Source organism: Rhamphochromis longiceps, linkage group LG17, assembly GCF_057381845.1.
Source record: "Rhamphochromis longiceps isolate RC_006_pf linkage group LG17, R_longiceps_female_GT1.1, whole genome shotgun sequence".
In the NCBI taxonomy this organism is placed as follows: Eukaryota; Metazoa; Chordata; class Actinopteri; order Cichliformes; family Cichlidae; genus Rhamphochromis; species Rhamphochromis longiceps.
In genome coordinates, this window is record NC_140573.1 from 42654283 (window position 1) to 42724619 (window position 70337).

Consider the following 70337-nt stretch of genomic DNA (forward strand, 5'->3'; position numbering starts at 1 on the left):
AGGCACCCAAAGCGCTTTACAATACCACTATTCATTCACTCTCACGTTCACACACTGGTGGAGGCAGCTACAGTCGTAGCCACAGCTGACTGTGGCAGACTGACAGAAGCGAGGCTGCCATATCGCGCCATCGCCCCTCTGGCCAACACCAGTAGGTGGTAGGTGAAGTGTCTTGCCCAAGGACACAACGACCGAGACTGTCCGAGCCGGGGCTCCAACCAGCATCCTTCCGGTTACAAGACGAACACCCAACTCTTGAGCCACGATCGCCCCCATTTATAAGAATAAACAGGAAACAAACTGTTTTTCCACTCCGTGTTTATTTTATGAAGTGCGATTGTTAAATTATAACAAGTAAAAAACTTTGATCTTCATCACATTCTTCGCTTCAAGCTTTAAATTACCAGCTGGGTTATTCATCAGGACACTGAAAGCACCTTGAAGGAGCAGCAGATTTACGAATGAGGCTCGTGTGGATCTTCTGAGCTTCTCTTTAAAACGTGAAGCAGGTGAATTCAAGCCATGGGAAGCTCATGATACGCTGCATACTGTCCAGTCACCTGATGATAAATCTGTCCAAGCAAAAACATCTGTAAAAACCTTGTGTAAAACAAGACATGTCACATCTACTGCGTGTTTACTGCGTACCCACCTGCCTCTCAATGTCAGCCAATAGGCTGCTGGCTCCCAGGCGAAACAGGCCGGGACAGAGCCAATCATCACCCAGCTCTTCTTTGATAAGAGTCAGCCAAACCAAAGACTCTTCAGCTGTTCGGATGCCCCCTGCTGGCTTAAAGCCCACCTAAAAGAAGGCATGCACACGTGTGTCAATAAAACACACAACACACTTGGAGCACGATGACACATCTACAAAGGTGGTACTTGGAAATACACACGCCTAAAAAATGTTACGTGCACATGCGTCAACCAGCAGTTGGACCCATGTGACCTCTGTGGCTGTTTACGTTCCTCCCTCTGCTGCGACATTATCCACTCTGCCAGAGCCCGGCTACAGACTCAGCACCCGAGGTTCCATCTTTGGTGACTTCAACCCTGCCAGCTTTCACACAGTAGAGCCCCTGGTCCATCAGTACAACCCTGTCCCCCTGCCGGCTTTCACATGGCAGGGGGACAGGGTTACTGATGGACCAGGGGCTCTACTGGTCCACCAGTACCTACTCAGCTCAGATCGCCACGGTTTGCGGGGTTTTCCATTAGGTCACAGTACCTGGTACTTTTTCAGTAGTAGTTGTTTGTCGCAACACTGACAATAAAGTTCTGAAGGCAAAAGCAGGTCAGAACTAACACGGTGTAACTAATAAAGAGTGTTTTAATCTGAGGAACTTTGCTTGAACCTGGTTCCACAGCACTAAAATCAAAACCGTCCGTTTTGACACTAAATACAGAGAGCACACTGTGGCGAGCCTCGACTGGCCTACGATTGGTTATTGATGTAGACGCACGTCATGGTGACTCAACCTGTCTTGCAGCGCTGCCATGTAAATGTTTACATTAAGATTTTTGCTGCATCTTAATGAAACTGAGCAGAATTAAGTTCCTGCTGTTTGATAAAATGCTTCTCATCTACTCGAGTACTCGAGCTGCTCATACAACACATGACTCCACATTCATGCAAGTACTTCTTTCCATGTCAAAGACTTTCCGTCCATCAGTCACAGTGAACGTGATGCTGGTTTCATGAACATAATAAATGTAGTAACTGTTCTACAGTCAGTGAGTGTTCACGCCCACTGTACCTTGTGGCCCGTACTCATGAAGTAGTCACGGATGGCTCTCACCATCACTATGGCAACAGGGTAAGTAGCATTGACAGCCTCCTTCCCTGTAGACGTCTTGATGAAGTCTGAACCTGCCGTGTTGGAACAGATGAGATGTCTTCAACAAAAGCACGTACTGAGGTTATGTTGCATCGCTCAGCTGTCGGGTTTCGACTTCAAATTTGTCCGACGGGACGACAAACGGCTCGAGGCCGGCGTTCCCATGCAGGTCGACTGCACCGACAGCGCGGCCGGAGAAAAGCGTAAGCTGCTGCAACAAACGACAGCTTAATGCTCATCAATAAAAATCATTATTTCTTTCCTCGCCTTCCTTCACAGCCAATTATATTTTATCAGCTAGACTGATAAAAATAGAAGATGAAATGACGCAGTTTAACAGATTACCCACAAACTGCAGGGGCAGAAAAAAGAGGCGCCGCCCTCCTGCCTCCCTGAGTTATAATGACCGTTCATTACCGAACAGAACAAGATGGAAATTTTACAGTTCATTAAAGACATGTTATATGTATTTTTTCAGTTTCTCTCCCCTCTTTCTCAAACTGGCGTAATCCTTAAGATTCGTTATACGGAGTCTTAATTACCAGATAATGGATAACGGTTATTAAATGTGGGTGGCGGTAATGAAGCTCTATTCATTTGCGTGGGCAGGGAGATACTGGCGGGGAACGGCGGGGTAAAAAAGGCTATATCAGAGATTAATAGGTAAAATTATCATTCAATTTCAGGAATCTCATATGCAATTCATAGGAACAAGAGGAGATTAAGGAGCAAGTGTGGTGACAAAAGCAATGTATTTTAATGACGATCTCTATCAGAGCGCCTGACAATTTAGGTCCGTAATCGGCTTACTGTGTGTGTGCACGTGTGTGCCTGTGTGCGTGCACGTGTGCCTGTGTGACAGCTAGTTAAGCACGCTCGCGTGTGTGCATGTGTGCCTGTGTGCATGCGTGCGTGCGTGCGTGCACATGCGCCCGTGTCAGCAATTTTTGTTACATGGCGTAAATGTTTCTACATACGCTGCAGGTATGCAGGCAGTGAGTGCAGATCAGCTGTTATTAAAGCAGAGTTAGGAGCAGATCAACATGCTACTGTCATACAGCCTGTGTGACCACGTGCTTCATTTGACACGACAGAACAGATGACCAATGAAAACACGGGTCTGAGATCCTGTGTATCAACTTATTCTGTAAGCTAGTCTCAGTCATTTAACAGCTGTCAGAGTGAAGAGCCTGGAGAGCGAGTTTACACTGGAGGCCTTTCCTGCTGCGAGCCCAAAGGGCATCTGTGACTCTGCCGAAAAATCTTTATGATTTCACACCTTTGATCAAAACCATGAACCCAGCGTTACGTGGACATGAAGCCTGCATGTATAAAGGCTCATTTACATCATGGAGCCCTGTTCTCAACAACGGTCATAGACGTAACTGTGTGATACGTGTTTAAAGTTTAGTCTTGTGCAGGACACGACATCACCGGGTCGGCTCGTAGCTGCTAATAGTTCCCTCCATCTCTCTGTTGGCAGAGCAGAGAGCAGACGTCTGCAACATGCAATCATTTAATGGAATAAAACTGTCTTTCCCCCCAAACATCATAAGCAGCTGCTACATGTGCATCACACTACAAACACAACATTTCTTACCAAAGCACGACTGGGAATCCCAACATCAGCAAACTCTCAGAAATCTCTGTTAGACTCCCCCCCCCACTCATTTATACAAACCTGAACATCACAGCTACAGACAGACTTTCACATTTTAGTGCAGCGAGACAAAGAACGACGAACAGCTCGAGCAACAGGAAGTGAAAGTGGATGGGATGCTGTTGCAGCCAGAGGCAGTAAATGACCCCACACACAGTGGGTTACTGGTTCTCTCAGCAGTTAGCAAATATAAACTACAGCCCAGTGACCTCACACTCTGTAGACGCCGCTAAACATGTCGTAAAACCTTAAATCGAGCTTGACAGACTGAGTTGCATCTGTAAAAGGCCTCCATGGAGTAAAGAAGCTTCATACATGCAGCGTTTCATTAACACGGTGCTTTGTTATTACATCCACAGCCCAACCTGCTCGTCTTTAAACTGAAATTACTAACAGAAAACAAATATAAAGCTGGAACCATGCAGTTTTTATTTTATGATCAGCTTCACTAGAAAGTGTAATTAAACTATCAGATGAACACACACACACACACACACACACACACACACTGCTGTGAGACTGACCAGCCATCATGGCGACCATGCTGGCTCTGTAGACGTTGGTGAACGAGCCGAGCTCTCCGACAGCCAGGATGGTCTTCATGTGGGCGGGGCCACAAGCCTCCCGAAACTGACGGATCTCGTCGTACATGGCTGCAGAGGGAGACACGAAACTGAAATCACTTGACGTGTTCAGTGCATGCCCATGTGTGTGTGTGTGTGTGTGTGTGTGTGTGTGTGTGTGGGGGGGGGGGGGGGGGGGGGGGGGGGGACGACGACACTGAGGGAGGGAGGCCTCACCTTCTCTGCTGCCCTCATGACGCAGACAGAAGTGACAGGAAACGGGCGGATTACTGGATTAGCCGATGGTTTGTTTTGTAACTGGCATTTCATCACGTATGAAACTCTTACTACAGGCTCAGACATCAGTATTCAACACACAGATCCTTCCATACAACCACAGTAACGACAGTGAGGCTGCAGCATACCTTCCCACTGTCCTGTAATGGCCAGCATCCTGTTGATGACGATGTCGATCTCCGTCGCGCCGTCACTCACTGCTATGCGCACTTCCTGCAGGCGGGTCTCCAGTGGAGTCTGGCCAGCTGGGAAGCCAGTGGCCACTGGGAGAAACAGATAACACAGTGGAGCCCAGGCAGCACAAGCCTTTCATTTTCTATATTACACACACAGGGTTGCCATAGCTACGACTTACCTGAGGCGACAGGAAGGCTGGAGTCGGCTGCTTTAAGTGCTCCGACAGCATCAGTCACACGAGATGGATACACACACACCGCTGCTGTTGTCACGCCTGACATCAGGGATCAGAGCAAAGAAGAAGAAACGTGGTGATAAACTGGCCTGTGGCTCCCTCTGCAGGCGGACTAGTGTCTGAGCAGTCTGGCATGCTTACTCATCAGGTAACGATGACAAATAGGATGATAAAACTGATCAATGAGATCATGGTAGCAGAAAAAGGTAAATAAAACATTTGAATTCATGCGGTTGTGAGATGTTAATGGTTCAAAGCCTCCTGTGTTTGACTTTGTCTGTGAATAAATGAGCGACAGCCGTCCTCACCACCAACGCTCTGTTCACACTGGCTTTAAAGGGAAAAAGCAGCTGTGCGTCTTTGTCAGAGCAAACTGGAACATGAGCGCGTAACCACAGTGATGTGTAACCCTGTTCTGCACAGAGACGTGGACACTAATAAAGACCAACACTGTGTGTGCAGAGTAACGCACGTTTCAAACATTATGGGATTAACGATGAACGTGATTAAACTTAAAATGCACGTGTAATATCTTTTTATTTCATCCAGTGAGCCCGGTGTTAGAGGCTCTCAGAGGTTCTTTTAGAATTAATGACCCGTCACGTCCCTGATCTGGACTTTGACTGGGACGCAGCAACAACGGTTAATGGTTATTTTGTTTCTCAGCAAACAGGAAAATCTGCTTTTAAAGTAAGGTTAGTTTTGCCACACACGACTTTTTGTTTGTGTTAAATAAATAAATTTCACGGCTTTTTGTTGATGCAGGATTATATTTGTCCGATGTTGCGACCTGTGATTTACACATTATGTCCTGACAGGTGAAATCGTAACATGGAAACAGCCGTTACTTGTTTCTCACGTGATGCCGACGGGATTTTGCTGGCATGATTTGGGAAAACTGCAAATGAATACAAATTTGTTGTGATTCCTTTTACACTAATGATGCTCAACACAACAATATTCAAAACAGCAGAGAGACGTTGAGAATTAATACTAAGCACCACTGAAGCTATCGTGACAGGATACGCTAGCTCATTATTTACTAATAATTATTTTATGACACTAACGCTTGTTTTCATTTGATCAGTTTTCCTGACAGACGTGAGGGCGGACCTTTGTCGTGCATATCAAGCTTCTTGAGCAGGTCGTATCGAACTGGCTGGATAGCTTTCAAACAGAGCCTGTGCACGTTGGAGGCCGTATCGTCTCCGGCCAGAGTGGTCAGGTCGATCAGGGTCGCGGCCTTCAGCAGCCACGCAGCCTGCAAGGACACACAAGGAAACAGTGCTCAGAGAAGGATACACCGTGAGACATGTTAAAAATGTAGCCCTGAAACCCGCCTTATAGTTAATACTGTCTATGACCACAGAGGTGTGCTTACATGTACGTACACATAAATGCATTTTGGTGTTACAAGTTAAGACAGCGTGGGCTTGTTGTCATCGTGCACCACAGCTTACAGCACAGCTCACCTGCCACTGTTTCTTGGGGATCTTCTGTCTTTGGATAAACTGAGCCCTCTTCAACACAGCCTGTGTGTTCACTCTCACTTTGGATATCCTTTCCAGGTCTGTTATGAACACAGAAGAACAGAAACAAACTCACTTTATTAAAGTGGCTGAAACACACAGAGAGTATTGTGATATTATTCTGTTATCATATGTTACCTTATATATGTAATCAAAGTAGTTGAATTAGAATACTGCTGTAGATCATATTATACCCTTTAATATAGAGTGTGTGAGCTGTATGTAGTTTAGTTCTCATTATACTTTTGAGTTAACAGAACATATTCACATATTAGTTCATTAGATAAATGTGCATCACTCTGTATCCTTGATCGGCTGGGAATGTGTTACACTGTTTTCTTGACATGCTTAATTGTTGAATCATGAAGAGAAGGAGACTCTGTGTCTAAGACAGGGGAGATAGACAGACCACATTCCATACCCCCACCTTACAGAAAGCAGAGAAACAACTGCCGAGGTCATAACTTAGGCGCTGTAACAGAGAAAGAATGTGATGTTTTGGCTTTTACGACTAGATGGGGGCCACTAGAGACTATAAAAAGCTGAGCAACCCGTCACCATTTTGAGACTTGCTGTGACCCTCTTCAGGCAGGTCTCCCCATCATGATGGTCCTTATGCTCTTAAGTATTGAATTGTATGGAAATAAATGATTGTTGATTGAGCATAAATACACCGAGTATTGTCCTTCCTTCAGCCCAAAGATTCAAAGAATTGGGAGATTTCAACAGTATTTCAATCAGATGTCCTCTCGATACCAGAGGCAGAGATCAAAGCAGCACAGAGGGACGTGAGCATGAGGTGTCTAAGCACAACAAACTGTTGTATGTGAGGCCTCTTATCTTTATTTATATAATGCCACCCACTTGCTGCACATAATGTCCTCTTTGTAAATACTCATTCACTGTATATAAAGTTCTGTCTCTCTTTTTTGCACAGTTGAGGAGCGTTTCACTGCGTGTTATATCTGTATAACTATGCACGTGACAAAGAAGCTTGAATCTTACAAAGACTCACAGCTATCTGCCCCAAAGAGGAACACCAGAGAGAAACCAGGAGAGTAAGTCAGCTTTGAGCCATACAAGGTAGAAACTCAGCATCAGGGGAACAACATGAGAACAGCCGCCAAAGGCTGGAGACTCAGTAATACTGGAACAATCTGGTGTTTAAGTCTGACGCCATTAGTCAAACGAACACTGCAGCATCACTGAGAGTTAAAACTGTCTAAAGTCTTTCATCTTTAATAAAACGATCAGCTTTGCTGCTTTACCAGGTGTAACAATTAAGTTTAACATCCAGGCATCCATGAAAACAGAATTTATGACATTTAACAGAGTTAGAAGTTAGCAGGAAGTTAGCTCGCTAGCTTCCACCTAAACATGATATAGCATGTTCTGACTGAGAGATTTCTGAAGCATTCAAACGTACAGCTCTGCTATCACTTCCAACATAAATGAAGAGAGAAAACTAAACAGCAGTGACGTTTGTAGGGTTACTGAAGTTGGCTAGCTGCTATATAATGATGTGCTACGTGTGGCTAGCAACACAGCTATGTTAGCATAGCATAAACACAGTGAAGCTGGAGGTTGAATGCTAACTTTTTTTTCCACTCGATAAAAGTTAACGTGAGGGTTCCCGATAGTTAGAGATAGGGCTGCTCAATTAATCGAATTTTAATCTCGATTACAATCTGGGCTTTCAACGATCATTAAAAGTGACTGAGCCGATTATTAGCCCCTCCCTCGTGCTTTACTCTCACACTGCTCCGTGTGGCAAATCGAACGCACCTCTCTGCATTTCGAACAGGCGTCACAACAATTAAGAGCAGCGGTCTCCAACCTTTTTTGTGCCACGGACCGGTTTATGCCCGACAATATTTTCATGGACCGGCCTTTAAGGTGTCGCGGATAAATACAACAAAATAAAACTAGTACCGGTACCGAAAAAAATGAAATTTATTCATAACACACGTGAAAAGACCCAGGAAAACCGAGTAAACGATAAAGACGATAACAAAATAACGCTGAAAACCGATAAAAACCCTGAAAACCATACATTTCACACCTGAGCCTCAACTCTCGCGGCCCGGTACCAAACGACTCACGGACCGGTACCGGTCCGAGGGTTGGGGACCGCTGATTAAGAGGACCAGAGGGAAGCTCGGAAAGCTAAGCAGAAGTTATTTGGAGAGGAGAGTGACTGCAGTTGGTTGAAAAGAGGTAAAAAAAAAGCTCCAGTGGTGTGGAAACATTATGGGTTCAGTCAGACGTGGATCAAGTAGACACAGTGTGTAAACTTTGCTACAGTGTCGTAGCTGCACCACAGAGCAACACTGCAAAGTTCACTAAACATTAATGTTTACATTTTTCAATTATTTTTTATATTGCAAACATTTGCACTGTTATCAGTATTTGCACACTATTTTATATTATTTTTTGACAATCTTTAAAGTCATTATTCAACACATTGTTATTGTTAAATAAATATCATCAAATAATCGAGATCTCAATGTCAGTGAAAATAATCGTGATTATCATTTTTGCCATAATTGAGCAGCCCTAGTTAGAGACAAATGCAATCGCATGGCAGGATGCTGTAAACGGACCAAACTTCAGTCAGGAGAACAACTGAGATAATCCATCCACAATATGAGGTTAGTCATTAATGTACTGCAACAACATGGAATAGAGCAGCTGCAGAGAATTCAACATTAATGAATCAATGGTACAGAAGTGGAGGAAGCAAGAAGAATGAGCTGAGTAAAATTTGACTTATCTGACTGTTTTGTTTTGCTTAAAGTGCCTTATGGTCCAAAAAAATACGGTAAGTCTTAGAGTAAGTTGAGGTAAACCATACAATGAATAGTTTATTCTGAAAGACCTCCGTTTTTCATCGTTTGAATATTTATTATTGCTCATTAATAAGACCAAAGTATTTGTTATCAAAATAATCGATGGAATAATCAAACTTATTTACTCAAATAATCAATAGCTGCAGCCCTAACATGGATGGCTTCAAGCTGTATGCTGGGAGTGAATGAGGCTCTACAGAAACGACATGAGAATTTCTTTCATATTGGAGACGTGCAGTTGGAGCAACAAAGAGACAAAAAAATGGTCAGAAATGAGGGGATTGTACTACCAGTAGGTGACACTGCAGACTGAGGACGGCTACAAGTACCTTAGAATCTTGCAGGTGAATGGGAACCATGAAGAGGAGCCGAAACCACCAAATACCCAAGATCTTGGGAATGCTCGCTCTTGGAAAGAACAAGATCCGGGCAATCAACACCAACACCCTGCCTGTACCCTTCCATTAGAACTAGGGCTGCCACGATTAGTCGACTATCAAATTCGTCGACGACTAATTTAATAGTCGACGCGTCGTTTGAAGCTTTGTAAGAAATAAGTAGTAGGATTTAAGAGTGTAATAACGCACTGAAACAGAAGATGGCAGGACTTAAGATATTTTCAGGCGAGAATGTAGCTGTGTAAACCTCAAATATCTGCTCAGTTTATCAAGACACCGCATATTTTCAAGAGCGCTCCGACGTTTTCGGAGACGTCTGTTACCCACCAGCTTGATAGCTAGCCGGGGGCTAGGCTCACTAGAGCCGGGGATAACACCGGACCCCACACGTGTTAGAAAGCCTGTCTTTGTCTACTCAGGTTAAACATGATATATGAGTCACTTAGATAACTTAAAAATGTTATTGTTTGGCTTTCTTTAGTATTTTATTTGTTCCTGAGTAAATCGGTTTGGCTGAGATTAAAGTTATAGTTTTTACACAGCTGAATAAACATCAAGCAGACAGCTGATTATCAGAAGTGTGAGATGCTGGAGAATTTACTCCGGTGTCCTGTTATATTTTAGATAGCAAGGAGTTTATTAAACTTCACCGAAACAATCTGCAAATTTCATTAAAATTTAATAAACTATCATCTTGTCTTTATTTTTAGTTAGCACAGACCTTACACACTTAAAGCTGTAAGCTAATGATAGTTATATAAGAGCAGATGCTGCTGGTGCAATAAGCTGTAGTTTTACGTCCAATGGATGATGAGCTGATTAGTCGACTAATCGCAAAAATAATCGGTGACTAGTCGACTATCAAAATAATCGTTTGTGGCAGCCCTAATTAGTACCTACTAAGATCGACTCGCCATGATTCGCTGCGATTTTCAGGGTTTTGCAGTTGGTCGTAGTACCTGGTATGAGGTACTAATATATTACCTGCTCACCTGGGGTTACAAAGTGATGCAAGCAGGTACTAAAATGTGATGTCATCAGACTGCATGCCACTGATTGGCTAGTCAGTGGCATCACTCGGTGAGTCATGAGAGCGTCTTGTTCATGAAAATCAAAAGCACCATTGTTGAACCCAGGCAACGAAGGAAAGGCTACAAAAACAACGCCACGGTCCCCGAGTGTGACAAAAAGACACACCGAGCAGCAGGTGTATCCTCACGTCGACGACCTCCTTTCTTGTAGTGTTTGTGTACCAATTACGTCATGGGACAATGGTCACGTTGCTATAACAACAACCACACACATTAGGTAATGGAAACCAGTCAATCTGAGTAGGTACTAATGGGAAAAGGGCTTAAGTGTTTTCCTTTATGGTAGTGTCGGATTGTTTTCTGTGGCACACCAACAGTCTGAAAGAATGAAAATGCTGAGTTTTTCATCAGTCGTTGTTTTAAACATATTTGTAGAGGTGGGAAGTACTTAGTTACTATACTTAAGTAGAATTTTCAGGTATCTGTACTTTACTTGAGTAAATGGTCTGTCAGTCACAAGGGCCTATCAAATACAAAGAGATGAAAGACACAAGACAATGAAATGTATGCATAATGTATAGCACCATAGTCAGGTGTCTATAAGCTGTGCTCATGTTACTTTAGCATGTAGCACTGCAGAAGAGCAGCGAGCATAAAGAGTAACGTGTTTTTTATGTCACATAATTTCAGATGCAACTTTTCCATCAGCTCAACAAATGTCAGAAAACACAAACTGTTAATGTGACCGCCAGGTTAACCTGTGACACGTCTGGATTCATTCTGACCTGATCTCATGTTCATACATCAGATACGACCTCTGTGCTCATCCCTTACAAATACACTAGAGTACAGGTGCAGGTGCCTCACAGGTGACTCTGGTTGGATTGACAAACATCCACTCTGAGCGCAGGTTACTTAAAGTGTACTGTGTAGATGTTGAGGTGGCCATCGTCAAATCACAGAAGGAGTGAGTGGGAAGAATAATAACAGCAGGACATTTGTGGAAATATAGAATATAAATCAACTTTGTCATTCTTTAAACTTTTGTAGTGTCACGAGGTAAACCCACGTGCTCTTCTTTCTAGTCCGAAACAAACTGTCAGCAGACCGCAGTGCTGTGTTAGGTCTTAATCAGACCTCATGAGTATTCAATCACACAGTAGAGCCAGCTGTCACATGATTGCTCAGTAAAAACTAGCTACACGTCGGAAAGCAGGATTAAAACGCTTCCTTTGCTTGTTCCGGTTCTATTTGTTAGTGTGCAGTAACATCCGTGCTCTCAGGGTCAGTCACCTCTAACTGCTTCACTGACTTCACCTGTCCTAACTTAGCATCGTACACTCAAAGTTTCAGCGTGAAATCCTGCGCAAAGCAAAATGACGACGTGAATATTCCTTGGTAACAAAATCATCGTGCTATTGGGTCACGGTAACGTGGGAGCACGATTACTGCGGACGTTCTGCCCGTACATGCGTTTACTTACCGAGCGTCGTACCCGGATTTCTGGGTGACATGTTTCGCCACAGAGAACGCTGTCGTTTGTGAACTTCGTCATCAGTCGCAGCCAAAATACGTATGAAGTGCGCTCAAAATGCCCGGATGTGTTCTTCGTAGGAAAGTCAAACGCCAACGAGGGTAGAAGTTTGTGTGTGACAAAAGAAACGGAAGATATTTCAGAGCGCAGCGGCATGTGGTATTAATCTTTCTCTTTGCATCCGACATGAGGATTCACCTGCACGTCTACACAAATAAAAGTCACACTTTCAAAATAAAAGCAGCACTGGCATGAACTAGTTTTCATTTACCTTTCCTGTTTGCCTGACCCTCCACCAGATGTCAGTGTAGCGCAGGCTTTTAATGACGTTTCAATTGCAGAATGGATACACAAAATAAATCCTAATTTTGTCACATATATTCAAATCAACTTGAATTTATTTTATTTAAAAGGGACAGTGCAGTTTAACATAGTTCAAGTGCAAGACATGAAACTGATGTACTGCAATCAAACCACTAAATTAATTCAAAACCCCCAAAGCAAATTCTGAATTCAGCTGGAAATATGATTCCTAGGGTCTGAATATTTATATAGTACGGTGCATTCAGGTATTCACAATGCTTCACTTGTTCAGTTTTTTTTCTATGTATCAAATTAATTTTATAAGAGAGTGGCGCCCACTGCCACCGCTGTGGGTGTGCCACCAGTGAGAACGCAGCCTCCTGGTCGAGTTCTATGCCAGTCGGCTTAGAGCAAAGGCCCACCTTCAGGCCCCTGGCAGGATCCAACGCCCAGGACGAAGAAGCCTCAGTCCTCCTAGCTGTGAGAATGGGTGGAATTGGGCTGTGTTAAATGTTCAGGTGACCATGTCAAGTGTTCCCATTATATTTCATTGTTGTTCCCCAATAAGTTTTGAATGCATCACCAGTTTTATAAGTAAATACATTTCTAAAGGTGCTATTAATATTAAATTCTCACCAGAGTTGGTTGGTAACAACCCATCCAATCCACGGATGCAAAGAAATCAAACTACAGATGTCCATAAATTAAGGGTAATAATGAGAAATATACTGAAATTGATTTAATACTTCGTAGAAAAGCTTTTGCTGGTGATGACAGTTTCAAGTTGCCTCTTGTATGGAAACTCTAGAGGCATGCAGGTGTGATTTTGGCCCACAAACAGTCAATCCTGAAGGTTATATGGGCCCTGCAAGTCTTGAACAAATATCTACAAACGTTCCAGTTCTAACAGTCAGACAGCTTTTGAATCCCGTTTGGTCCACAGGACAATCTAACATGGCTAGACACCTGAGCCACAGGCAGTTTCTCAGGTTTGCATTCCTGCATTCGCTGGTTCTGTTCCACATTCAGGCACTGGGTTTCTTAGTGAACTTTAAAAAGAGCTCACGAACTCCAAGTCAGCAGATCTCTTTCTTCGATTTGCGACTGGATACATTAGTCGGACCACAGAGGGGCCGTGTTTTATCACTGCCTCGCTCAGTTTCAGCTGGGACACAGATGGCATTTCCAAACAATGTTATGGTTACTGGGCACAATGGCATCAACGATTGCTTAGTGCCACTCAGACTGTTAAAGATGGTGGTGGACACTCTCTCACAGCCTGTGTGCATCGTGTCACCTCAGGGGGAGGCTGAGGGTAACTAGATCGTCCCTGGAGGGAGTCCAGGCTCCTGCACCAGGGTCTTAGACTGAGAGGGTGTTGTTTTGCATGGTGTTGTCTTCAACAGCAGTCTTTTACATAAACAGGTAGGGAGGGACGCGGTCCTTTCCTCTGTTAAAGCTGTCTCACTCTCTGTTGTTATGGTGCAGTGTTTGTTTTCTGCCTGTAAGAGCTGCTCATGTTCCAGGCCATCTGACCCTGAGGCCAGACCTTCTCTTAGCAGCTACATCTCCTCCTCATATTGGCTTTGATGAGGTGACACCAGCTGCACATGTCCTTGCCATAGATTTTTTGAAAGGGGCTAGCGTCCCTTCATGGGCCTTGACTTCTGTGCTGGATGCCCTTTGTGGCCCTCGCTCTTTGAACTCATGGATTCTGTGGATATGACATTTCTTTCATATAAGTAGGGATGGGTATCGAAACCCGGTTCTTGTTGAGAACCGGTTCCCACTGTCTCAATTCCTTGGAATCGTTTGCCATTTTTACAAACGATTCCCTTATCGATTCCAGTTTCCCCGAATGACGTCACCACATTGCGGAGCGTCATTTACCTGGCAGGAAACACGGCGGCTCAAACGCTCAAAAGTTTGGTTATACTTTACGAGAACGGATGACAACAGGGCAACTTGCAATACTTGAAAAGTAGAGATTTCATTTAAGGGAGGAAACACTACGAACATGCAAAAGCATTTGCTCACAAACACGCGATGACCTTAAATGAATGTCGTGTTTTTAATTCCACTCCGGACTCGTGAATCTCAACCAGCAGCAGCGGTAACGTTTGCACGTCCTCTCCCGTTAATGCGGCAGGTAAATAATCAACTAACAGTGCATATTATGTTAGCGCGATCTGCCTTATTACAAACCTGCCATTACTGTGCATTTAGTGACCATGATGAGACAGACAGAGTCTGGCTCAGATGCTGGCAGTTCTCGCTGCAGTCTGCCGGTAGCGTCTCCTTTCAGGCCAGGATAGACGAATGTCACCGAGCAGAGACTCAGTTTGTGGTCAAAGGCTGCCGCCGCAGATGCCCCGATTTTTGGTAAGTGAATGTGTTTAATTGTAGGCAGGGACATTACTGGATATTCTTGTGTAATTGCTACAGAATAATTTATGTCATACTTTGTTATTGCTACCAGTGTTGGTCAAGTTACTTGAAAAAAATAATCAGTAACTAATTACTGATTACTTCCCCAAAAAAATAATCCCGTTACTTTACTGATTACTTATTTTCAAAAGTAATTAATTACTTAGTTACTTTTTAAAAACACGATTTACAACCTGAATAGGTGATAAAGCGATAGATCTTTCAGCCCAATTCTACTTTTTCTGCATAATCCATCATACAAAATGTAATCAAATGGAAAAGTCTCTTTTTAAAACTTGTTTTATTAGTTTTAATCTTTTAACTTTATGCATCAAGCAAAAATTTAATTATCTGCATCATTCTCTGACTTGAATAAATTAGTTTAACATTTAAACCTATTTTCTGCACATTCCAGCACATAAAATAAAATATTTTTTGTGTTTACACTCAGTCTTTCAAATAGATGCAAGTAAAACACAGCAGACAATAAATAAAGTCAAAGACTCAGCGGTCCTGTTGCTCTATTTTCACCTGTAAAGCAGGAGTGAGGTAGGCGGAGGTTTACCCTGGTGCAGGTGTGCCGCGGTCAGTGGAAGAATCCGCGAGTTTCTCTGTGAGTTTCCCATCACGTCGTAGCTACTCGGTGCTTGTTTGGAAGTTTAGGGGTTTTTTTCGCTGTAAAAAGAAGTTTTCTTCCCACGCACAGCGGACACTAATGTTTTTGTCACTTTTTATGGAATCAAACTCAAAGTAAGGTCAGTACTTCCACGCTTTAAACGCTGCACGCTCATACTCTCTCCCACACTCGATATATGATCCATTGTTGATCTGCACACAGCTGTTGTCATGAACGTCGCACTCGCTAACGTCACTGTCATGAGACATTCTCGCAAAAAATCACGGTTTTAGTAACGCAGTAACGCAGCGTGCCTAAAAAATTAGTTATTGAAAGTGAAAAAATTAGTTATTGAAAGTAACGGTAATTAACGGTAAGTAACGGTAATCTAATTACCGTTTTTGCAATAGTAATCCCTTACTTTACTCGTTACTTGAAAAAAGTAATCTGATTACAGTAACGCCCATCTCTGATTGCTACAGAAGAATATTTATTTTATTATTTTACATTTACAATTTTTTTTCCTGGGGACCCTGTGACACCCCATTAAAGAGCCGTGGGCTGGATCTCTTAAGATCTGTTAGGTTTGTAAGGCCATGTTACTCCTAAATTTCTATCTTGTTCAAAGAGAAGATATAAAAAAAGTTCTAAGCTAATCGACCTTAGTGTTCTCCTTTTTTAAACAGAATCGAAAATGGAATCGGAATCGTGAAAATCTTATCAGTACCCATCCCTACATATAAGACTGCATTGCTTCTCACTTTCTGTTGCGCCTGAACACTGCATATTTACCCAGGGTTATTCCTGCAGCTTATAGCTTTATGGAATTTGAGCTTCTGAGCTTTTGCTTCTCTCCTTCTGCATCTGAGGAGCAGAGGAGTTTCCATTGTGTGTCCGTTGCGTGTGCTACATATACCTACATTGACCACACTCAGAATGTGCAATGTGTGACCTGCCAGCTCTGTCTAAACAGAGACTCACTCTCCTGCTGGATTACAGAAGTTCATCCGTCTACAGCACCAAAGGTCTTGCTTTGCCTCAGGATGTGAGAATGGCAACCTCGGTGTCTAGTCTGTGGGAGGTGTATATATGTCCCATACTATATGTGATGTACCATATAGTGAATCAGCTGTGAGGTTCAGTATGTTCCCCAAACCACCGACCTTTCAATTAGATGACCTGCTGCAGCCACCCCAGCGTCAGTTAAATGCAATGAATGTAACTAGTTTAACACTAATTCAAAGGTAAAGATTCAGAATGAGGTTGATTTTATTTTTAAATAGACTGTTTGAAAAAGTTAAAGGAACACTTTGAAAATACATCAGATTTCAGTGGAAAATAAAATTAATTCCTTCACTTAGGCGGCCTCAGTGTGGTTCTGTTGGCTTCAACACGTCTGGCAGTGGCATGTATTGATGTGCCATCCTGAAAGAGCTGGACTACTTGTGGAATCTCTCTGTGATCTACACACCCTGTCAGGCTACCAGTAGTGACACTGACCCAGCCAAATGCAAAAATAGTGTGAAAACACTTGGAAAAGATGAGGAGGGTTGAATTCCTGCCATTCAGGACATTTATCTTCAGCGATGCCTCCGTAAAGCACAGAGCATCATCAAGGACCACAGCCACCCAGCACATCAGCTGTTCTCCTCTGGCAGACGTTACAGGAGTCTGTCTGCTCCGACTACAAGACTTAAAAACAGTTTCTACCATCGAGCCATACGACACCTCAACCACAACACTTACACACACACACAGGACGCACTCAGAAGCTACCTGCAGCTTCACAAGTACTCTGTATAATCTGCACTGCTCACTTCACTTTATTGGTATTTTTTTTAAAGTGCAATACTGTACTAACTGCCAATAAAACCTTTGTGCTGTTCAGTCTGTGCTGCTGCTCATTCCTGCCACTGTGCAATATCCCATTTGCCCCCCCCCCCCCCACATTCCTATTTAAGATTTTCTGTATTTAATCACTAGGGTTTACATAATATTTATATATACATACATATTTAGTCTGTTAACTAAATGTAATTTAGTGCTTTTAAAGTTTGATTTATGTTTTAAATCACGTTAAAGGAAGGACATAAAGAGAGCGGTGACAGGGTCTGTCAACAATGGTGACAATGGTTGAAGTTACAAGTCATCTCAGAGGATGTGACACCCAGAAAGAGGGGGGGGGACCCAGTACAAACGTTTGGTGCAGAACAGTTTTCCATCCCATTGTCTTAAAGAAGATTGGATCTCAGAGGTCACAGCTGCTTATTTTCAACACCACAGCCTCCCTGAGTGTTGTTGCTTACTGGGTTCATCTCTGTATGACATGCTGTCCTGCTAGAAGTAGACATCAACTGATTAGTGTGGATAAAGTTCAGCTCAAACTGGTTTCTTGAACATGACAGTGGGTTCAGTGGACTCAAATGGGTTCCAAAGTCTTGACCCAAAAGAACACCTTATAAATGGGTTCCAACACATTTGCATCAGTGATGTACGGCTAACAAATCTACAGCATCTGTGTGATGTTACCACGTTAATATGGGCCACAATCTCTGACCAGTGTTTCCAGTAATGTTGAAGCAATTCCATGAAGAATTAAGGCACTTCTGGAAGGTCTAGTCCGGTTCTAGCAAGGTGTTCTTAATCAAAAGGCCAGCGAGTACAAACAGCCTACTTGGCCATGACCGTCCAGCTTTTGTCCGAACTAGTGGACTGGTCCACCAACCGTGCACCTCAGCAGGTTCAGACATACGGTGAGTGTTCAAGGCAACTGAAGTAATCAGACTACAAAAAGATAACAGGTACTGATAGATAGAAAGAACACTTTGTATAAAGTTTAATGTTCACAAAAACAATTAATAGTTTCATGTTGGGTTTTGCTATACCTGCTTCACACTTTCATTGCCTAATCGTAACATCTACTCTTACCAGAAGAAGCCTTTGTTGCTCTTTGTGATACTAGAAGATAAAACTCACAGCAAGCAGCGTTCAGCTCACTGGTCCAGCCCTTAACAACCGTCTCGTGTTGCCTTGTGGTCCCTTGGGAACTACCCACAAATACGTTACAGTTTCAAATATACAAGCAGCAAGTCATAGTGTTGGATACTTTTTATTCACCAGTTAACTATTTCAATTCACACTGTGACCAAAAACTGCAAATATTTCTCAAGGTAGAGCTAAAGAAGGAGCAAGTGTATATATCATTAATAAAATATAAGTGTGCAACCATGTCTTCAAAAATATATGGTCATAAAATCTAATCATTTCAAAGTGACGATATAACAATGTCTACTTGTTTGTGTGTGCATGCCTACAAACCAGATCATGTTTAATTCTGCAGACACAATCCAAATACAGACACAGGAAATGAAAGGTTTTGGGTGGATGAAGCTGATCAGCCATACCATGAACATGTAGGGACAAGTTTTTGAATCCAGGAACAATCGGTGAGCAGCAGAGCAGCGCCACAGTGTTGATGAAAAAATACAAAGAAGGTCAGAAAGATCTAGAGAACGCACGAGAGAGGAAGTGCATGAGGATAGCAAGGCACCTGGGGTCAGGTAAGACAGGTTCATGGTGGGGGTGAGATTATATCAGGGCTGTGAGCCCGTCCTCGTTTGCAGGGGACGGAGGTGGACAGATGAGGTCAGACAGAAGTCTCCATGACTGCAATAGTTGGGATCTGTACTGAGAGTAGGGAGCCGGCAGGTGAGCCCCCACAAAGGTGGAGGTATGTGCTAAAGACACGAGGAATGAATGCTGGGTTTTCTTCCTGGATGGGCAGGATAACATGGGCAGGACATTTGCAGAGGAGGGACGGTGCAGGCAGGAGGCAAAGAGGAAGACCAGAGTGAAGATTGATGAATGTAGAGGAGGACATGCAGAGGGTTGGTGTGACAGAACGAGACGACAGCAGTTTGTTTTTAAAATCCAAAGTCAATCCATTAACCAAATTTTAATAAGTGAGAGTAACAAGAACTTTAAATGAAGTGTGTTCCTGTGCGCATCATTAAATGATTGAAAACAGCTTATTTTTCCTCTAATCTTTTCCTTATCTGCATCTCAAAAAGAAATACACAACTTCCTTCTTGCATGACTGTTCACAGAGAATATTTGGTCAGTGGCTGAATCCTGAACATCACCGCATAATCACCTGTTTCTTACACAGTAAGTCAGAATAGAACTAATCTCAGGGGCTTTCTTCTTCTTTCCTCTGTTTTTCTTTACAGCTCAGTCTTCTCATCGCTCGCAGAGCTACTGGCAGCTCCACCCTCAGCTTCACCCCTGGAGGCAGAGGGCGCGGTGTCTTTAGGCTGAAACGCCAGTGAGGCAGAATTGATGCAGTATCGCTTCCCTGTGGGTCTCGGACCGTCGTCAAACAGGTGTCCCAGATGAGCTCCACACTGAAGCAGAAAGGAAGAGATTTACTCCTGATCCTGATAAATGGCAACGATATTCTCCACATGACTTTATTTGCATCATTTTGGTGAAAATTCAGTCGCCAAGAACAGAGACTGTTTGAAAGCAGTCTGATTCTGATCCGGTGGCAAATGTTATGCTTTCTAAAAACCCTTCAGCTACATTTTGTTGAGCCTGGGTCACAGTGAACGTAACGACTGGTGAAACATAGAAACATGAGTGCTGTGAGTCACGTTTTTGTGAGTCATACTGAATCTTGGCAAACGTTGATCTGAGAGAAACGATGTGTTTCTGTCTAATTGAAAATGTAACACAGCCTAAAATGATTCAGTGCATGAATACATCTAAGTTTCATCCACTTTAGTGCCCAGTGGGTAGCACCTCGGGCTAACAGCTTGTGTCCCTGTGTTTGTGTGGCTTCCTCCCACAGTCCAAACACATGCAGTGGGGTTAGGTCACCTGGCCCACAGGTGTGACAGTGGATGGTTGTCTGTCTGTGTCAGCCCTGTGACAGACTGACGACCTCGTAGTAGAAGAGTAAACAACAGCTGTTGATGACGAGTTTACCTGACTGCAAGTAGCCTCTACTCTGTGCATCCCATAGGAGAAGTCATCAGCCTTAGTAATGGATTCCTCCTTCATGAGGTCGCTGAAGGATGGCCAACCTGTAACCATGACAGCATCACGTCGTCTAGTAACAACACGCTGCATCATCATCTGTAACATTGTAGCTACGTTTGTCTGTCGGAGTTACTGTGAATCTCTTTTACAGAGTCGGTTGTTTGTTTACATGAAGTGAAACTTTGTTTTCTATCAAACCAGCTCAGAGCTTTTAGTCAGAAGCAGATTTAACGATATTTATTTTCATATTCATGGACCTGAAAACTTTACAACAATGCATAACAAAAGAGACATCCAGCCAAGTGTAATGACCATCACTTCGACATGAACTACGACGCACTACAGCCACGTATGATTGTGTTGATCCACAGTTTAATTCTTTCTGTTCAGCAGCTGTAAAATATTCATCTTGTTTGTCTAGTGGAAATAAACTATAATAACAGAAGTGTTGGACCACACCGTATTGTTATTGATGTGTTTATAAAAGTTGTTCCAACATTTACAAAAGACTGATAAACAAGTCAGAAACTCCTGCGGCTACACGTCTGCCTGTTGTTGACCGTGTCCCACATTCAGCTTGTTTCCTGCGTGCTGTACAGTATCAGTTTAAGGCAGTAAGAGCTCGTTCTTAGCACACACGTAGCTTTACATACAGTACATTCAAATAATCTTTTACATTTTTAAAATGTGAAGTTTAACTTACCTGATCCGGAGTCAAATTTAGAGTTGGAACTACGAGAGAAAATTAAAATGCCATGAAGAAAAATACTGGTTTGTGTCTTATTCGCCATATTATTTTAAACTGTAGTGGCGTGCTACGTCTCCTACTGTCAGCTGTTCTACTGACCTTTACGTTTTTACCCCACAGCCATCAAAAGCTGATGGCGTACTGGCGACCTCAAGTACAAGGTCAAGTTTTCAGAAATTCTTGTGAATGTGACAACTGAAGGAGGAAGTCACCTGGGATTTTCACATTAATACCAAAGTTACATCTACTGAAACTCTCAGATGAGCTTGACCAGAACTATGCTATGATTTCACCTTTATCCCACAGGTGCCCGTGTACAGAGGCTGAGGGGCAGCAGGCGAGTACGTATGCACACGGCAGCACTGAAGCACTGCGCTAACAGTCACACAACAACAGCAGGGCAGTCTTACCTGAACAGGGCCGACCCACAGACGACACAGGCGTAGGTCCCTTCATCTGTTTGATACGTGAACTCTCCACTGAAGGCGCTGTGGAAAAGAACGAAGTGAAACTTCACGACACTGACTTCATTTAGCTGTGATGCACTTCAGTTCGGACCTTTCAGCGCACTGAGGCGACTGTTGTTGGAACTGTGTAAATAAAACTGATCCCAGTCCTGTTCATGTAACTGAACAACAAGCTGATTGATTTTATCTGGTAATAACTTAGATCAAGTAGTAAAACATCACCATAAATGATGTAAGCAATAATCTGTCAGCTGGCAGCAACTATAAGCTGACAGTTTCATGATTTAGTTTCAAATACTGAACGGGTTGAAGTACGGCTTCCAGAGTAACTTCTGTGATTACATCGACCAGGTCACAGTTTTTACATAATGAACCTCAGTGGTTTATTTTGAAAAACTAACTTGTACCTCTCAGTTCCTCTTTCCTGGGTCACATGGTACTGCATTGGTGTGAGGCGCTGTCTCAGCTCCTCCTGTGTGAACCTCAGAGGCCATGTCCTTTTAGTCCTACATGCTCCTGAGAGGTCAGGCACAGAGAGCAACAAGTATTAACTACACTGCACACCGTCATATAAACAACATGAATACATCTAAGAGCAGGTGGATCAATAAAAAACAGATTGTGCTACAGTTGAGATGAATAAGCTGGATTGTTTACACCTCAACAATCAAAATGTTCCAAATGGATCATATCCACCTGAGAAGCTCTGTATTTATGTACGAACTGAAGGAAAGGTGCAAGGCTTTTACGGAGATGCTCCTCTGGGTTGACAGAGAACATATGTGCATGTTGGTAAAACTGGCTGTCCAGGAAAACAAAAAACACACTGGCACCATTTCAGACTGCAAGAATCTACGAGCAGGATGTGGTGCAACGTCACAAACAAAATCACTCAGTGCATGCAAGCTGCAAGAAAGCCAAGCGGTGAATCGTTTATCTGTTAGACTAGCAGGTCAGAGACTAAAGACGAGTTACAGTGGTTGCACTCATTTTTCAGCCAAATCTAGGACCTGGCAACACATGAAGCAGCTCTTACAGGATGAAGTTTACTGGAAAACACAAACTGGCACCAAGTCTGTGTTTGTCAAACATCTATCAGTGCAAAATCTTGGAAAAATGTAAAGTCAGGCTGACACACCAGGAGTGTTAAAGTTTTAGTGAGGCAAAGCAGAGCAGGCACACAGCACCCAATCAGTGGACCTGAGGGAAGACTGCAGGACCTCAGAGCTACAGGCTGACTCTTGGTTATTAGATGCAGCAGATTGAAGCCCGACATGGATGTTGGAGAAACGTATTCCACCCAGCACTAGAACCAAACACCCCTTAGCAGGGTTGCAACCAAGGACTGGGCTGTATGAAGAGTAGCAGACAGAGGGTGAAACAACATCACGAGCAGTTACAAACGAACAGAGTCTCAGATGAGATGACCTGATGACCCAGCAGAGAATGTCAGACTGCTACAGTACGAGACTACAGGCAACATCTTCTACAATTTAACAGTCGTTTACAGCCTTAAACATTCATGTACATATGAATTCTCTGAGAGAGGTTATCACAACATGAGCAGGTCTGCCTCGTTCAAGTACGGGATAACATCAACGAGGCTATCACGTTATAATTCAGACTTTCATAAACACTATCATTACAGAAATGTTAACTTAAGTAAAGAACTGTGCAAAACTCGGTGCAACGACTTATTGAAACATGCAAACATAAATGAAATACATCATATACGGCACAAGTGACGTGTACAGAGTGCGACCCCCTTTATTCTCCGCACATCCTGAACGCTCTTAGGCAGTTAATGTCTTGAAGCAGTCTTCAGGAACCCGTCTCTACACTTATCAAAGGACATTACGAGGCTTTCTGGATGTTGACTCCCTTTGATTACGTGATCCCAGACTCCTTTGTGACCAATAATGTTCCATCGTGTTTGAGATCACAGTCGTGCTGCAGACTGAATCCAGTCAGAGGCTTTTCAAAAGATACTTGATGGGGATTATAATCTGACAGTACTTTCCTGCCTTCATTATTCTGTTAGCTTTGACAAGACGGCCAAACACCACAAGTGGACAAACCGCCCCAAACAATGACACAGCCTCCCCCACGGTGTTCTGCAGATGGCTGTTATACCTCATTACTAATGACAATTGAACCAAATATTTCACATTCAGATTCCTCGTCCATGACGCCGACTTCATGAACCGTTACTCAATGAGAGCTTGTCGCTGATTTTCAGCAGAGATCTTGTGTAATATGGTTTACCTCAGCGTTTCTGACATGCTGCTAATACAAAGTGCATCAATGCCTTAAAACTGGTTCTTTACCAGGCTGTCCGTCATCTGTAGACACAATATTGGATTAGATCTTTTTTTACAGATGAACTCAGTGCTGTGAAAACAGATACAAGCTTTCTGAAAGTGTAGAAAACTGCTCACAGATGTTTTTAATGTCAGGGAGGCGCGTGTCGTTCCTTGTAGTGATATTCAGCTGTTGACAACTGTCGCGCAGCCTGTTAGTAGGCCCTCGATTGTGCTTCTGCGGAAGGTTGAGGAGATGTTGGCGTTCAAGCCAAACCTCCTAAGCCTCCTTTAGAAAGTATAAGCGCTGACACACCTCCCTGACTACACTGTCCATGAGTCCTGGAGATGTCCTTAATAATGTTCCCGTCGAGGAACCTAAGCACCGCTGATGTGGGTGGGCAGGTGTTCTTCTCTTTGGTCCAACATCAACTTCTTTGTTTTGCTGACGTTGAGAGAAACGGTTGTTGTCCTGGCACCAGCTGTTTAGTGCCTACACCTCACCTCTGTAGATTGTCTCATCATTGTATTACAAAACATTACAAGACATCCTGGTGTGTTCAAGCCGTCTTTTACATGTCTTGATGCACGCTCAATCATCCAAGTCAATCCCAGAAGGTTGATTCTGTTCATCTGGATGTTTTCAATGGAGAAACGTTTCAGCATCATCATCATCAGGTGACTGCTTCAGTCTCACCTGGCTGCAGGTTTCCAACCTTATAAATAGGGCTGCCACAAACGATTACTTTGATAGTCGACTAGTCACCGATTATTTTTGCAATTAGTCACTAATCAGCTCATCATCCATTGGACGTTAAACGTACAGCTTATTGCACCAGCAGCATCTGCTCTTATATAACTATCATTAGCTTACAGCTTTAAGTCTTTAAGGTCTGTGCTAACTAAAAATAAAGACAAGATGATAGTTTATTAATTTTTATGAAATTTGCAGATTGTTTCGGTGAAGTTTAATAAACTCCTTGCTTTCTAAAATATAACAGGACACCGGAGTATATTCTGGAGCATCTCACACTTCTGATAATCAGCTGTCTGCTTGACGTTTACTCAGCTGTGTAAAAACTATAACTTTAATCTCAGCCAAACTGATTTACTCAGGAACAAATAAAATACTGAAAAAAGCCAAACAATAACATTGTTAAGTTATCTAAGTGACTCATATATCATGTTTAACCTGTACGGAGCCCCCCAGGGGACATGGGAGAAAAAAAAATTAGGGAGGAAAAAAAAAAAATTAGGGAGGAAAAAAAAAATTAGGGAGGAAAAAAAAATTAAGACGGACTTTTGCGAGATCTCACAAAAGTTTTAGCCACATTCTTCGGAGGCCGCCAGCTCGAAGCCGACCGGGAGGTCGAGGCACGATGTGCCGGGAAAGCGGTGTTCCTCCCGGCTGTAGTAGGTCTCGACCTCCCGTTAGCTTCGAGCTAGTGGGTGTCAGATCTCCAAAAACGTCGGAGCTCTTTTGCAAATATGTGATGTCTTGTAAACCGAGCAGGTATCTGACGTTTACACAACTACATTCACGCCTCAAAATATCTTAAAAGTGTATTTTGTGACCCAGAAAGAGTAATATTAAAACTAACTAGCTGCCGCCATTGTTGGAAACTGAGCTGGGCTGCGCTATGAATTCTGGGACACAGCTTCTTCTTCTTCGGGGTTTAACGGCAGCCGGCATCCTTGTACATGCAGTGCTGCCATCTTCTGTTTCAGTCCGTTATTACACTCTTAAATCCTGCTACTTATTCCTGCGTCTTTTGTGATCTTACAAAGCTTCAAACGACGCGTCGACTATTAAATCAGTCGTCGACGATTTTAATAGTCGACTAATCGTGGCAGCCCTACTTAAAAACAGCACATTTGCATAAAGACTGAAACCAGCACCACTGGCTCTTAAACAGGTCATTATTTAGCTCAAACCCATCCAGCACACTAGTCGCGGCTCTACTGTACGATCGGTACTTTAATACTTCAAGCCCAGTTCTGGTGATGATGTTTCCATCAGTGGGTCCTGACACATTAAAACCACAGCACTTCAGTAGCCTACTTATCATCTCTTTATAAATGCTTGTGTTTGCAGCTGACACAGCTGTATGCATGGTTTATGTAGCACTAAGGTGTGTTGATATTTTTGGTCATAATGTACAGTACGTATACGGTATGCTTTTAAGCACTGGATTACATTAGATTGATTGAAACACACACCTTCTTTGACTAAATAAGAACCACAGCCAACGTTGGTTATATGGATGATTTTACACCTAAACTAACAGGTTACTCTAGACGAGCAGCAGGTACCTAGAAGAGCAGCAGGCAATGCAGGGTGGCAGACTGAGCTGCTACCCTGCCTGAGGGCATGATGCAGGGCCACAAAAAGGCCACGTCTGACGAGGACAGCCATAACAGTCACACTGAAGACAGAGAGAGAGAGAAAAGAGGACTATCATATTTGGATTATTTTATTAACCCCAGAAAACATGCATGAATGGGATCTACTGGCTGTGATTCATAAGTTAAACTGTTTTGAGGTAAGTTCTGTGGGTAAATACTGCTGAACACCAGCATGGCTGCATTTAACTATTTACTATGAATTCTTGTTGAAACAGCTGTTTCGTGGCTGCAGGAGCTGATCCATGTCTCTCTATCTCACACACACACACACACACACACACACACACACACACACACACACACACACACACACACACACACACACACTCTTCTAATACATTTTGAAATTCATCTTGTAAATTGTGCGTTTGTGTGACATATGTGTGTTATAGGTAATGAAATACTTTTTATAGTACTGTGTGAAAGTGGCCTGTAATGTAAAATGGTTACATTATATACACACGTGTGGAAAGCACAGAGTTTTGCTTCAGAGTGGATAAGGGACAGCATTACATACGTCCATTCAAACTGTAAATACAGGTTTCAGCTTAGAGCTCTGGGTGCTCCCAGGAACTGCACACCCAGCAGTGCGAGAGCAGCCACGGGGCTGGTGCTTCATGTCGGGAACGCAGCTACACGAAACCCTCCAACTGTGACAATTCGTGAGATTTTCACCAGATACGTCATGATGGCGACACCTTCGGCCACTAGATGTCAGTTAGGTGTAGCACCGTGGATTACGTCACGAGTGGGATTATGTAACACGCACCACATTTACCGATATTTGCAGCAAGTATGCACTCAGTAGGAAACGAGGACACGCGTGTTAAAGTTATTCCACACTCCCACCCGTCTCTGCCCGCCGAGCATATCCCCATCTTAATATTCGGTCTTCATTTGGAAACTAAATCATTTCAATGTTCGCCCTGTTTTTAAAATCTGAGTGTTTTACATTCGTACAGTCCCCGATGGACGAAGACATTCCCGGTTTACTAACAACGCGGTAACGTACCAGCGAGGAGCAGCAGCAGGACCGCGACGCTGACGAGCGGCTGGCGGCGGAAGGAGCTCCCCGTGCCGGCGACTCTTCGGAGCATAAGCCAGCTGACGTCATAGGCAAACAGCGGAAGGTTATCGGCGCAACCAAACATGCGTCCGGGTAAAACGACCTGCACATGTCCAATTATGGCCACGACTTCACTCGGCGACTCCAAGCCCCTCCCCCTTCACGGTCCCGCGAGCTACCGTTCCATAATTCCAACCACGGACGGTATTCCCGGTTTTTCCGGAGTTGTTAAGATAAGATAACCTTTATTAGTCCCACACGTGGGAAATTTGTTTTGTCACAGCAGGAAGTGGACAGTGCAAAAGTTATGACGCAAAAATTAGAATACAATAAGAATAAATACAGTACACAGCTGTACAGAATAGAATAAAATAATATACTATATACAGTAGAATAAAATAGAATAAAAATATACAATAAGATAAAAATAGAATACGAATGCTATATACAACTGAGTAAAAATACAACGATGCCAGAAAAGATTATTGCACTTAGTGTTATTGCACATGTGTGGATGTGTGTGTTTGTTCAGTTAAAGTCTTTATTATGGAGTCTGACAGCAGTGGGGAGGAAAGACCTGCGAAATCTCTCCGTCCCACACCGTGGGTGCCGCAGTCTCCCACTGAAGGAGCTGCTCAGTGCTGTCACAGTCTGCTGCATGGGGTGGGAGATGTTGTCCATCAGGGATGACAGCTTAGCCGCCATTCTCCTGTCACTCACCACCTCCACTGGGTCCAGAGGGCATCCTAGAACAGAGCTGGCCCTTCGGATCACCCTGTTCAGTCTCTTCCTGTCCCCAGCAGAGATGCTGCCGCCCCAGCAGACCACACCATAAAAGATAGCAGAAGCCACCACAGAGTCATAGAAGGTCTTCAGGAGTGGGCCCTCCACCCCAAACGACCTGAGTCTCCGCAGCAGGTACAGCCTGCTCTGCCCTTTCCTGTAGAGGGCGTCTGAGTTATGAGTCCAGTCCAGTCTATTGTTCAGATGAACACCAAGGTACCTGTAGCTGTCCACAGCCTCAATGTCCATACCCTGGATGTTCAGTGGTTGCAGTGGAGAATGCTTGTGCCTGCGGAAGTCTACCACCAGCTCCTTGGTTTTACTGGCGTTGATCTGGAGGTAGTTCAGCTGGCACCAGTCCACAAAGTCTTGGGTCAGACCTCTGTACTCCTTGTCGTCCCCATCAGTGATGAGGCCGACTATTGCAGAGTCATCAGAGAACTTCTGCAGGAAGCACTGGGTGGAATTGTGGGAGAAGTCTGCAGTGTAGATGGTGAAGAGGAACGGAGCCAGAACCGTTCCCTGTGGGGCCCCCGTACTGCAGACGACCCTGTCCGACACACAGCCCTGAGTCCTCACATACTGTGGTCGGTCGGTGAGGTAGTCCAGGATCCAGGTAGTGAGGTGATGGTCCACTCCAGAGTTCTCCAGCTTGTCCTTCAGAACCGAGGGAAGAATAGTGTTGAAGGCACTGGAGAAATCAAAGAACATGATTCTCACAGTGCTTCCAGCGGTCTCCAGGTGAGCGAGGGAACGATGTAGGAGGTGAATGACGGCATCATCCGCTCCAATGCCAGGCTGGTAGGCAAACTGAAGTGGGTCCAGTGATGAGCTTGTTAGGCGCCGAAGCTGAGCCAGGACCAACCGCTCCAGGGTCTTCATCGGGTGGGATGTCAGAGCCACCGGCCTGTAGCTGTTGAGGTCCTTGGGGCGTGAAGTCTTTGGCACTGGTACAACACAGGAGGTTTTCCAGAGCTGTGGGACTCTTCCCAACCTCAGGCTCAGGTTGAAGAGGTGCTCCATCACCCCACACAGTTGGTCCGCGCAGGACCTGACGACCCTCGAGCTGATGCCATCTGGGCCCGCTGCCTTCTTGCCATTAATCCTCCTCAGTTCCCTCCTAACCTGGGTGGTTGAGAGAGACAGGCTGGAGCCTTGTGTTGAGTGTGTATTGGATGCTGTTGTTGGGGGTGGGGGGGAGTGAGCAGGGTGAATAGAGGAGGTGTGAAGGGTCTGAGGTGGAGCAGCAGCAGTGGGGGTGGGTGAGTCTGCAGCCGATGTTGGAGACTGCCTCATGGCTGAGTCAAATCTGTTGAAGAAATGATTCAGTTCATTTGCCCACCTCACATCCCTCCCAGGCAGAGAGTTCTGCTGTTTGTGGCCTGAGATGGTTCTGAGGCCTCTCCAGACTTCACCAACGTTGTTTTGCTGAAGCTGGTTCTCCATCTTCTGCCTGTAGCTCTCCTTCCCATTCCTTATCAGTCCCCTCAACTCTCTCTGCACCCTTTTCAACTCCTCTTTGTCTTTGGATTTGAAGGCCCTCCTCTTCTGCTTGAGGACAGCTTTAATTTCTGGGGTAATCCAAGGTTTGTTGTTGGAGAAACACCGTACAGTCCTGGTAGGTACGGTGTTATCCACACAGAAATTAATATAGTCAGTTAAAGCGGCAGCTTTGAATTAAAATAAATAAAATGTATAAACTCTTTCCGTCTCGTGTACAAACGGCAGAAAACACACACACGTGTACAAATATAAAAACTAATAAACCTTTAATATGAGCAGTTTGTACAATTTACAAATCGCATTAAAATGTCTGAAATTATTTGCAAATCCCAAAGTCGAACCACACCCATACAAGAGAAATCAAACTGCATATAATGGCATATTTGAGTTATATCAATACACAGGGTTTACATAAAACATCAGGTGTATGCGTTTAAGCAGAGGAGCCATCACATGAAACACTGACATGCAGCCCCTGTAATCACTGTGGCGGACACGTACAAAAATAGATTACACTGATGCACTAACAACTGGCTGATTTCTGAAAAGTCTTTATTTATGTTGTACACGTCCTGACAATATAAGGTCATCCCTGATGGAGGAAAAGATATTTAACCGGTCCAGCGACATAAGAATATATCAGCTCGGTTGTCAAAAATTAAATAAATACAAGCTTTTGGTTTCATATCAAAAGAAACTGCTACAAAACACCAAATCTCAAGATGTCACGCAGAACTGGCGTTACTCACACTTTAAACAGTTTCTCCATTTGTTAAGCCCGTTACATTATCCAGTAATGCATCACCAGTTCAAAACAATGAAAAGAAAGGGGAAAGGTTTAAGGCACCGTTGGGTCGTCTACTGCAAACTGCTGCAGCAGCCGTTGAGCATTTTAAGTTTGCGCCATCTGTTCAACTTCACACTGCAAAAAGGAAAACGCTCATTGTTCAGACCACCTGGAATCCTTGGCCTCCTTACAGTCTCTGGAATATTTGGAAATTAGTATTCTAACCTGTAAAAAACGTGATAGTGCTTTAGAGACAAACCAGTGGTTGTATCAGTACAAGAGGCTGACAGGTGAGGAAACACGATCAGTTCTGTAGGCCAGCATGTAAAGACCACACGCTGGCGCATTAACGACCCAACACGTAAGAGGGGAAACAAACAAGAGAAACAAAAAGATTCGGGTATATAAAGGACTATAACAAGAGACGAGAGCTCCAGGTGAATGTTAAACACTTTGCTATAACAGCAGAGTACTGGGGCGCCCCGCGGGCTGCTGTCCCCCAAATCGAGCCCAAAGAGTGGCTGAAAAACCAAACGCAGCGACCACGACGCGACCACGACGCGACCGACGCTCCGCTCTTCCAGCTAAACCTCGTGCATCCTTGTACTGCCGAGCGCGGCGTGAAAAATGTGCGCCGAAGGTTTACTTTGAGTACAAAGATGTCGTAAAGCTCGTGCTTCACATATTTACAGCACAACCTAGAAGCCTGTCTTTACTAAATGGTACTAAACAGGTTAAATACACTGTTGTACTGAAAGTTTATGTCGAGGCACGCTCTGCCACATGCAGCCGTACATGGCCAAACGTATTCCATTATAGCAGGACTTTATACTACGAATAATAGAAGACTGGAGTCTCTGCAAAAACCTTAAACATCCACAAGAGCTTTGCTTACTTCTAAAATCTGTGACGTTTCTAATATAAAGAGTATTAAGAAAAAAACAAACACTGCTGAACATCTTCTCTTGCAAATTTCCTGTTTTCAGAAAAGTAAACTGAAACAAATGAAAACGCTCTGCTGTGACACACTGAAGGCTTTCCTGTTATAAAGCAGCAACATCAGACTGGTGCTGTGACGTGGGAGGAGCACACGGTAGGAGGTTCAAACACGAGCCGCCCTCACGAGAAGCCCGGGGAGCTGGCTGAGCGGTGATGCTGCAGGTGGGCTGTAGTGTTCGTGACACTTGTGGCGAGGCCAGAGGCCTTGAGCGGCGTGCTGCAGCCCTGTGCCTGTGGAAAGCGCTGGTGATAGCGGTCCAAGCGTAGATACTTCACCGTCACCAGCTTACCTGTGAAACAGAAGCAATCACTGCAGTGCTCCTCCATACATGAGCCAACCCATCACAGGGTCATAAATCATGAATATGAGCGACATGTATTCCCATAAAGCTGATTCTTTCAATGTTTGTGGCAAACTGGACCTCTAGCAGATGCGTAGCATACGAGGGTTCACCTACAGGTTGCATTTACTTCACTGTCGGCCACGTGCATCGTCACTCAGAAAGCTGGAAAACTATCACGTGAAACGCCTGAAGGACGGGTTTTTGTCCTTCGAGCATCTAAATCATGTCTGTTGATATTTTTGTTAAATTGGTACTGCTGACATAAACCACAGTGATTTGTAGACAGTGTTTCAAAGAGTACAGATTATTGCTTTAAATGTGATTATTTATTAGACTTGATGTTTTGGAGCCTCTGACGGATCCTCCAGCAGTGGTTTTTCAGTCTGGCGCTCGAATCAGTTTTAAATTTTGGTTTTAGGCACAAAAACACTTCTTGACTTGGATCAGACGCAGTTCCCTCTGACAGGCATCCAAGCAGCTGCCATTTTATTTTATTCAATTCTTACTTACAGGCCGACTCTGGAGTCACACTTTAACTTTCTTATGCGTGACACCAGACCGATTTTATTGATAGTATGCTGGTGTGTTTGGGCCTCCGTGACAAAACCATCTCACACTAATAACTTCTGTTTTTAGCCTAACATGTAGCCAGTCTTTGTTGAAGTTCAGTTACTGATATCGATGTTAAAAATCCCCCAAATTAAATTCTCTCTTTTCCGTTTCATAGCCCTACCTTTAATATTCAACACATATTTTAGTTTAATGTTCAAAGTCTTGAATGAGTTCCATCCTTGGATCGCTGTTCCCCTTGTTACAGACCATCCTTACTTACATGGCTTATATCATTTTGTAGGGAAATCCTGCTAAAGCCCAGAGTGAATATCAGAGGCTCCTCAGTGTTGAAGCACAACGTGTCCTGTTTGCTCTCATTTACAGTAGAAACTGATGTTAATCACAGGGTTGACAAACATGTTCCCTTTCTGTGCTCTTCATGTATCACATGAGTAATGATGGCTGTGCATTATAAAACCTTACGTGAGGGTTTGACATAGAAAACTATTTTTTCCAGTCATTCGTATAAAATTCTTCCATGTTTTTGGTTAAACTGAACATGTTCGACAGCAGCACCTGAGCTGTGAGCAGAACTGTTCTAAGGGGGAGATAATCTCGCATCTATCAGAGGAAATCAATCAGGTTATTTGGACGCTGCTTTAGACTCTGTGTGAACTCAATGAGGAGCAAATGTGAGCTGAACATGATTGTATTTCACAGCACGTCACTGAACTTGATCCAAACATCTCAGTGGTTCCTTTAACTGCAGCACGGGAGTAGCATCATGGAGATGATCAAAACTTTGAAAAGCAGCTGTAATCCTGGCTCCTGTTCAGCAGCATCAATACTGGCGTGGACTCTGGCAGCAGCTCCAGCTGCACTTACAGTCCACTTTCATTAGGAGAGTTTTGGGAGATTTACCTACGGTATCTATTTGCTTCCATCAAATTCAATATGATCATTTTTTCTTAAAACTGTATATTTTCTCAGACATTCGCTATATTTCATGTTTTATTGTGAATAACATATCATGTGTGATTTACCATCAAACCAGGAGCCATGAAGCGCCTTGAAGGCTTTCCCTGAGTACTCTGCAGAGAGACACTTGACATAGACGCAGCCCTGTGAAGATAAAGGAGGCGGGAGTGACACGTGCAGCTAACAGCATTAAAGCCAAACTGTGGGCAGGCACAACGTACCTCTCGTGAGGTCTTGTCCACAGCTATATGGACAATGCCATCATTATCGCTGCATTTCTCCAAGATGGCCTCACGAATGGCTAGGTCCCAGTTCTCCCCCACCTCCCTGAAAACATCAGGTAACAAGAGCAGAAAGTCACGTCTGTAAACACTGAGGACAGAAGCATCAATCGTTTGTCACCTCTGTTCCATCAGGACAGAAGGGCGATAACAAACGTGTAGTTCTTAAAATGATATAAAACACCAGCTTCCAACAACTTTCCACCCAAAGCAGAGCTGCTGGACAGGACTTTGCTAAATGTGCAAGGAAATTGTTGCTTCAACCTTTAGCAGGAACAAATAACACGGAGCCAACAGGTCAGCAGACGATGCTCTTAACACGGGACTGCATTTCCCCTCCAACATCTGGACTCTGCAGAAAGTTGTCTGGGAACTTTTGGGAACTTTAGTTCTGCTTTTTATAAAATCGTCCCAGCTTCCACCTGCAGCTGGATCACTTCCTGTCGGACAGACTAGGCAGGCATGCCTCACTCTCAGTGCATCGACACCAGTTCCCCCAGGACTATTTACACTTTCTCCTCCCTGTTCACCAACAGCTGCACCTTTAGTCACCAGCCCATCATCGGGCTCATCTCAGGTGCAGACGAGTCCATCTGTAGGAGGGAGACTGACAGCCTGGTGAACTGGTCGAGTCTCACAACAGCCTGTTTGTAGATATGGACGCCTGGATATGCAGACTCACTGTTTGCAGCTTTAACTGCTTCAACTCTTCTGGCAAGGCTTTCCACAAGGTTTAGGTGTGTGCTCATGGGAATATTTGACCATCCAGAAGAACATGTGTGCAGTCAGACACTGGTGTTGGATGAGAATGCCTGTGAAGCAGAGGGTTGAGGGTGGGGTGCCGGGGGAAGGTTGGCTGTCCCAGCTGACAGCAGTCATCTAATCCCAGTAGGACGGCGGGGCCTGGGAGAGAGAGTAGCGACGGGCACGGAGAAAACGACGAGCGACTGAAAAGCTGCTCCGTCAAGAAACGGTAAATTAAACAAACACCAACAGCAGAGTTGCGTGTCTGTGGTGCCGGCTTTGGGGACTGGGGGCGTTACAGCATGGTGTGCAGTTCCCCCTCTGCTTCATCCCAAAGCTGTTCTCTTGGGTTGGGGTCAGGACTCCAGTTCTTCCACAACAAACTCACTCGTCCATGTTTTTAATGACTTGTTTTGTGTCCTTGGGTGCCGTCATGTTGGAACAAGAAGGGCCCATCCCCAAACTGGGAGCACGAACCTGTCCAAAATGTCTTGGTGTGCTGAAGCACAAAGAGTTCCTTTGACTGGAAGTAAGGGGGCAAGGCCGACTGCTTAAAAACAGCCCACCTCCACCAAACTGGACAATGCAGTGAATGAGCACCGTTCTCCATCCATTAAATGGTTATGGTAACATTAATATCCTAATATTACAATCCATCAACAATTGTTTTCCAAAAAGTCTCCATCACATCCCAACGGTGCTCCATAAGACTGATCTAGTGACAGAACATTAGAGTACAATGAGCTCTGTGACACGGAGTCGTATCCATGTCAGCAACAAGACTGAAGCAGCTGATGGCTTTGAAACGATGCTCAGCTGGTACCAAGAGGCCCAACGTGTGGCGATAACATCAGCCCCACACCGTGTCACTACCACCAGCCTGAGCTGCTGATTACAGGGTCGGTCCGTACTTTCAGAAACAACACATGTTCATCTTTTCCATTTATAACGTACTTAGTCTTGAAAACGTTCTAGTCCTCTACCCTGGGACATCTTTAGTGATGTATGTGATCCTAACAGATCATCAAACATGTAGAAGAAAGAACTTACATGACTGGATCAAACATGTTCCTGATTTTCAGACATGGGGTCAGGCTGTTGGGAGGTGAATTCCTCCGGTCCAACGGAAACGCTGAAACAGCAACATGATCAAACTGTTAACGGGCAGGTGATCGCAGTAAGAACATCTCCATAAAGTTTACAGACTGGTTAACGTGCCATTAGGTCCATCAGCATTTAGACAAACAAGTGGCCTGAAACGCCATCTGATCAACTAGACGCTCTTTAGTGCGTTACCTTTTCCTTGCCAGACTTTGGAGGAGCCCTTGTCACAATTAAGAGAAGGCTGGATCCACCTCCAAACCAGGAAGTCTGCTCCACCAATCCTCTGAGTCTCTGTTCGAATCCTTGATTCATTCGCTGAAAGAAAACTCACGGCTCGCTCCCAAATCTTTTTCATTTTCCTCCTGCAAAACAAAATCCCCAAATCATCAGTACCCCAACTGGGCACAACCCGGAATTTCTCTTATACAATATCCCGTCCATGATGTGGGATACAGACTCATGGAAATGTATCAAATACCTAGAAACAATTAAAATCTATAATTAAATCCAACAAATAACCCCCCATTCCACCCCAGATTAAATGAAGAAATAACAATAATGCACGTCAGAAAAATACCTTCCAAAGGTTACACATAGGGGTGGGCGATATAAACGATATACATTTGGCCAGCGACAGATTTTGACTATACCGCTCTATCGCGATAGCGCATGTTGATGATGTCATCAAGCTGCGCCTGTTTTGGTCGAAAGAATCGCAGCAGCTACAACCATTATCATCTGCAAATGATGGCGGGCGACAGTCACAGCAAAGAGATGAAGCACTTTTGGAATATGGGGAAAGCCAAAAACTGCACTTCCTCCTCTTCCGTAACATTGATTCATTAATGCTGAATTCTCTCGCAGCTGCTCTGTTCCCATGTTGTTGCAGTATATTAAACACTAACCTCGTATTGTGGATGAATGATCTCAGTTGTTCTCCTGACTGAAGTTTGGCCCGTGTACAGCATCCTGCTATGCGACTGCATTTGTCCCTGACCACCAGAATCCCTCACGTTAACTTTTATCGAGTGGAAAAAAAGTTCATCCTCCAGCTTCACTGTGCTAATGTTATGCTAACATAGCTGTGTCGCTAGCAATCACGTAGCACAACATTATATACCAGCTAGTCCAACTTCAGTAACCTGCAAACGTCACTGCTGTTTAGTTTCTGTCTTCATTTATAATGGCACACAAAGCGCTTTACAATGCCACTATGCATTCACTCTCACATTCACACACTGGTTATTTATGTTGGAAGTGGCAGCAGAGCTGTACGATTTAATTAGTTTCAGAAATCTCTCAGTCAGAACATGGTATGAAATGTTTAGGTGGAAACTAGCGAGCTAACTTCCTGTTAACTTCTAACTCCGTTAAATGTAATAAATTCTGTTTTCATGGATGCCTGGATGTTAAACTTAATTGTTACACCTGGTAAAGCAGCAACGCTGATCGTTTTATTAAAGATGAAAGAATTTAGACAGTTTTTAAACTCTCAGTGATGCTGCAGTGTTCGTTTGACTTTGGGACCTGAAGCTGACGGAGTTTTGGACCCAGATTACTCCATGAAGCTCCTCCCTACGGCAGCCGTAATGCTCTGACGATCCATCAAGCTGTGCGGCTTATCAAAGCTGTACTAAAACATTTTTAACAGATTTCTGCCAAAATCGGTCCGAGGTCAGTAAGCACAACCAGAATTCATACATAAGGCCCACTCTCGATTTTTGAGAACATTAAAGGATTTTAAGTGTGGAAAATACGTTATACAGAAGAATATATCGCGATACATATCGTTATATATCGTTACCGCACGTGCTTCAAATTATATCGCAAAATGAGTTACATACTAGTTACACAGTAATTCTACTTATTGATACCTTTCACAAACGGAGAGTTGAGTTTCAATCCAGCTCTGACGTCTGGACAGAAATGTGAAATTTCCTCAAAGACCAACGATGTAAAGTTAAATCTTATAACGTACAAAAAGTTCAGACCCACCTCAACCAAAGAAATTAAAAAATAACTAAATAAATAAATCAGTAATCTGATTACCCGAGGAAACTGCTTTGAGGTCTAACACTAAAGATGGGACTTACCGGTCCTGCGGCTGAACCAGCGAGTCTCTGACATGCGGGATGGGCAGGTAGGGCTGTAGGTCCTGGTTCTCTTGGCAAGCCTCACCATGAGTCTTCATCACATCTGGATAGGAAGAAGGTACCAAACTCATAAGCAAACACTTCCTGTCTGACATCCAAGTGAATACGGTGCGGTCCTTACCGATGATCCTCTCCACCATGTCGTACATTTGTCTCGTCTCCGCCTCGTCTCTCCTCCAGCGATACTTCACGTAGCACACCACGCTCCACACACAAGCTGCCGCTGTGCAGACAAACACAGCATTCACAGGTTCAAACAGACCAGCTAAACACTGCCTCCACATCTGTATCAATCTAAACTCTGATGGATGAATCACTGAAGCTGGTGCTGCTGACAAGAACGTATTCAGGGTATATTTAGTCATAATATTCGTTTATCCTTGTTTTAAGGAACCATTTCTTATCAATCAGCTGACAACAGAATGTCACTCCTGCTCACCTACAAACTATTTGATCTTTCTGTTTAGTGTCAAAGTTTTTATATCATTTATTGAGAAAAATGCATGAAACAATCATCACCTGTGTGACCAGAAACTTGGTGGGTTTTGCTTTAATAACAATTTGGCCCCATTTTAGTGTCTTTGTAGCAGACCACACTTTAGTTGCCAACAGCAGCTACTGCAGCAGACCATCAAATCATGGCATTAACACCACATGGATCTCACACCTGGATGGGGTTTGACTGATTTCCAAACATCAGTCGAAAGACAAAATGTGTGTTCCTTTACAAATGACTAAAAAATAGATCCCATTAAAAAAAAGAAGCTGTGTCTAAATCACGACACACTGCAAAGACATGTTTGATAATTCCTTCTAAAAAAGACTCACGTCAGGTGCTCGCCCCTCATTCACAAACCAGATGCAGAAACTGCCCCCGCTACCATGAGGGGAAGGCTTTCTGAATCATCTCGTGAGGGACAGCACCCACCTGCACAGTCCTCATTATAAACTCCATGTTTACAGTTTGTGTGACGTGGTTTATTCACCGACTGCAATGAGGAGGACTCTGTTTATGATGGTGAAGAAGGCTCGGCGGAAACGGCACGTGAAGGACATCTTGGGATGAGTGGACTCCAGCCGAGCGATCTCAGACACCTTAGTCACCGGCTCATCCGGCACCGGTCCCACCAGCCTGCAAACACCGGCACAGAAAGTGAGTGCACGTGTCGCTCTCACGGAGGCAGCGAGGAACTCTTCAAAGAGGCTGAACATTACCTAATGCCAAATTCCTGGCCTTTTTGGATGATCCAGTCCAGAGAGTCATTAATTAAGCCTTTAAACGATTTATTTTGAGCCTGCACAGAAAGAAGAGACATGATTCTCATTTATTTTAAGCAATTTCTGCTGATTCACTTAAAGAGCCAGGTGCTATGATGTTTATACATGAAGACTCACATGTGCAAGCACATACGAGTAAGCTGCATTAACCTGGTTACTCCACATGGACAGCAATCAGACTGCTGCCACACTTTGATTTAACTGTGTGATAAAAGATGGAACTGCTGACGTTTCCTATTGAATGTGTTGTTGTGTGGATGTACCAGTAAATACAGCGAGGCCTCATCTATGGACACACTCCGGTTTGGATGATTTGGGTCTCCACAGTCATGCTGGCCTGTAATCACAAGATTAAACTGATGATAATCTCGCTTTAATCCAACTTCCCCAGATCAGCACACACACAACAACGAGCTGATATGAGCGGACAGACCACACAAATGTCACAGACATCTGTTTGTGCTATATGTTTCTGTAAGGACAATAATACAGCCTGTTAGAATCACCACATAATGTCCCATAATGCTCATTCTCTGTACTCTGTGTGTGTCTGAAAATTTACTATTAAATCAAATTTCAAAGGAAGTTAAACGATGTAAAAATGGAGCAAATATGTTAAAATCTTGTGTTCACATTAGCTGATGTGGTAACTGTGCTGTCATAAATCTGATACTGTGAAATAACCGTTTCCATATACAGTTAATAAAAATTAAAATCATTACCAGCAACAAAGGCCAAGTGGTCATGAAGACTGAGCAGCAGCTTTTGGATCACATCCTTCTGTAAAAAGAAACGCCCGATTATATTAGAAAGTACCAACAAAACTGCACTGATCTGCATATTTATTCATTTTACTGACAAAATCTCTGCAGAGAAAAAGGCCATTACACGCAGAGGGCGTGGCCAAAAAGCAGCACGCCACTCTGAATCTTTCGGTCAAACACAAACACAACAAACATGTTGGGGATTTAAGTTCTTAAAAAACACGTTGTGAAAAGAGTCGACATCATCCCAATGAGCAGAGACGTTTCTGGACAATAAAAAGGAAGAACGACTCTGGGCAGCAGGAAGAATTTCATGGAGGCCACGTTCATGTTTCCGGTGGGCAGTGTGGCAGTGGGAGCTGAGACTAGACGTGGGTTTGTTTTTTAAATCAGTTTCCCAATTCAAATGGATTTTAGTTTGAATAAAGCGTTATTGATTCATTGAATCCTGAATGATTTTCAAGTATAAAATTTGCCAGAATCTCAGGTCAAAGTTCATAAAAATATTTCAACAATCACCAAACGAGAGCAGGACACAAAGACGTAAACACAGAGCGTGGATCGTTCACCCGACGGCACGTCTCAGTGTACCCACAGACCAGTTTACCATCAAAATCTGTTTGATCCTCAGTTACTCTGACACAAAGGCCTCTGCTGTGATGCTCACACCTCTGATCAAGTCTCACAGTGTCAGCTTTGTTTTTATACACAGATATAAACATGGAGAAGTAAGAATAAATGATCAGAATCATAATACTTCTGAGTCAAAACTCCGTGACGAGGCCCAGCTGAGGAGGCAGAGGAATCGTTTCAGAGAGCCGACTGACCCCAAGCAGCGTCTAGATGTGTCTGAGGACAAATAGGATTATTTTACTATGTGTATCTTCAGAAATGGTGCTTGTTTTGAGCCACGAGCGTACTTGTTGGTGCCAGAAAGTATTAGCACCAAATTTACATGCGTTTTTCTACCTCCACTCAGCAGCCATCTTTAATCCACTGTGGGTAGTTCTTATTTGAAGCATTATCTGAATAAACAGTAGATTCATGGTCATGGTGCCATGTCATCAGGTGTCAGGCAGGTTATCTGACCTGCAGTTTAATAGTTGGACACAGGCCTCTGACAGAAATCGCTCTTCATGAGCTTTTTTATCTGCTGTTTGTTGCAGCTTGGTCAGCTTTAGGCAAAACACTACGTAGGTTGAGATATTCTAAAATAGAAAGCATTGAAGTAGCACTTTTCCACGGTGTTGTTTTGTTTAAGCTGGGAAGTGCAGATACCCCACTTTGCTAATGACAGCGAGTCAACATCTGTCAGAACTTTAGGAACACTGCTGGCGCAGTGCTGTGAAAACATGTTGGCCACCAAACTGATGTGTTTATTTTTGCATGTTTGTTGTGCTTAAATGTTTCAGATCTTATATGAACAAAGATAAACTGAGGAAACTGAAAATGTCATTTTCAGATGATGACATCATGTTTTTAAAAAGCTATCCAACCTACACTGTCACACGCTTGGACACGCCTTCTCATTTAATGCTTTTTCTTTATCTTCATGTGTATGTATGTAGCTAACAAAGAAGTGTAAAACAACTCAAAACATGCTTGAGATTCTTCCTTTGCACATGCTGGTATTCTCCGATGAGCTTTATGAGGTTGTCTGCAACGCTAACAAACTGTGGACGGCGTGCAACTTTGAGGAGTCTAAAATATAAAACACATTTGGAGTTATTTATCAACTTTCTCTTTGCTACATAATTCCATCTTGTTTCATATATTTGATGTCTTCAGTTTGTATCTACAATGAAGAAAGCAGCAAAAATAAAGACAACATTAAATGAGAAGGTGTGTCTTCTGATTGGCTGTCAGTGTGGTTCTATGTAATATGTAAAACTGCCCACTAAGCCTAATAATTGGTGACGCCATGATTTGCAGCAAGAAGTGCAATCGAGCATGTGTGATAACTGCCAATGAGTCGTTGCTATCACTCTACAGGACTTCTGCAGACTTGTTTTTCATGTAGCCACCAAATCTGTTCATTGTTTTTACGGCCTCGATCTTTTTGGTAAGCAGTGGTTTTAGCTTCGAGCTCTCGTGGACGGCATTTTCACCCCATCTCTGTCTTATTGATGCTTCCCTCAGGGCACCAGTAAACCCACTGTAGCGTTCGCATTGCTCACCGCCGCTGATTTTCCTGCTGTTAGGGCGCAAGAAGCCGCTGCAGTATTCTTGTGAACAATAGGTGGCAGCACTCAGGCAATATCATGACATAAGTGTTGCTATAGGAAGGGAAGAAGTCACAACTGAAAGCAAAGACTTTCCCCGAGTGCCCATATTTCAAACAGCAGTAACAATCCCCTCTGCATACATGTCCATCAGAATGGGACGCCAACCTTGGCTAGGTTGTATTATTAATATTATGAAAACATATAGCTATGTTTTCATATTCAGATGACACCCAGCTTTATCAATCCATGAAATACGACGACAGGTTGTCTTAAAGACAAAGACCTGGGTGGCCTCTAATTTCTTGCTTCTAAATTCATTCAAAACTGGCGTTATTGTACTCGGCCCTGAAAAGCTTACAAACATGATGTCCAACCACATACTTTACACCGACTCTAGTAAAACCTTGGAGTTGTTGTTGATGAGGATTCAATGTGCAAAGTAAACAAATATGCAGGACTCCTTTCTTGCATTTGTGCAATATTTCTAAAATTAGAAACATCCCATCTCCGAATAATGCTAAAAACTGGCTCGTGCGCTTATTACCTCCACACTGGATTACTGTGATACATTATTGTTCAGCTGCCCTAAAAACTCCCCTGAAAGCCTTCGGTTGATCCAAAACGCTGCAGCCAGAGTGCTGTCAGGGACGAGGGCATTGATGATCATCTCTCACACTGGCTTCATGGCTCCAAGTTCATTCCAGAACCTAACTGAAAATCTTTCTCCTCACATACAGGGTTTAAGACCTCATAACAATATCATCTCAACAGAGCACTTCACTCTCGGACTGCAGGCTTACTTATGGTTCATATTTAAAAGTAGAATGGGAGGCAGCGCCTTCAGCTTTCAGGGCCACCTCCAGTTTGGCACAGACATCCTCGCTACCTTTAAGATTAGGCTTCAAACTTTCCCCTTGGATAAAGCATCTGGTCAGGGATGGATCCGGTCACCCTGAACCCTCCCTTAGTTACAGTGCAATAGGCCTAGGTTACTGTGGGCTTCCCATGATGCATTGAGTGTTTCTTGTTCGCTCACTGTGCTTACACACCTCTCTGTATGTAATCATTATTTATCTATCATCATTTGCTCTTTTCCACAGTCTGTCACCCTCCCCTGGTTGTGCCAGAGGTTCTTCCTGTTAAATGTTGTTTTTACTTTCCACTGTGTGCTTGGTCACGGGGGGTTGTTGGGGTTGTCTCTGTATACGGTAGAGTCTCTACCTTACAATACAGAGCACCTTCAGTAACTGCTCTTGTGACTGGTGCCATACGAATAAAACTGAATTATTGTTGAATCATAAACACTGTCCTGTACTGAGGCAAGTGAGACTATCTGATAACTCTCCGTTTCTCTCGGTAGGCCGTCCACTCCTGGGGAGTTTCATCACTGGTTCAAGTTTTCTTCAGTTGTGGATAATAGCCTTCACCACAGTTTGCTCCCAAAGCCTGGCTTTGTAACCCTCTTCAGACTGATGGAGGTCAGAGTCTTTGTTTCTTACCTGTTCATACGTTTCTTTAAGTTGTAGTTAATTAATGATTAAACAAGAAGGCAATTACTTTTCAACATATGGCCCATTAGATCTGTATACCTGTGTTCAGATCAAATCCTCATTTATCATCTTGTACCAACTTGGATTATCTGATATCTAATGTCACAATTCAGTTGATGATCTGAAACGTGTGACAAATACACCAAAAAAATAAATAAATCAGCATTAGGATAAAGCATTGCAAGTTACTGAAATGGTACACACTGTTAATCTAATCATATTTTCTGTGCTGTACATTTGAAAACCTCTTAACTTAAAGAGTAGGGGGAGCCTGAAGAAAGTATTTACTTACATTAGGTGTGTCAAACTCTGGGGGAGGGCTATTAACTGAAAATGAAGAAGAGACAGACAGTCAGGACAATTCTCATAAAAGTTTCCAAAGTACACGGATTGAGAAAAACATCCATAAATTACTTTTTCTGTTAAATATAAAACTGTTAGTGTGTGCATTCGTAGCTTTTGCACATTGTGCATCATTTTAAGTGTAACGTGATTCTTTTGATAGTCACATAATCCTTTTATCTGTAGGGGCACAAAAAACAACTCAGAAATCGGTGGAAGTGAATTTGGAGCGCCGTCCCCGTCCGACTGCTGTTCTGTGCTTGGGCAGACTGACTGTACAGATTCCTGCCAGTCTAAAAATGCTCATCTTTGGATCTGTTTGTATTTGGGAATCTCTCCAACTTTGGTGTTTGTTCAGCAGGAACATCCACTCAAAATACACAAAGAATAAACACTTGAATACATTACCAGGCAATAAAACAACTGCATGCATTACAGTCCCTAAACGTTAACACTCCAAATAGGCAGTTCGCCCAGATACTCACTGACGTTATCCACCTCCATGGCTCCTGAACCCCTCATCCTGAGGTACATGAGGCCCAGCAGCACAAAGAAGAGACACGCCGCTGTGAGCAGGAACATGGACAGGTAGTGAGCGCTAAAACTACCTGAGGAAGCTAGCTCTTCCCTTTTGAACTGCTGGAGAAGCTCATCTTCGGGAGCAGACACGTTTCTCTTGAGCGCTGCGTGGCCGTAGGAATGGTTGGGAGCAGGGGTGTGAGTAGAGTGGTTGCGCCTGTACGTCTGCGACAGACCGCTGTAGGTGGAGAAGCGCGGTGTCAGCTCGGTGCTGTTGCTTCTGGATGCTCCGTCCTCCCCGGTGGCCGGACTGTTTTTACCGGTGTTGCCTTTGTGGTTTTCGGTAAGTGACCTGTAGATGGGTTTCCTTGGAAGTGTGTGACTCCGCGAGTCTCCCAAGCGGCTATAGTCCCTTCTCCTTAAATCATCTTCCTCTTCATCCTCACCTCGACTCCCCCCCATGCTTAGAAAACGACGAGGCGTAGCTTCTGTGTTCTGCCCATCGGTCGCAGACCCTCGATCAGTAACGTCGGAAGATAACGCCACACTGGGGTGGTTTCGTCGAGGCTCCAATCTGTCGCATTCTGGGTCGCCGACGCCAAGCCCACTAACTTCCTCCTCGTCCGAGTCTGAGTAATCTCCAGCTAATTTGCTAGCATTCAGGCGAGACGCCCCGCGACCATTTAAAGAGCGAGATTTCTTTTCCATATCCTCCTCATAATTGTCCTCGTCCCCTGAGTCGTCGTAACGCCGTAGTCCCGCATCGGGACTGGGTCTGTCACCGACTCCCCAGCCCAGTGAGACACGTCTCTCTCCGTTCTGACCCAGGGAAAAATTGCTGCTTGGTGTCGCACTGTGGTCGTACCGACTCTTGATAGCCACACTCGGCGGTGAGGCAGGCCTAATCTTAGGCTGCTGTTGAGAACTGGAGCTTCTGTTCGCTCTGCCACTGGGACCGAGGCCTTTCCTCTTTAGTGGGGTTTCAGCATCAGACTCGTCGGAGCTGAAGCCGAGGAGGGAGGACTTCCGGCCCGGTCTCCTGCTTGTATTCAGGTGCGTGACGTCATGGCTGACTGGCCTAGATGCCACTGTGCTACCGCCGCCAGTGGTACTGTTAATGGCACCGATAGTACGGGTTTTACCAGGTCTTAGTCCTCGCTGCTGTTGCTCCTCGCGAAGCTTCTTGAGTTTCTTCAGGTACACCGGACGAGTGTTTTCAGTAACGGGCCCTGGAGTGAAACCAAAGCGTTTTAATTCCAAAAAAAGCTCCTCATCCGTTAACTGTGTTGACGCCATCTTGAAAAGACCTCGAAGACGGTTCTGTGACGGAAATGACGTAGAGGTGAAGTGGCAACCAACTGGGCTGTGTTCAAAATCACCAACAAGCTGCGAAAATATGTCGCAGACACCCCCTTTATTACGTCGCGGATGTCTTCAAATAATAGTTTGTTTCACTTTTTCTGTGCGCATATTAAAAATCTAATTACTTTTTTTCAAACAAATAGCTTTATTGAACGTGTAAACAAACAAAAGTAACCATCTAACAACTGAAGGCACGGTAACAACGAAAAACATACAATTTCAATATGAAAAATATAAATAAATACAAATCACACAAAAAGGAAAAAGAGTCAGAGAAAACAATCACATTAAATCAAAATTGTTAGGTAATAAAAGTAATTTCACGTCACAGACTCACTGAACCGCTTTACGTCATTCTTCCAGTAATTCCAGTCAGGCTTTGCTTTGAAAAATCTGCATCAGTGAATAAAATATTTTCCAAATAAATTTACTTTTTTTCTCGTTTGTTTGTTTTCTGTTTTTTAAACAATTGTTGTTGTTATTTTTTTATTTACAAATTCCACTTTACTACTCAGTGAATGGAGTAAATGGTCCAAAAAGTGAACGAGAACATCTTCAGAGACTGGATGAAGTCCTGCAGCGATTAGAGGAGGCGGCCCTGAGTTTAAATGTCAGTTCACAGAGAAAGAAGTGACATTTTTAGGACACCGGGTGGATAAGACAAGCTTACATCCAGTGCTGGCTAAAGTGAAAGCAGTGCAGGGGGCGCTACCCCCAAAATCAGTGACAGAGCTCAAAGCTTATTTGGGGTTGTTGAACTACACAGCATTCTGATTTTAAGCCCTACAGACAGAGACACCAGGAGATGAGTGTGCAGGGTGGGTGTGTGCTGTGGGGGGCAGAACGAGGTGGACGCCCATGTTAGAACAGCTACATCAGTCACAACCAGGAAAAGACGCATGAAGGGCCTGGGCAGAAGCTCATGTGGTGGCCACATATGGAGACTGACACTGCAGACAAGGTGAAGTACTGCAGTACTTACTTTACGCAGTAAGTACATTACTGTACTATATATGTACTGTATATGTACATACACACACACACACATATATATACATATAACCAAGTACCTGCAGAGGGTCAGGCAAGTCCTGAGGAGGGAAGGAAGGGGACCGGGGACTGGTGAGTGTCAGCACCACAGTCCAGGATGAGACAACGAACATCCAAGAATACATCAGGAAGATGGAACCATCATGGAAGGACAGGCCCCTGCACGGTATGTACCACCGGCAGATAGAGGAGGTGGCTGATATCCAGAAATCCTACCAGTGGCTGGACAAAGCTGGACTGAAAGACAGCACAGAGGCACTAATCATGGCAGCACAGGAACAAGCTCTGAGCACAAGATCCATAGAGGCTGGGGTCTATCACACCAGGCAAGACCCCAGGTGCAGGCTGTGTAAAGATGCCCCAGAGACAACCCAGCACATAACAGCAGGGTGCAAGATGCTAGCAGGCAAGGCATACATGGAACGCCATAACCAAGTGGCCGGCATAGTGTACAGGAACATCTGTGCCGAGTATAACCTGGAAGTCCCGAGGTCAAAGTGGGAGATGCCCCCAAGGGTGGTGGAGAATGACCGAGCTAAGATCCTGTGGGACTTCCAGATACAGACGGACAAAATGGTGGTGGCTGACCAAAATAGGCGAGTGGCTCCAGCAGATCCCGGGAACAACAGCAGAGATCTCTGTCCAGAAGAGCGCAGTCCTGGGAACAGCTAAGATACTGCAGGACCCTCAAGCTCCCAGGCCTCTGGTAGAGGACCTCAGCTTGAAGGATAAACCGCCCGCAGGGGCGTGCTGGGTGTTTTACATATGTCTTGCAGTCCTGTGTTGATTTCCTGTCATACATAGCACCGTGGTCTTGGAGGAACGCTGTCTCGGTTCACCGTATGCTGCACCACTGTACATGGTTGGAAATAAAGCCACTTGACTTGAAAATATATTTTTGGATTTCAAAACAAAAGTTCCCAGTTACTGTTGAATATGCCTAACATGGTAGCAACATATCCTGGGCGTGTTACTCTGAAGGAAGATTTCTGGGCCTGGATTTTGAACTTCTGGCTTTCGGGTTGTGTTCATTAGATCTATTCCACATTTCTCTACAAGCTTCTCTGTTGTTTTTGCTGTTTACAGATATAACCTATAACTGATTTTAATGATGTCTTACAAGACCGAACAAACTTCAATCATATGTCATGTGTCAACAGATAAAGCCAAACTTAATGCAGGCAAATGCTGGAAATGCATGCAGTGCTGTTGTTCATTAGCACACACACATTTACTCAGATCAACAGATTAACAGCTTACTGTTTTAATCAAGTTAAAATGAATCTAACAATCATATGTATACAATCATTATATAATCAGTTTCACACACATAAAGACCATGATTTCACCTAATTGTTTTAATAAAGTCTTTTTCATGTATAGACTTGCAAAAACAAACACAGTGAATTTAAAACAATACCAAGAAGCTCATAAATTAAAAAGTAAATATCACAATTTTAGAATTTAGATAGTGCATTTACACTTTTATAAATCAGCATGTATTCATCTGGCAGACCATTAACAGAGGGGGAGTGAGTCTGTGGTGACTCAGCAGTAAATCTTATGCATAACAAATTAAAACAGCGGGCCGTTCACAAATGTGCACACAGAGGTTTTGCCTCCTTCCTAATTTTTCTCTTTCTGCGTATTTGTCACACATTTCAGATGATGGACTGCTGTACAACAGTCATATAAATAAATACATTTTAATATTAGTTTAGAAGTTTTTAAATTCTAATTTTATTTAAATTGATGTCATGAACTACTTGACTACACCTAATAACTGCTCGTGTCACCCTCAGCCGCAGCTGCAATCAAGCGTTTGTGATAACTACCAGCGGGTCTTTGTTATCACTGAGGAACTTTGGCCCACTCCTCTTTGGAGATTTGTCATAATTTAACAACACTGGAGGGTTTCAGACATGAACCTGTTCACATCATACCAAAGCCGTGGCTCTCACAGGTTGGGACACACTGCTTTACATTGTGACAGGACGTGTTGCTTTTCTCTAAGCCTACTTAGATCTGCAAAGTTAAACAGAACCTGTGTTTTTCAGACAGGTCCGAGACCTTTTCTGTATTTTCACCTTTATTTCAACGTGATGTACAGTTTATATAATTACTTATCAGCATCGTTCTATGAGCACGTTTGGTTCACGTCGTGGAAAACTGTACTGACAAAATTATTATTCATTTTAAAGATGTGCTTAGATTTTCTAACAAAGCCAATGTTGTTTGCAAATCTTTGTGTGTGTGCATCATTCAGAATCCAATCAAATTCAGAAAGGAAGTACTGAGCAATCAGATTTGTGCACACACACACACACACACACGTCTGTGAACACATCTGATTGGTCAGTGTTTCCTTTCTCAATGCTTCCTGCATTTGCATCCATCCAGCTCTCCTTTCAGTGTGAGGCTCTGTCTTCACCTGTAAACTGCATGAACTGGAGCAGCACGACTGGAGAGGTCTGTGTAGAGCTGCTGTTTAAAAGAAATGAGCTGCATTAGGGGCAGACGAGCTGCTCACTGGCTCCATATCAAATCAGGCAGTGTGGCCTTCCTCCACAAAACGACGAGTACTTGTTGGTTTTACAAGACAGAAAAACTGATAATAATCCACAACGCTGGTTAATTTGGGGTTTCAAACAAACAGCAGAGAACAACAGAAAGAGCTTACCAAGAACACACCGATTGTTTTAACAGTTACAAAGGTCAATAATGGGATTTTTGGTGCACCAACATCAACACTCACAAGCATAAATTAATCACAGAACAGGCAAATTGTGGGTTTGCAGCACTCAGTGCTTCTTCATCGAGTCGAGGACGCGGAGAATGTGCAGGAAGAGGTTGACAATGTCCAGGTAGAGGTTAATGGAGGCCAAGATGTGCTCCTCAGGAGAGAGCTGCTTCATCAGCATGCTGGTGTCATAGATGATGAAGCCACAGAAGACCAAGGCCCCAGCTCCAGCCAGGAACAGACCTGCATCGTCACTGTGGAAGAAGAGCTGCAGAGAGAACAGAGCACAAGGGGATTTAAAGTGACTCCCATCGGTTTGCTCCTAAAGCCAAACCACCACTGCTCTGCGTCCACCTCAAACTGTTATTTAATACCATCATCCCTGACGTTCTAGTGATTAGGCTGCCGTAACTTCCCACTTGGATCGAAAGCTTCCTTACAGAGATCAGAGAGCCCTTCAGTCCCGGCCTTGTTCAGCCGACTGCTCTCTGGAAGGAGGTAAAGAACCAGCACACTCCTAACACTGACAGCACCCAGCAGCAGTTTGTGTTTGATTTTACCAACGTGTCCATGTTTTGTTTCATCGTGTTTATAGCCGTGTTCAACTTCAGCTGCAGCACTGACATCTTATCCTATACAAGGAAAAGCAGCAGAACAAAGGCTGGTTTTAAACTTGGAAGTCTTCTGCACTACAAGGCCTTTTATTTCAACAAGCCCTTTACCCCAGCAGGCAAGAAAAAGACCAGCTCTGCAGTTTGCACGCTTCACAACAGGGAAACTACAGGTTTCATTTGTGCACGCCGTCTCACTGCCACAGCTTGCTGCTTCTACCCGTGACCAGTTCACCTACTGTGGCTCAGCAAATGTTTGATGTGGAAAAAAGTCCAACATTACAATTCTCCAACTAAACTTCTTTACATTGGTGCACAGCCCATGTGTAGGCTTAGCTCAGAAATACCATCAGCCCTTTTTCTCTGTAGCTTTCTGTTGTTTGTAACTCGTTGGCCTTTGTTCCTCTTTCATTAGGCCCATGTGACACTGATATCAGGCCCCTCCACTCACCCTCATGAAGGTTCCAATGATGAGGATCCACAGACAGGAGAAAAGCCTGCAGGGATGAAACAGACAGTCCACTTTAGCTGGACTCAGTTTGTCTGAGCTGCACGTCAGATAGAAGGACATCAGTGGAAAGCTCATGTACATTTCTAGCTTCAGATTGAAGGTGTTTCGTGTCGTCACAACTTTCAAAATCTACGAATGTTATATTTATATACTCCACTCATCTCATCTGCATGTTACATCTTGTGTGTGATCAGGCGGCACATTGAAGGAGCTCGGACTGGACTTTGTTAAGTTTCTTTGAAGACGTTTCATCCGAGAAGCTTCTTCAGTTCTCAGAGCAACAGGTGGAGAGTCGCAGATTTGAAGCCCTGTGGGACCCAAGAGGGTCGTGGACCTCCTATTGAGCCTCTGCCCAAAAGGCTTAAAATCTGTGACTCTCCACCTTCTAGTCTTAGAACTGAAGAAGCTTCTCTGATGAAACGTCTTCAAGGACGTCTTCTTAAGTCCAGACGCTTTCCTGTCCGAGCTCCTCAGACTGCGATGAGCTGGACGACTGAGAACCTTCACAGACATTTAAAGAGTCCCATCAGAACACAGAACTTACCAAGCTCCCATTTTGCTGAAATCTCTTTTGGACTGAAAGGTGTAGGCTGTTAATACAGCGAACACAGCACAGGTGAGAAACAAAGCTTGCAGTATTGTGGAGTAATCATAGAAGGTGACTGTGGAGAGAAAGAAATCCCATCAGAGTCTACGGTAGCCTGGAAGGCTGGACACTAACAGAATGCAACTCTAAACACTTACGAGCTGTGGCAACAGACAGCGCCTCCAGAAGAGTCTGCAAGCAACACAACAACACAGCCATTATTAAAGCAGCAGTTACTGCGGCTGCAGCCGCTGAGCAGCTCAAAATGAAAAAGGAAACATGGCAACAAAGTAACGTGGGGAATGTTACAGCTTCATGCTGGACAGCATCAGGTTTATGGCTCTGTAACCACAGCTGAAACAGGTCACATATAAAAAGCCTTAAAGACCATTTTACACACACAAATACAAACAATAGAAAACAAGAACATTTTATGACTTCATACCATCTTAGAAACAACTTCTGTCATCTTGTTTAGTTGATATCATCCACCATTGTTTACAGTATGCCTCATCAGTTACTTCATCTATTATACATCTATAGTGAGTAAAACTGGTATTAAACACAAAAGGCCCATCAGTGCACTGATGGGTGTTACTGTCACCTGTGAATAGAGTCTTTTAAAATATATTTACTTGGAAAATTGGTGACGTGTTGAATACTTATATTACCCACTGTTCATAAACAAGCTACTGTTATACGTGTTAGCTTCTCTTCATGGAGGAAATAAACTGATCATTATGATTGTAATTCTGATCATTTGATCTACCAGAGACAGACGAACGTTGCTGATAACAAATGTGAATCATTTTTGCTTCGTGCCAAGGCGCCGACTGAAAGAGGCCACCACCATCGGTAATACCAGGAAAGGCTGAACATGGTCTGCAACAATGCTTAGGCAGGTAGTAACAGGACTCCAGGTTTCCTAGCTGAAGCATCACACTGCCTCTGCTGGCTCGCCTTCATCCCATAATGCACCCTGGTGCCAGGTGTTTCACAGGTAAGTGACGCACACACGCTCAGCCGTCCACGTGATGCACCAGAAAATGTGACTCATCTCTGTGGTCCACTGCTGAGGCTCACGTGCCCATTGTTGGTGCTTTGACAGTGGACAGAGGTCAGCACGGGCAGCCTGCAGCAGCTCGTTCTTGTTAGCTTGAGCTGCAATAACTCATCCATTGGATCAAACCAGACAGGCCAGGCATCGCTCCTCGCGTGCATCAGTGAGCCTCGACCACCCACGACTCTGTCGGTGGTTCACCAACGTTCCTTCCTTGGATCACTTTTTAGATACTGACCATTGCAGACTGGGAACGCCCTCAACAGCTGCAGCTTTGGAGATGCTCCGACCCCGTCATCAAATGTGGCTCCTGTCAAACTAACTCTAACCTTAAGCTTGTCCATTTTCCCTGCTAGTAATATACAAACTTCGGGGATAAAATCTCCACTTGCTCCTTAATCTATCCCACCCACTAACAGATGCTGTGATGAGGAGACGATCAGAGTTAATCACTCCACCTGTCGACGGTCACAATGATGATTGGTGATCATCGTCTCCTGGTGTAAAAGTATGTTCTTATAAAACATTCGTTTTATCACGAGCAGGAATTAGACCACGAATATTCTTGGACTGGGTTCACTGAAAAATGACTCACTGCCCATCACCGTTACTTTCCTGCAGCAGACAACAATTTTGACTGTTATGACAATCAATCAAATTTAAAAAATGTATTCAAGAAACTGAAAACAGAAGAACTTACAAAAGCAAACAGGAGGTAGAGGTTAGCTGGATGTTGGTGCCTGTACACAGCGAGAGCCACCAGAAGAACCAGCGAGAGCAGAGATGAAACCATCACCACAGCTGGGCTGAGGAAGGAACCAGGTCACAGTGAGACAATAAGGAGAACCAAGCTTCATAGAGATTATGTGCAAAACGAAGGATCATTTTATAACAGCAGGTAGCACAGACAGCACGCTGTGGACAGGTGATCAGACTGTACATGCAGCCACTCATCGCCTCTTAACACTTTGCTTGGAAAAAGAGAAATAAGAGCAACAATTTACTGAACCGTGCAAACAGAAGAGGAATTTCAGTTTACAGGCAAAACTGGTTTCGTACAATTCTCCTGAGCTTTAAAGTTCATATTTGGGAAAACCACCGTTCCTCCTCAGCACAGCCTGATGTGTAATAATGTCTTTAAATTAGAGCTGGGCGATAGAACGATAACGATATGTATCGCGATATAACTTTTACTCGATAGAGAAATTAAACTATCGCGATAGACCTCGCCGCTCTTGTCCTCTTAAAAAAAGAAAAAGAAAAAAAGGTCAGCCAATCCAAATTAAGTAGCGCAGAGCCGAACCAATCACAGCCGCAGCGTCACGTCGCGTGACTTGTTACGTACAGCACAAGTGCCAAGCCGCACGTGTGTTTGTTTGGGAAGCAGCCAGCGGGTAATGGAGGAAATGAGTGTGCCGACTAGAAAAATCAACCGAGCGTGACCGAAGAGAAAACAGATGATGGTTCCAATGCCGGAGAGATTGTCGAACGGAAGAGCCATAGAAGCTCCGTAGTGTGAAGGTATTTCGGCTATTTCAAGTCTGACAAAAAACAGAGTAGCGTGCACTGTAAATGTGCCGAAAGCAAGTCTGGAAATACAATAAACTGGTGCATGCGTCACACTGTGCGCCACGTTATTGTTTCGGTGAAATGAATTTCTACAATACTGTTACTGTTAATGCTACTCTCTGCAGTGTTTAAATGCTTACATATACACACAGTTACTGTCCCTCCACACATACGACTCGGTTCTGCTTCTATGCCCCAGCTTTGTTTACTTTTTCCCACCGAGGCTTCTAGACTTCTGATTGGCCAACATTTCGGCACGGTTAGGAATCTAGCGCCACCTGCTGCTTTGGCATGTTCATAGCAGCGTTTTCCTTCATTTCTGCCTTTATGTGTGGACGGGATTATTTTTTAAAACGAAAACGGAAAATCTCCGTTTTCAAAAATACCCGTGTACGTGTGGACGTAGCCTCAGTCTCTGACTGGAAGCGCTAATTCGTCATTCGGCTTTTGTCAGACTAAAGTAACTGTTAAAACTGTTTGAAAAGCTCAGCTATACAACAAGGAGAGATTGAGAATTTCCTTTTAGTTCTCAGTTTATTTGATACTGACAAAAGTTAGTCAGTTTTGTCTGTTCTTCTGTAAAACAAACTAAGATTTATTTTTAGAATTAATATTTTGTTTCTAAGTGGAATTGACAGTTTAGTCTGTTTCGTTTGTTCTATTTTGAAACTTAAACGCTTTAGCGGCTGCCTTTTGTGTAGTTTGCAATATTTGCCTTTATTTATCTGAAAAAGTCTCATGTTCCTTAAGTACATCTACCCTGTTGAACTTATTATGGGAAATAAATATTTAAATAAAAACAAGCTGCTGATTATTTCACATTTTACTTGTGAGCAACGGCACATTTAAATCTTACAAATATAGTTATTTGGCTTATATCGTGATAGATATCGTTATCGCCTGAAATGAAAAAAACATATCGTGATATGAAAAAATCTCATATCGCCCAGCTCTACTTTAAATCATCATCAGAAAAATTCCTCCGAGCTCCCTGAAGGACACCCCAAAGCTGCCTCTTTGGACACTGGCCACCTTTAACCTCACACTGTTTCACTTTTCTATCCAGACATCCTGAACTGCATTTGGCAGTTTGGGACCACTGCCATGAAAAATCAGTCGCCAATCAGAAGATTTCCAGATGGTGCTGCACGATGGCTCAAACTCTGAAAGTTCATTTCTATGTTCAGAAAACTACATGACATGAATTTTTGACAGGATGAAATTGAGCCCCAAACCACGACAGAACTGGTGATTTAATAATCTGACGTACTGGCCAATCAGGACACAAAGCAAACACGTTTCTCTAACATTTGTTATCAGCAGTTATTTGAGGCTTTGCTAATATGACAACGTAGCTTAACACTAATCTTGTCTACTTGTTAAATAGTCACCAGTCGTGAGTTAGTCCTTCATGCTCTTCCTGACTCTGCTGAGATCCTAGCTGCTATGTTTATGCTGCTTCCAACAGGGACAGCCACACTGATGAACACGCTAAACACATGTTTTATTCACACATACTGATCGATGCAATGGGGGCAACTCAGGGAACAAACCATGACACTTTCAGTGGCAGACAACCAACTCCAACCCCTGAGCTACGGCCTCCTTTTCCCTGGACTTAAAATGAAGGGGGAATCAACACTCGTGCCTCATCCACAAGATTTACAGAAAACTTGACCTCTGACCTTGAAACTCTGTCACAGGTCAGAGTTGTAGTAAACACACTATGGGATGAATTTCTATTTCGACGTCCCTCCTTCTCCAACGATCACATTCACAAACCTGCGTGTTCAGGTCCAGTTAAAACGTATCTGTATGTGACACTAACGTCGGGACTGAATGGCTACATTTACAATAACTGATGACTGTTTTTCCTTCTTTATCACTGCAATAGAACTTATTTATTTCAACGCTTTTGTAACATTCTCCAGATTAAAAGTGAAATAATAGAAAATATTCTGTTAATTAAATAGCATTAATATTCAAAAATAGAATAGCCAATAAAACCTGAAGGTTGTCAGGCTGGACACTTCATTATTTTTAATATTAATAAACATGTACACCATCATAACATCTTGTTCACAGCAGCATAAAATCCTTTGATCAAAGCAGAGTTTAGAATGCTGACACACTCGATATACTCGCTTTTCTTCACTGCAGCCCTCACACACTCCTTACACGACATCACACACTCCTTTAAAGAATTACAGACACAAACTTACTCGTTCGCTCGCACACTTATCAGTTTCAGGTCAAACTGTGCAATCAAAGTAGTTATCCTGTGCTTTTCAATGACATTAGGGTCATTATGGTAATCCCAGGCAAGGTGCCACATCCAAACCTCGTGGCGCTTTTGTGGATCTATACCTGTACCGGGCTGTAATCACAGCAGATGAAGACTGGTGAATCACACCATCTTTTGTTTATGTTTATTTCATTGATGTACTGTAAGAAGTATTCGTTTTTTGTGTTTAAAGACTAACCATAAGGCAGTGCACCTAAAAGAGCTGTGAGAGATTGTACAAGTGTGTAACGTTGCTGTCTATACATTTGCAGCAGTAAAGACGAACTCACAAAGCTACACTGCTTTTGATTCATCTTCCAAGTGTGCAGCATAATGATAAAGCAAATCTAATATTTGCAAGAATATGATGACACTATGATACAACAATATCAACTCTCTGTCTCTTTGAAACTGCACAACACTGAGATAGGAGATTTGTTGGCATCACTAAATATTACACATATTGAGGAGGCGGATTTAACCATTACTGCCAACTCTTGCGTAAACATGGATGATGTAATGAAAGCAGACGAGGAGCTTCCGCAGGAGATAATGTAACTTTAGATTCTCGTGAGAGGAGACGGAGTACTCTCTTTGTCTCCTGTCCTTAGAAAAATGAAACAGACAGCAGCACCTGGTTATTATGAAGCAGCTCATTCTCACCTTGCGATAACAAACTCCTTGATGGTCTGAGAGAACATGAAGAGAGCAGAGGTGGCTGTGGTCAAGATGATCTGCAAGCTCAGGAGGGTGTACACCTTCCTTAGAAAGCCTAATGAACCAAGAAACAGCGTTACAGTAGCTCAAAACCCATCGGAAGCTAACGAAACCAATAATAACTGTGTAGAGGAAAACCGTGAACACGGCCAATGATATCAGTGTTAGCTAGATAGCACGGGTCTGTTACTCACCCATACGGATCTGAACACTGGCCGTAGCAACATTAGTGCCGTAGTTAAAATCGTCTTCGATAGAAGACCGCGGGTATTTTTCACTGCTCATCTTGTTAAACCAGCGTTTTCTTGAGGTGTTCTTGTTTCTCAAGCTACGTAGTTGCTTTACGGAAGAGCAGAGTCCTTTTCTTCTTCTAGATTTTATCGGCTGTTGGCAAACAACTGAATGGTGCATTGCCGCCACCAACCGGTGTGGAGTGTGAACTGCAACGTGGCTCAAAAAACCCCTCAAATCCTCCCAAAGTATTTACCCTCTTTTCAAGGTTCAAGGTTCAAGGTTCTTTATTTGTCACATGCATAGTTATACAAGTATAACACACAGTGAAATGTAGCCTGACACGCTCCTCGACATGTGCAAAAAAAATGGGGGGGGGGGGGGGGGGGGGTGTAGAGGAAGAACATTATATATATATATATATATATATATATATATATATATATATATATATATATATATATATATATATATATATATATATATATATATATATACACACATATAGTATATACATTGTGCATGTGCAGTAGTAGCAGCAAGCAGGTGAATTCTGTACATTAATATGAATAGATATCTGACTATTTTACAGGATAGACAATATAAACATATTTAAAATTAAAGGAATTGAAATGTACATTGTGCCTTGGTTTAGTGTCTGGAAGAGTCCTGTCTCAGTCAATTATAGATGATGTGAGAGGGCGGGTGTGTGTGTTTAGGGCACGGATGGCTTGGGGATAGAAGCTCCTCTTGAGTCTCTCTGTCCTTGCCCGGAAGATGCGGAACCTTCTACCAGATTGCAGAAGTTGGAACAGTTTGTTGCCAGGATGGGACGGGTCCTTCAGTATCTGCGCTGCTCTAGTCCGGCATCTCCTGGTGTAGGTGTCCTGAAGCGGGGGGAGAGCAATCCTGCAGCAGCGTTCTGCTGTACGGATCACTCTCTGGAGAGCTTTTTGGTCCTTCACACAGCTGTTCCCAAACCTGAATGTGGGCAGCCCATGTCAGGTCTGAGGAGATGTGGACACCAAGATACTTGACGGACTGCACCCTCTTCACTGAAGCTCCATTGATGATAATGGGCTTGTACTCTCTGTGCTGACTCCTTCTGAAGTCCACCACCAGCTCCTTGGTCTTGCTGACGTTCAGCTGGAGGCCACCTCTTTTAAAACTGAAATTAAGACCTGATAACTTTCACTTCTTGAGTCCATTTGCAGTAAATCAATCTATGAAAATGAAAAGATCTAGTTTCATTTTTATGTTTCTGAGGTTTTGGGTCAGTTGTCTACTCTCCACCTGATACTTGCAACAGTGTAATATAACATGTTCCATAGTCTAAGGAGCTTGGAAAGAAAAGCATCTGGACTTCTTTAAGTTGCTTGAAGACGTTTCACCTCTCATCCGAGAAGCTTCTTCAGTTCTAGGGTGAAATGGTGAGAGGTGAAACGTCTTCTCTAAATAATCTCAAATGATTCCTTGAACAGGACAATGAGTTCACTGTACTTAAATGACAACGATGGCCACCAGATCACAATCCAATGGTGCGCCTTTGGGATGTAGTTGAATGGAGGATTTGAATAAATGGCAGACAAATATTTAGCAACTATAGTTATATGTGATGCTATCACATCAATAAGGAGCAAAACTCCAGAATGTTTGTCTTGATGCATGCTCAATCATCCAGGTAAGGAAATCCTAGAAAGTTTATTGTGTCCATCTGGACGTTTTCAGTGGGAGAAACGTTTCGTCATCATCAGGTGACGTCTTCAGTCTCAGCTGACTGCTGCTATAAACAGTGACTGAAACCAGCACCACTGAATGAACAATATGCTGAGAGGTCAGTTCCTTCATCATTAATGATCAATGCTCATGCAAACTGCCATGACCATTGATCAACAGCCACTGATCAAAGATAATTGATTAATGACAATTGATCAATGGGGAATGGCTGCAATCACAGCATTGTAAGATGGTGACAGATGTACCTTTAGGCCCCCTCCTCCATTCAGAGATGGTCTTTCCCTTTTCACGTAAATGGCTTCGTTGACTCCGCCCTCAAACCAGCGTTCCTCCCTGTCCAGGATGTTACATCCTCATCATTGAAAGAGTGTTCACTGGCCTGTAGGTAGACAGACTGCAGAGTCCTGCGGGGGACCTGATCCACAGGATGGACCAATTTTTGCCACAGTGTGTTTTGGGGTTAAAAGCCACAGAGACGCAGTGTTTAGAGAAAATGCGTCTCAGCTGTTTCAATACTCCGGACACATACAGGATCACGAAGGGTTCCCCTTAGGCAGCAGTCGTCCTTCTTCTCTCCTGGATCAGCTGGGGATTTTTTAGGCGCCTTTCCAGGTTTGACAAATGTCCAGCTGGGATAAACACATTAACTCAGGGCTTCTTTGATATGATGTTCTTCTGCTTCCCTAGCAACTGTATCTATGGGAATGGTGTTGTAGCGTCCTGATGACACCTTGACGAAATGAAATCTTAAATACTGAAATGTATGCTTTGGTTTGTGGTACACGTGGAGTTTAAAATGTTCCCCATTACTGACGAAACTCTCACATTCTAAGAAGCCTAGCCTATCATTATTCACATAGTTGGGTTATTTAACATAATCCCTGGTTCTTTGATAACAGAGTGAGGTGTTTCACTATGGGTATCGCCTTGGCGTGACTGTAGAATATATATAAATATAATGGAAGTGCTGGATATACAGTCCGGCCCAAGTCTTCTGTCAGAAAGACTGCAGCAGTCCAGGAGTTTGGTTAACTGTCTTTAATTAAGCTCCACAGAAGAATTGATTCTTCTGAAGAACATCAGAGCTTGCCAGGCTTAATCCAAATGCAGTGCAGCCATACGTGAACTCATTGTTGTAGAAGATACAGTTTATGTTACTATAAGCATGGTTTTCTGGAAACAGAAACAGGCAATTCTGTAATTAGTCGAGTCAATAACAACTAAGAAACAATCACAACACATCTACGCAACACAGCAATATTTTACCATGTCCACAAGGGGTCACTGTAGACCATAAGTTGGCTAAATAGCACATCTGACAAGTTGCTAGTAGTAAGGCAAGAACATGGCTAACAACAGTTAAACTAAACAATTAACGATTGAAAAATCCTTTAACCGCTGGATGTAATCATCACCGGAGATTCTGACCACTGCTACTAACTCTTTACTAAATAATTAAATAATTCTACCAACGTGGTATCACTATACTGAGGCACAACGTCAACATTCACAAACAGCTACAGCCATTATGATACCAGTTAACCTGTCAAAGGGAATAACACTTACAGGTTCATTAACACACATGTAATCACACAAAACCGCGTTACAACTGTTGCTGCTTTAGTCTCTCCCTCCCTGAGCACATGACCACTGATGCGCTTATTCCTTTTGGGTGCGCTTGATTCATGCCTCTAGACATCCTGAGGCCAAGACAGAGCAGGAAATTTGACCAGTGACCAACTGCAGAAGCTCCAATGACACCACAGGTATGTCCTAATTCCTAGGCTGCATCCTTCGGAGGCTGCATTTGAAGTCACATCCAGGCGACAAAGGCTGCTCTGAATGTGGCCAACAATTGCGTCCTCCTTCTCCCCAGATTTAAAGGATGGGTCGGGTGTGTCCTTCGTGGCCCACCATATCCCAGAACTCATAGCGCGGCCCAGCCAAGTCCAGTTTCCAAAATGGCGGCAGCTACTTAGTTTTAATATTTCTCTTATTACTCTTTCTGGATCACAAAATAAACTTTTAAGATGTTTTCATGTAGCTGTGTCAACTTCAATTATATGCTCGGTTTATCAAGACATCACATATTTGCAAAAGTGCTCCGTCGTTTTCTGAGACGTCTGTGACCCACCAGCTCGATAGCTGACCGGGAGGTCGAGGTTCACTAGAGCCCGGCGAGAACAGCGAACTCCATCGTTTTCAGACCCTGCGGTGACACTGTGTCATTTGTCTTTCCTCCATGAACTAGAGGAGATGCAGACTGACAGAGTGCTCCTGGTGTACTGTAAAATTCTGGAGACTGAACCTTGAACTTGGATTGGTTTGGTTATCCCAACACTTTCTTGCTGTTTGGGGGAGAAGAGACGGGGGACACAGAGTGTTGCTCATGACAAAAGACTGAACCTTTCTTTTTCCTTTCACCGAGGTGTGATGGCTTGTTCTTTGCAGCAACTGCTGTCTTGGATTTTCTATCTTGAGCTGGTGGGCAGACACAGTAGGCCGGTGCTGAGAGTAGTCCTGTCATGGTTCTGGGTCATTTTGACCCAGCATTTTAATAATAATAATGGATTGCATTTATATAGCGCTTTTCGAGACCCTCAAAGCGCTTTACAATTCCACTATTCATTCACTCTCACATTCACACACTGGTGGAGGCAGCTACAGGTGTAGCCACAGCTGCCCTGGGGCAGACTGACAGAAGCCAGGCTGCCATATCGCACCATCGGCCCCTCTGACCATCACCAGTAGGCAGTAGGGTAAAGTGTCTCGCCCAACGACACAACGACCGAGACTGTCCAAGCTGGGGCTCGAACCGGCAACCTTCCGATTACAAGATGAACTGCCAACTCTTGAGTTCTTAGGTTTTTGTTTATTTTTACATTATGGATTGTTTTCTGATCCTCTTGTGCTTTGTTGATTATTATTAGGATTCTATGTTTCTGTTTATTGGTGTTTAGGGATTAGTTCTTTGGTTGTGTCTCATGTTTAGTGTAGGTTCAGTTCCGTGTCTAGTCTGTGTCTTTGTGTAATGGTTTCTTGTTTCCTGTTTTATTGTGAAAGTCCGTGTCTCATGTGAGTGTATTCAGTTTTGCCTCCCTTGTCTCGTCAGTTACTTCCAGCTGTGTCCCCCACCTGTGTGTAATCTCCCCGTGTTCTTCTGTGTGTATTTAAGTCGTGTCTTCTTATGTTGTAGTCGCTGGTCTGTCTGGTCGTGCTTCAGCCGTCATAGGCCGCTGTTCACCCTCCTTCATGCTCAGTAGTTTCGTTTTCCCAGTTCAGGTTATCTTTAGTCTGTTCGCTGTTTTCAGCTTGTGTTTTGTCTTACAATAAACCTCCTTCGCACCTCCACGAGTGCCTGCAATTGGACCCGCCTTTATTTTTCCCCACTCGCAGGGACAAGTCCTGTTGCTGAGGTTGGGTTCATCCTGTAATCTGTCATGAACTACTTGCACTGTTTCAATGACTGGAGTGAAGAGAGATGTAACATCATATGAGAAGAAACATTGCTCCCACTGGAAATGTTACAGTCAGATGAACTCAATCATCTTTTTGGGATTTCCAGCATGTTATTGTTCACATTAAAGCAAATCTTAAGCCAAAGAGTTTTCATCCATCAATCAATCATCCATCCATCTTCATCCGCTTTATCCGAGGCCAGGTCGCGGGGGCAGCAGCCTAAGCAGAGAGGCCCAGACCTCCCTCTCCCCAGCCACCTCCTCCAGCTTATCCGGGGGAACACCAAGGCGTTCCCAGGCCAGCCGAGAGATTTAATCTCTCCAGCGTGTCCTGGGTCTGCCCCGGGGCCTCCTCCCGGTGGGACATGCCCGCAACACCTCACCCAGGAGGCGCCCAGGAGGCATCCTGGTCAGATGCCCGAACCACCTCAGCTGGCTCCTTTCGAAAAGGAGCCAAAGAGTTTTTACTTTGGTCAAATTTGTCTTTGTCACCTGTCCATGAGTGCTGGTGCAAATATTTACTAAAATTTAGCATAAATCGATGACACTGATTGTTATGTTGTGGTGGGTTTTTTATACTGAGAGAAGTTCTGGAGACAGTCTTGCAGATCACATATTTTATTATCTGGTAGTTAAAGCTTTGAATTGCACAGCTGTGGACTTCTCTATGTTAAGTGAAGCACAATTCATGATTAAAAGTATATATTAGACAATTGAAAGCAGGAAATATTTGTGACTATTGATGGGAAGATGCTGTGGTTTAGACTCAGCACTCCCCGATTTGTTCTCCTCGTGGTCCTTCCACATGGAAATGCTCTTTGACCTCCAGTCCTGTGTGAGAAAACTCCTGCCTACCTTACAGTTGTTACCGGGCTACACTCAGCTCTGCCTGTCCCTCTGAGTTAACCCTTCACACCCTGAGGTTAATGCTCGGATCCTTTTAATGAAGAGTGTATCAAACCTATTATCGGCATACTAATGTTAAAAAGAAACTGTCAAAAAACACATTTTTTATTTGTTACCACAGATGTATAATCTGCTGCACAAACTGTCTTAAGAAGGCCAATCTGATGGAGGCAATCCAGGACAGCTGGGAGATGACCTCATATGCTCCACCCCGGACATGAAAGGAGAAAACAACAACTAACCAGCGCTAGTCTGTCACAACACTGAAGTCATGAAAATGAAACTAAACTTAAAGATTTTTCACACAATAAAAACTAAAATAGGCGACAGGAAATTAACTGAAACCAAACCGAGCGCAAACAGAAAACTAATAGTGAGAACAGTTTGATTAAAACACGAAATTATGGATTTATTCATTATTTTGTTTCTCTTGTGATATCAAATCTGGTGATCATGGCTTGTATCCGGTAGATTTTCCTCAGAGTCCCCCTGTTTGTATGTTAATGAAGGAGATGCATTATTTGTCTTTTGAAAGTATGAATAAATGTAGACGCTAGCACAAAATATACCAAATCATAAAGAAATAAGACTTACTGATTATGGTAAATGGCCTGGTTGTTATATAGCTCTTTTCTGCTCAACATGAACAGTCAGAGTCCTTTAATACAACATGTATCACTTTATACGAGCACCCTTTTCCTATGATTAAATGCTTTCTATCTAACATTCACACACTGATGGATCGGAGACCAGCCTGGGTTAGCAGCCAGGGATCAAACCACCAACCTTCTGATTAGGTAACCTGCTCTACTTTCTGCACTACAATCACCCAAAATTATGTTGAGCTGTCCAAAATGTGCCTGAACAAGTCATATACAAATTTAAAGGAATTAAAACCAAACCAGAATAAAACTGAGGGGGAAAAGTTAAGAAAACAAAAAATAAGTGAATAAAGACAAGAAAAAGAAAACAGAATCTGAAACGAAGGAACTATAAATACTTTAGCATGAGATCATTATTATTATTAACAACAATAATTACAGAATATCATAAATAATAGTTCTATGGAGATTAAAACTTCAGGTAGTTTCCAGGGAGGTTCCACATGTGCCTGTCATGAGTGAGCGAAACCTCTTTACTAGGATTCTACCTGGTAACAGCATGAGAGAAATGAATGATTGGCCCGTGTGGCTGTGGGCTGTCTTACAGCGCTCGCATATCCTCACGCGCTCCACTTTTTTACTTTATTCCAGCTTCGCGAGCGCGAGAGACGAACAGCTCTCAGCAGGATCTGCGACTACAAAGAGAAAACATGAAGGCCGTCCTGTGTTTGGCTGTTATCGCAGCTGTTTACTGCGCAGTGGAGGGGAAATACTGTAAGTACTTTTTTCAAAAAGTCTCCCTGAAATACTGAAGGTTGAGTCCTGTCATTTTACTGAACTTATAAAAGTCTGAACTTCAAGTCAAACGGTTTCTATCCTTTGTGTAAATCTTAATCACGGTTTGGTTAGTCTGTAAGTTTTACGTCATATTTTTATACGTTTTTCAACAAAGACAAAACAAAGCCGTCAGGGAGGGGTTCATAAGGTGCTTTGATTTGAGGAAAACAAAGCTGCGTTTATCGACTCTAAACAGTTTCAGTCCAGAGACGATTCGTTTTGACTGGACAATAAATATGTAAGGAGAAAACCGTCCATGGTGTTTTTAACAGAGTGGAATTCCCCCCCAGCTTTTTGGATTTGGTTTCGATTTCTTGTAAATACATAGAGCGCCCTCAGCTGGCTGCAGGATATTTTAATACAAGGATTTCTCTTCTTACTATTTCTGTCCTTTCATTGCAAAAGTAATTACTTGGTTGTATTTGCTGATATTGTTGAGGACAATCAGTGTGAAAGCATCAGTATGTGAGCACGTCCCATTTTATCAGGGGTAAATAAATTTGTCGTGTTGGGGATAAAAATACATTTACAGGTAACATATGGGCCACAAAACAAAAACAGGAAAGTCATTCAAACACCAATTCAGTTCTGTTTTCAGCAAGCGAGTCTTTTCATATTTATAGTCTAAGCCAGCGGTCCCCAACCCCGGCCCGCGGACCGGTACCGGCCGCAAGAGTTGAGGCTCGTGTGTGAAATTCATGGTTTTCAAGGTTTTTATCGTTTTTAGTGTTAACTCGGTTTCCCTGGGTCTTTTCATTGTGTTATGAATAAACCTTCTTTTTTGGTTCCGGTACTGGTTTTATTTTGTCGTATTTATCACCTCAAAGGCTGGTCCGTGAAAGTATTGTCAGATATAAACCGGTCCATGGCGCAAAAAAGGTTGGGGACCGCTGGTCTAAAATCATCATAACGAAATTGGCCTCAGACAGGCTGGACCACTTATGAATACTGATCCCTTATTAAGGATATTACTTTCTCTTTCATTCTTGCCTTTAGCTCCACCAAAGACTCAGGTTTACAGCCGTAATCCTGGAAAGTATGGAGAGGAAAATGTCTTGATCTGCCACGTGAGTGATTTCCACCCCCCTGACATCACCATCACACTGCTGAAGGATGGGGCAGAAATTCCTGATGCCAAGCAGACTGACCTGGTCTTCAACCAGGACTGGCACTTCCATCTGACCAAGCACGTCGCTTTTACACCAAAGGAAGGAGAAAACTACGCCTGCAAAGTCACTCATGGGACACAAGAACCAAAAACCTTTGGTTGGGGTGAGTTAAGATAGCCAAAACTATATACAGTCATAAGCATTATGTAGTAACCTCAAATTTAAAAAAAAATACAAAAGAAAATTAAACATGTTTAATACTTTTATAAATGAATCAGCGGTGAATGAAATTGTCTTTCTGTGCTTTTATGAAATGAATAACCTTAATATTTTCTCTTTACAGAGTCAAACATGTAAACACCAATGGGGACCAAAGAGTGTCACATCGGTCATGTTGTCCCCGCTACCCAACATCTGTCCTTCCTGTACAATCAGAGTCCGCCGTGTAGCGTCAGATTTGTTTCTTCTCATCAGAATAATTATCAGTAACATATTAGGTAACAGTAATTTCTCAATATTATTTTGGTATGATGTAGAGATTATAAAAATTTAGGGTGTCACTTTTTGCTGGTTTGCCTTTGACTAAGTGGATTTGCTCAGCTGTAATCACAAAAGCCTCGTTTGTTTCACCCTGTTGTAATATTTTTCCATATGTGAGGGGTTCTTTGGCCATTATGCAATAAACTGTTTTATACCTAAATGAGTTTCTCAAATGATAGAATAATGGGTTATATGTATGTGTGTATACATGTAAAATAATAAAAATTCTTGAAAATTTCTGGTGTTTTTATTATTATTATTTTACAAAAACCCTAAAATGTATCATTTTATACAGAAATATTGATTCTTTATGTTGTGAAAACAAATGTGCTGTGTGTTCATCAGGCATAGGTCTCCACGAGTTTGAGAGTCCTGCAAAGTGTCTCTTGACAGACAATCATGAAAACGATCATTTGCGCGAGGCTTTGTAGTCCTGTAAAAACTAAACAAACATCTCACATCCTCCAGCTTCACTGTGTTTATGCTAACATAGCTGTGTAGCTAGCGATCACGTAGCACATCATTATATAGCAGCTAGCCCAACTTCAGTAACCCTACAAACGTCTCTGCTGTTTAGTTTTCTGTCTTCATTTATGTTGGAAGTGATAGCAGAGCTGTACGTTTGAATGCTTCAGAAACCTCTCAGTCAGAACATGCTATATCATGCTTAGGTGGAAGCTAGCGAGCTAACTTCCTGCTAACTTCTAACTAAATGTAATAAATCCTGTTTTCATGGATGCCTGGATGTTAAACTTAATTGTTACACCTGGTAAAGCAGCGATGCTGATCATTTTATTAAAGATGAAAGAATTTAGACAGTTTGTAACTCTCAGTGATGCTGCAGTGTTCGTTTGACTTTGGGACCTGCAGAAGATTTGTATGTTATCATAAAAAGCTAGTTTAGGTATTTGGACTATATGAAAATATAGTCCAAATAGTTTTTAAAGTTTTAAAAACTGAGCTTTAAATTATTAGCGGTAATAAAAAATGAGAAAAGCCGACAGTGATCCCTGACTGTTTTTATGGGCTTGTTGAGATTAAATAGAACAAGATACAAAGAATTAAAACACATTAAAAACACAACAGACTTAATAAATGTAAAAAAAAAAAAAAAACCCAAAGAATTACCAGTTGTTGGGGGTTTTTTTTACCTTAGTTTTGGGGCGACCTTTGCTCAGGGAAGCGTATCTGTAACCGGAAGGTTGCCGGTTCGATCCCCGGGCTCTCTGTCCTGGTTGTTGTGTCCTTGGGCAAGACACTTCACCTACCGCCTACTGCTGTTGGCCAGAGGGGCCGATGGCGCGATATGGCAGCCTCGCTTCTGTCAGTCTGCCACAGTCAGCTGTGGCTACAACTGTAGCTGCCTCCACCAGTGTGTGAACGTGAGAGTGAATGAATAGTGGCATTGTAAAGCGCTTTGGGTGCCTTGAAAAGCGCTATATAAATCCAATCCATTATTATTATTATTATTACTAAATGCAGAGTACGTTGGGCCCGGAAGCAGGATTCATCATGTCATCACTTAAAGACCAGATAAACTTTTTATAAATTAATTAAACAAATGTAACAAGTACAAAAAATATGGCAACAATTGCAAAGCCTTTTCCAACCCTTCACACAGACACTGCTATCAGGAAAGCTCGCCAGCGACTCTACTTCCTGAGGAGGCTGAGGAAGCTTGGCATGAACGCTAACATCACCTCAAATTTCTACAGGTGTGCGATCGAGAGCTTGCTGACGAGCTGCATTACAGTTTGGTACGGAAGCTGCTCTGCCAGCAGCCGGCAATCACTACAGAGGGTGGTGAAGGCAGCAGAGCACATCACTGGCACGAGGCTTCCTGCCATTCAGGACATTTATCTCCAGCGATGCCTCCGCAGAGCACACAGCATAATCAAGGACCACAGCCACCCAGCACATCAGCTCTTCTCCTTGTTACCATCTGGCAGACGTTACAGGAGTCTGTCATCAAGCCATTCGACACTTCAACCACAACACCTAAACACACACAACACAGATGCACTCAGAATCGGTCCTACAGTTTCATAGGTACATTTTACACTCTGCACTGGTCACTTCACTGTTATTAGTATTTAAACAAATAAAAACCGTACTCCATGCAATACTGTACTAAGTGCCACTCAAAATTTGCCACTGCCATGTGCAATATTTCATTTGCCCCCCCAGCCCACAATTGTGTTGATATTATTTTCATTATCTGTAATTAAATTAAATAAATAAATAATAACTAATTAAATAAATTAATAAATTAAAAGACATAAAATAAAATACAATTCTAACCTAGGGGTTTTCTAAAAGCTTCAGTGCAGAGCCACAGCTTGTTTTTGTCCATAAACTTCACTGTTCACTGTGAGAAGTGAAAAAGGACGGCCTTGCTGTCAGAGATCGACATTTATGAATGAAGAATTTACCCATAATAATGATCGCAGTTAAGACATTTTCAAGTTTCTTTTTTTCTTAAAGATCCAAAAATACTTTTTTTTTGAAAATTCACGTAAGTTTGGAATCTTTGGGGAAAGCCAGTAGTGTACATCGTCCCACGGGGCTTTACAGTGTATACACTGGTAAAATAAATGTTTTGTCATTCAGTATTCCCATCACAGAAAGAACAAGAGTTATTATCAACACCAAAACGATGTGTGGGAAATTCTTTGGAAAGGTAAACACCTGAGAGGATTTTCTAAGGTCTGACAAAGCAGCAATTCCGGGCTGTTGTGCCAAAAAGTGATTGCTCGTATTTAAACTGCTATAAGTAACTTGTTATATTAAATTGTGAAACATAAGTCAAATGCTTCCCTCATGGAGGACACAAAGTCACACTGAGCCACAAACAACATTCGTGTAACAAGCTAGAAGGCGCAATCAGTTTTTGGCAGTGACTTTTATATAACCTTTATTTATGCAGTTAAAAAATCTCATTAACATTGAAAATGTCTTTTGTAAGAGTAAGTTGGCCAAGAGGACAGAAGAAATGGCAGCAAATATTACAATAGTTCAGTAAAAATATTTTAAGTGGGGATAAAGGACCGGATTGGTTATAATGTAAGTACAACAACACAGAGTTGTAAAGATACTTGAAAAACTGATAATTTTTTAATTCTATATAAAACCTCTTTGTAAACGCTGTTCACCGAAGTCTGTTTACCAACATACGTAAAGATATTACACATAAAAAATACACGGAAACATTTGTTTTTGGCACAACACCGGCAGCCATCTCAAACATGGCGGCTTATTTGCTCAAACGACAGTGAACAACAACATGTCGGAGTAAATTCCGCCTAGCAACATGACGTTTGGAGTTTCCTATTGGTAGAATTATAGGCACGTGTCGTCTTGTCACGAGTTTGTGCTGCTTGTGTTTTTTATAAACGGGGCGCCATAACATGGTTTTGGTGGGCGGGGTTACAGACCCCCTTTTTGTTAGTTAGCATTAGCACTGCCTGGACGTCCCGGTGTCTGTTAGCTAACACTCCCGATGTGAACGGTTTCACTTTCGTTGTGGATCGTGACGCACTGTTGTCTTCTCTCTGTCGAGCGAATCTCCAACAGCGATATATCGAGTCGGTCTGTATGTGAAACAATGAAGACGTTTGTGTGTCTCGCCGTCGTCCTTCTGCTGGGACTCACAGGTCTTTCGGCAGTCAAGAACAGTAAGTGATCTCCGGTAACTGAACATGTTTGTGTTTCCGAAATGGCCCGATGTTATCAGGCGGAAGGCGCTCGGGCCCAGTGAAAGCAAAACGGCTTTAAAGGTAGTAAAGTGGAATCTCTGGGAAATGGCAAACAGTAACATACTTACAGTACTTACAGTATTAAACGACTGATAACTTGTACTTAAAGGCGCTGTAACGTTTTACGAGTACTACGAGTACTTCCTTGTTTGGCTGTTGTGCGTGACACACTGTGACGCAGATAATTGCCGTGTTTATATTTAATAAGTTGGTGGAATCTAAATGAATATTTATCATCTGGATTAAATTATTGTCTTTATTTCATCTGTAAGTGAGTGACTG

General features: G+C 43.2%; 6 protein-coding genes across 9 annotated transcripts in view; 2 read left to right on the forward strand and 4 right to left on the reverse strand.

Moving 5' to 3' along the window:
* Positions 1–301: 301 nt before the first annotated feature.
* dera (deoxyribose-phosphate aldolase (putative)) lies at positions 302–12274 on the reverse strand. The gene is made up of 9 exons (XM_085386775.1): positions 12061–12274; positions 6243–6340; positions 5884–6031; positions 4714–4809; positions 4487–4621; positions 4023–4151; positions 1758–1870; positions 653–802; positions 302–572 (listed from the first exon to the last, which is right to left on the reverse strand). The coding sequence occupies exons 1-9, from the start codon at positions 12089–12091 to the stop codon at positions 516–518; spliced, it is 957 nt and encodes a 318-aa protein (XP_085242901.1). The 5' UTR covers positions 12092–12274; the 3' UTR covers positions 302–515.
* A 6276-nt stretch (positions 12275–18550) lies between these two features.
* On the reverse strand, positions 18551–27605 carry msrb3 (methionine sulfoxide reductase B3). Of its 4 annotated transcripts, none has more exons than XM_085386440.1 (7): positions 27431–27567; positions 22913–23062; positions 22120–22228; positions 21656–21733; positions 21201–21229; positions 20444–20541; positions 18551–19860 (listed from the first exon to the last, which is right to left on the reverse strand). In XM_085386440.1, exons 2-7 carry the CDS (start codon positions 22986–22988, stop codon positions 19681–19683), a joined length of 570 nt encoding a protein of 189 aa, XP_085242566.1. In that variant the 5' UTR covers positions 22989–23062; positions 27431–27567; the 3' UTR covers positions 18551–19680. The 4 variants fall into 4 exon arrangements, with proteins under 4 accessions (XP_085242566.1, XP_085242565.1, XP_085242567.1 ...); XM_085386439.1 differs by lacking the exon at positions 22913–23062 and adding an exon at positions 26326–26438; XM_085386441.1 differs by lacking the exon at positions 27431–27567 and adding an exon at positions 26326–26438.
* A 2465-nt stretch (positions 27606–30070) lies between these two features.
* lemd3 (LEM domain containing 3) lies at positions 30071–45715 on the reverse strand. Its single transcript, XM_085386430.1, has 13 exons — positions 44357–45715; positions 43822–43856; positions 39713–39770; positions 39254–39327; positions 38928–39007; positions 38699–38844; positions 37834–37935; positions 37653–37755; positions 35752–35921; positions 35506–35587; positions 33652–33757; positions 33496–33574; positions 30071–31846 (listed from the first exon to the last, which is right to left on the reverse strand). Exons 1-13 carry the CDS (start codon positions 45684–45686, stop codon positions 31677–31679), a joined length of 2535 nt encoding a protein of 844 aa, XP_085242556.1. The 5' UTR covers positions 45687–45715; the 3' UTR covers positions 30071–31676.
* Positions 45716–48422: 2707 nt separating this feature from the next.
* Positions 48423–57262, reverse strand: tmbim4 (transmembrane BAX inhibitor motif containing 4). Its single transcript, XM_085386438.1, has 7 exons — positions 57075–57262; positions 56827–56935; positions 53011–53116; positions 51409–51442; positions 51209–51326; positions 50605–50650; positions 48423–49810 (listed from the first exon to the last, which is right to left on the reverse strand). The coding sequence occupies exons 1-7, from the start codon at positions 57163–57165 to the stop codon at positions 49604–49606; spliced, it is 711 nt and encodes a 236-aa protein (XP_085242564.1). The 5' UTR covers positions 57166–57262; the 3' UTR covers positions 48423–49603.
* Positions 57263–64434: 7172 nt separating this feature from the next.
* Positions 64435–66537, forward strand: b2m (beta-2-microglobulin). The gene is made up of 3 exons (XM_085386210.1): positions 64435–64588; positions 65648–65923; positions 66104–66537. The coding sequence occupies exons 1-3, from the start codon at positions 64525–64527 to the stop codon at positions 66115–66117; spliced, it is 354 nt and encodes a 117-aa protein (XP_085242336.1). The 5' UTR covers positions 64435–64524; the 3' UTR covers positions 66118–66537.
* Positions 66538–69724: 3187 nt separating this feature from the next.
* LOC146650300 (beta-2-microglobulin-like) overlaps positions 69725–70337 on the forward strand; it is a 2666-nt gene continuing 2053 nt past the window's right edge. Inside the window, exon 1 of the mRNA XM_085386660.1 lies at positions 69725–69974. Coding sequence (XP_085242786.1) covers positions 69905–69974 — 70 coding nt within the window. The 5' untranslated portion in view covers positions 69725–69904. The remainder of the gene's footprint in view (positions 69975–70337) is intronic.

What these genes read in the sequence shown, in the direction of transcription:
- dera (XM_085386775.1), bottom strand. Translation starts at nt 12,091, where the DNA reads ATGTCACCCAGAAATCCGGGTACGACGCTCG. An exon ending in AAATCCGGGTACGACGCTCG is followed by an intron (nt 6,341 to 12,060) that starts GTAAGTAAACGC and finishes TGTTCATAACAG; the next exon opens with ACCTGGAAAGGATATCCAAA. An exon ending in GCTTGATATGCACGACAAAG is followed by an intron (nt 4,810 to 5,883) that starts GTCCGCCCTCAC and finishes CCCTGATGTCAG; the next exon opens with GCGTGACAACAGCAGCGGTG.
- msrb3 (XM_085386442.1), bottom strand. Translation starts at nt 27,569, where the DNA reads ATGTTTGGTTGCGCCGATAACCTTCCGCTGTTTGCCTATGACGTCAGC. An exon ending in TGTGGGTCGGCCCTGTTCAG is followed by an intron (nt 21,230 to 21,655) that starts GTAAGACTGCCC and finishes TTTCTCTCGTAG; the next exon opens with TTCCAACTCTAAATTTGACT. An exon ending in TAGAGGCTACTTGCAGTCAG is followed by an intron (nt 19,861 to 20,443) that starts GTAAACTCGTCA and finishes TTTCTGCTTCAG; the next exon opens with TGTGGAGCTCATCTGGGACA.
- lemd3 (XM_085386430.1), bottom strand. Translation starts at nt 45,686, where the DNA reads ATGGCGTCAACACAGTTAACGGATGAGGAGCTTTTTTTGGAATTAAAA. An exon ending in CATGGAGGTGGATAACGTCA is followed by an intron (nt 43,857 to 44,356) that starts GTGAGTATCTGG and finishes CTTCATTTTCAG; the next exon opens with TTAATAGCCCTCCCCCAGAG. An exon ending in AGTCCTCCTCATTGCAGTCG is followed by an intron (nt 37,936 to 38,698) that starts GTGAATAAACCA and finishes TTGTCTGCACAG; the next exon opens with CGGCAGCTTGTGTGTGGAGC.
- tmbim4 (XM_085386438.1), bottom strand. Translation starts at nt 57,165, where the DNA reads ATGAGCAGTGAAAAATACCCGCGGTCTTCTATCGAAGACGATTTTAAC. An exon ending in CAGTGTTCAGATCCGTATGG is followed by an intron (nt 56,936 to 57,074) that starts GTGAGTAACAGA and finishes TTGGTTCATTAG; the next exon opens with GCTTTCTAAGGAAGGTGTAC. An exon ending in TCATTGGAACCTTCATGAGG is followed by an intron (nt 49,811 to 50,604) that starts GTGAGTGGAGGG and finishes TTCTCTCTGCAG; the next exon opens with CTCTTCTTCCACAGTGACGA.
- b2m (XM_085386210.1), top strand. Translation starts at nt 64,525, where the DNA reads ATGAAGGCCGTCCTGTGTTTGGCTGTTATCGCAGCTGTTTACTGCGCA. An exon ending in CGCAGTGGAGGGGAAATACT is followed by an intron (nt 64,589 to 65,647) that starts GTAAGTACTTTT and finishes TCTTGCCTTTAG; the next exon opens with CTCCACCAAAGACTCAGGTT.